Consider the following 54,435-nt stretch of genomic DNA (forward strand, 5'->3'; position numbering starts at 1 on the left):
CCATTCTTTCTCCTGGTGTGGTTAGAAAACATCAATATGTTCATCTAATGTGTAAAACACAGACCTGAATAAGTCGCAGAATTAAAAACAATGCCCCACATTAACCGAATTATATAACTAGAGGTTTACTAACCATAGTAACAATTATTCTTATCATTCTTATCATTTTTATCATTCTTATCATTTTTATCATTCTTATCATTCTTCTTATTATTATTATAACATGAATAAGAAAAATCTATTTTAACATTTATAAGGATTAAATCTTTAAATCCTTCCTCTCTCTCTCTCTCTCTCTCTCCGCACTGAGAGAAGTGTTTGACGTGGCGAGAGATCCGGACGTGACATAAGAGCGCATCACCTCTCCCCCTCCTCCTCCTCCTCTTCCTCCTGCTCCTCGAGCTTCGTCCCCGTCACACTTCCACAGGTCCTGGGTCGTGAAGAAAGACTAAAGAGACCTGGTCCAGGAGCTGAACCGGGTCCGAGATGACGTGGCTGCTCGTGTTGGCCACTCTCCTCCAGTTATCCTCGGCCTATGACGTGGATGTGAAGAAACTGGACGGACTGGCTAAAGCGAGGGTGGAGGTACGTTCATCCTCCTTCATATTACCCTGAATACGTGCAGGCAGGCTGGGACACATCCACAGTGACGCCGGGCACAGGTTTATAAGTGACCGGTTCCGGAATCAATCGTGCGTAAAAGTGTGAATGGATCAGGAATGGATGCGTGTTTTTCCCCCTTAAATGTCCGTGTTGGGCGCATGCGTCAGTGCCTCTAATGGGGACGCGGATGGAGCTGTAGTAACCTGAGTGCTTCTCCGTCTGTTTATGCCACACAGCACAAATTCAAATGTTATTATTGTGATTATTATATTTTAAAAAATGACTATAAATTGGTGTGGTGTCTATTTAAGGTGTAAAATTCGCTCGGGGGTGGGTTTCAGGAGGTTGCACAAAAGTTTCTGAAACTCAACCCCCTCTTTTTTGGTGAGAAACCATGCAGTTCTCCCTCAGGGTGTCACCCAGTCACCAACATGCCAGCATCACTGAAAGGGAAAAGACATGCTATCTGCTGCCTTTTGTTGTGTTCGTGAAAACCTGCTACTTTACTGTAACGGCTCAGATTCCTGCATAAATTAGTTAGGCATCATTCCCAGAGAGGCCTGCTTTAACCTGTGCACGGTGCAAACATGAGTTTAATCCAAATGAGCTGCCATAAAGGGAGAAATGCTGAAGGACAGATCACAGAAGCCACAACATGTCAGTTAAATAATCATTTTCTTACTTCAGGTGATGCCTTCTTTTCTAAATATGACTCATGGGTGTAATGATGTCTCATCTCTCTGCAGACATGTGGTGGATGACAGCTGAACCGGCTCAGGGAGGTAAGTGCCCCTGCGTTATGTCATCAACAGGAACAAACAGAAAACAGCCAGTGTCGGATGCAGCCTGAAGCTTAATCCCCGTCTAAAAGTGTTTGCTGTCAGAGAGACATTTTTACATCTAGTGTTTCACATAATCCCAGACAGATCTGTCACTGAAACCAGCCCTGAGTGAAACAACCATTAATCCCCCTGTCTGCAGGTCAAAGCCTTTGTGACCCAGGATATTCCTCTTTAGTATCCTTCCATTCATCGCTGTTACTTGTTCTTAAATGTCTGTTTATTTAATGGTTCAAAAGAAATCCAGCATTTTTGTCTGTGGGCCGATCCTTGACCATGACCCTCTCAGCCATAACCTGGTGATGAAGCACATTCCTGGGGCCGACCCTGAGCTTGTCCTCCTGAACCACTACTTTGAAGAGCTGGATGTAAGTGTTGTTTTCATTTTGTTATATTCAGTGTTTGCTTCAATAGAAGAAAACCCCTGTGTTAAAATGTAAACTATGCTGTCTATGAAATCAGCTTTTTTTTGGAGGGTTTTAGGTTTTGCAGAAACTTGATCACTTCCCACAAATGAAATAAGATAAGACTATTGTATCAGAATATTGAACTAAAAGAAGAATATTGTAATTCAAAGCTACATTAATCCACCTGACCTGGAGGCAGACAATGATCCACATGTGCCATCACCTCTATTAAAGGTTGAAATGCCTGAATGTCTCTTTTCAGATGAAAGAGTTTTCATTTAGAGGCATAATATTCACTATTGTTTAGCTCTGGTTTGGTCTTAAACAGTTCCTGGAGGAAATATCTGGCTCTGTAGTTGATGAGAGAAGTTAAGGGTGAACCAAAACAGGAAGCTAAAAGACGCTAAAGCGCTCTGCAGAGCTGAGAGGAACTGTAGCATCAGGTGGTAATTTATTGTTAGTTAATCAAAAACAACCCACACCTTCACATAAAAATACTAAATTGTTCAGCTTTAACCTTTTTATATAATGTTTAATATACTATCATTTTAAACTCCTTATTAAAGAATTCACAGTCACATGATGCACTGACATCTATCATGTTTAATGTACTTTATATTTTCATGCAGCACTAACAGTGACATTGAAGTTCATTTACAGTGGAATTATCCTTTAACCCGGTTTCCTCCACAGCGGATCGCCCTCTCCGACATGACCCGCTCCGAGATTAACGAGCTCCTGGGGGAACTGGGTTTCTACATGAAGGCTCAACTCGAGGACGAGGTGCCGGAGGAGTTTCGCTTCTCTCCCGCCAAAGACAGCCCGTTCAAAGAGGAGCTGGCTGATAAACCCGCCACTGAGAACGCCTCCTCAGAGAGCAACACAAAAGTCGAGCACACTGACCTATAACCCATCGGGAGTGACCAAAAGTAGGAATGTAACAGAACCACTCTTCCCCAGAGCTGCTCCACGACCAGGTGGTCACCGCAGAAATGATTCACTTCTGAAGGCGGCGGCCAGCGGATCATGGATCAGCCCTCGGGGAAGGACACAATCTTAGCATCAGCAAAAAGGCCTTTAAAGGTCCACAGTCTGAATTTGCACATATTGTTCTTGCTGTGTGTCTGTAGTGATAGAAACACGACAGACGCTTGGTGAGTTACTCTCCACACAAACTGGAAGTGTGCTTGTTATATTTAGTTTTTTGTTCATCGTGTTTCATCTCTCTCGAGTTCTCTTGTGTGTTTGATTTGCTTCCGACCTGCTGTGAAACTGAATGAAGCTTCAGGCTGAAAATTGTCAGTGGCCTGAGGTTGATGCTACATGTTCAGGTGGGTTGGACTGATACACACAAGAGGATTCTAGTAAAAGGTTGGCAAAAGAAGAAAATAAAGAAATGTGAGAAAAATTATCATCTCAGGGTTTTTTTTGTGGTCGGTGTATATTTCTAAAGGTTCTAAATTTCTCATAGGTATGAATACAGATGTGACACCTCATTGGAATAAATAGGTGTGGGGAAACTAAAATGTTTTACAAGACAATTCATCCATTATTTATACAGCAGAAAGCTGAGGCCAATCCAAGGCGGGACAGGTTGACAGCCTATTTTACAAGATATTCAGAGCAATAATCCCCCACAAACACTTTCATTTCTCAAATTGGTTTAATTGTTAATTCACATTTAACTGTGGTGCACAGAAACATGAAATTATAAAGTGTTGAAGCTCTTTATATACAACGCTCACTGCTCGGTGGTAGATCATTTTGTTTTTCAGTTGGCAGCAGTGGAAACTTGAAAAAAACCTTAATTTCTTTATATCTACTGAAATAAAATTGAACCAAAATCAACTCTGAAACCAAATTTTAGACATCTTCTCCAAAAGGAAAATTTATTTTACAAGCGGAATAAAAATCCTTGGCTTCATGTCGTGAAATATACACTTGGCAGAAAAGTTCAGTCTTGATTACTCATGTTGAAATTGAAAGCCGGCTTTCATCAGGCCTGTGAACCAAAAAGTGATGCCAATATTGTTTCACAAAACATGGTCATAGCTTAAGATTACTGACTTTACTTAAAACCATTTCTTTTAAGTAAAATGTACACACTAACAAAATTTAAAAAAGATATATATATATATAAAAAAAAAAAATCTATCCAAGCATAAATAAGGAGCCCTCTGAACGAGCTGAGTGTGAATGTGTTTGGTTAAGTGTGGCAGTGATGCTGGTAGATGATGGAAACAACAGTTTCACCCGCTGCCAGTCGAGCAGAATGAAACATCAAGTAACGATACAGTTCAGTTCTATGACATCAGCTTGAAACCCACTCCTCCTGTCTTCCTCGATTAAATTAAATAAACATGTTGAACTGCGAGCATTTAGAATAATCTGATGATGGTACAGTACAGGAGGGACGAAATGTTCAAAAAACTTAAACACGTTCTCAGTAGCACTACAGAGTTCAGAAATGTACGAAAACTCGGCACTGAACTCAAACACAACAACAGAAAGACAATGTTGGATCCGTTAGAACAAAGAAGAGAAAACATCCCTGTGCTCATGCATTAAATAGTTCTATGATAATTGGTTATGTCAACGTAAGAATAATAACAACAATAATTAAAATACTTCAAGCAACCAGACTTTGGTAAAAATTTGAAAGTACCAAAATGAAAACCAAATAATGCATCGTATATTGGACTGGGTGTATTTTTCGTCTTCAGTGGAATAACCAACAGCAATGCTAACAAATGACCATTATTACAAAAGTGTAGCAGAGAAACATGTCGCTTAAAATAATTTAAATGGTAAATGTTAAAAATATATAATAAATATTACATATTATATATACTGTATATATATATAATATGGAATATGAAATATTCTTTTTTTCTCTTGGTGTTTTAAAGTACACTAGCGTAGTGACACAGCTACTGTATGTTAAATATCACCTGACACAAAGCTGTGTTTCAGTACAAAAGGTTTTCAACATTTTAAAGCTTTAAAAGGTTGTCGTCTAACTCATAAAAACTTTAGCGCCCTCTAGTGTGAGGGAGATGTGTCCAGAGGAGAACAGAAAGATTGAATACACATCACCTCTGCCAACATAGATAAACCGACACACAAAAACACTCAAACACACACACACACACGTATTTACACACACACATTATCCCCAACTTGTCCAATTGGAGATGTACAAACTCTGTGACCCAGCCCAGAGTGGAGACGGCCATCAGGTGGGGGTGGGACAACACTCGCTCACTGAACACACAGGTCAGAGGGCCGACCCATGGACATCTCGTATCTGCGCAGGTGGTTGACCAGAGACTGAACGTAGGTGAAGACGCACTTGGAGTCGGGTTTGTTGCCCATGATCATCATGTCCTCCACTTCCAGCAAAGGCATGCAGTTGACCCATGTCCTGAGGAAGAGGGACACGAGACAGTGAGTGCGAGACAGGGGAGGGTGAACAGAGGGGAGAGGACCACAGATGGAGGAGGGAGAGGGACACACATTTCTAAACCATCTCGTTCATGGCTTTGTCAAAGAAAAACACAAACGTACGCACACGCACACAAACACTCACCCTATTAATGTTCACATTTTTTACTATCCTTTTTGTCTACATTAAACCCCAGAGTGCAGTCTATAGATTCTGTCAATAAAAAATGGGAATGAAATGGAAACAAGTGTTTAAGTAAATAAACAATTAAAGTAAATAAATGACTTTTTGTGTTTATTGTTTTTGTCTGTTCTTTGGTGAGTTATGTTAAGTCACTGTTGTTATTAAAATTAAATAGTGAAAGTGGAACACTCTAAAAGGTTTGTAGGAATAAATGTCACCGTCACTGTGTATTTCAATGAACCCATTAAAGGACAAAGACCTCACATGAGATTCCAGCAGAGGGTGACCACAGGGTGGCGTTATCTCCCCATACTGTAAACCTTCTGTGACAGTGTACACAAACCAAGAGAACAGTGACAGAAACGACTCAAGGTCAAAGGCCTAGCATGAGAAAAGAAATGTCAACAATATAAAATCTGTGTTGTTATTCGAGGAAAGAGGTCATTGTGCACTTTAGCGTTCTTTAAAAGGCTTTAAGAGCCAAGAGCATAAACACCTGTAAACTCACACTTGATAAAAAGGACAATATTCCATCCTCTGCTTTGTTTCTTAAGTCGTGTGTTTGAAACACTGTGATAGGGCAGATCCTTTTAAAGTGCTGAGCTGCAGATGCTCCTGGCTCTCGTCCTGGCTATGCAGAAATGCACACACACATGCACACAAACATACCATGTTTGGTACTTTAAAGGCCGGGGGCTTCAGAATAACATGAAGGATCAAATATTCAAAAGCAGCCAATAAATTGGTCTTATGAAACCACTACGTTTGACATAAATCCTATCTCTCACACACACACACACACACACACACACACACACACACACACACACACACACACACGCACTCACTCACTCTCTCTCACACACACACACACACTCTCACACACTCTCACACTCTCACACACTCACACACTTCGTCTGTCAGAACCAGAGTGAGGTTCCGCAGCACATTCGTCCCCTCTCTCACCATGGGTTCAGTTTTAGGCGGGGTGCGACTCTAGGATGAGTTTTTGGTTTTAACCAGGCCCTTCGTCACCAGACCTCTGTAGAACTCCTGCAGGTACGTGTACACACATTTCCAATCCGGCTCTCGCATCTTCACCATGTCGTCCACATCCAACAGCTGAGGACAGTCCACTAGTTTCCTGCGCCCACGCCCGGCAGGGGGGAGATAAAAAAGGGGGAGGGTGGAGGATGGAGAGAGGAAGGAAAGGAAGACACAAACAGAGAGACACAAAGAAGAGGACAGGAGGGATCAAGATAGAAGTACAGATAAAAGAGACAGAAGGAACAGGAGAGAGATAGTGGACAAAGTGTAGGAAAATAAAGAAAGAAAGGAAGGAAAGGAGGAAGGAGGAGCAGAGAAAAAAAAACAGATAAAGCAGTGAGCAGCCAAATGTAAAAAGTTCATGGTGAGACGACAGAGAGAGAGAGAAAGGACACAAAAAGAAACAATGACATTACATTCTCTGTGTTCACAAATACATCCATGAGTTGACATGCTTCATGAACATCGTCTGTACAGTATGTGGCACAAACACACTCATACACACACAAACGAGTCAAAACAAAAAGTTAAATGAGCGCCAGGCGATGCTCATTCAGCCTTTTTGTTTGTTGTTGTTTTTTTCTGTGCTGGAGGACAAGAGACAATTTCAATACAACTACGCTGAAGACACGACGAAAAAAACAACAAGGTTTCTGCATTTAAACACAAGATTCAACAACCATATGGTGACTAAAGAAACACACTGGTGCACAGGATGGAGCGTCTGTGAACGTGTGTGTGTGTGTGTGCGTTGGGATTCCAGATAACAGCAAACTGTTGGAAGGGTCGGGAGAGGTGAGTGATGGGAGAGTGCAACAACACAAATGTGGGCAGACAGGGACTGTGGTTGGGTGATGGTCCAGTGATGAGAACATAAATCACAACTAATAACACCAGCATGGGCGTCATCCTACTGGGAGCAAGTGAACACACACACAGTATGAGTGGTGGGGGGGGGGGCATCACAAGTGAGAATGCCGTGATGCAGGAGGGATGAGAACGAGAAGAAAAAAGTAGAGAAGAGATATTAGGAATAAAGAAAAGAGGGATGAAGCGACAGCTCTTCTGTTGTTATAACCTGGTGGTTGTTTGAGGGACGGTTTTTGCTCATGGGTCTCTGGTTTACAGCAGACGTGGACAGATGGCGAGTGGAGGTTTAGAGGTGGAGTTATTAGAGTGGAAACGAGGCCCACTCAGCCTCTCGGGGCATGTGATACACCTGCGAGAGATCTGGGAGAGAGAGTTAACCCACGGACATGAGTCGAGGAGCTTCCACGTGGTTCTGGGTTTGTCTCTGAACGTCTAGCTCAAGTAAAAGTTGGTAAAGAGGAACATTGAGTAAAAGCTATTTGTGGATTTTAAAGAGAAATTAAAGAATGATGGGAAATTCTGCACAGCACAATGAAAACCACCAGAAAAACTGGCTTGGACTGTTTTTGTTGAATTTCATTGTGCGTTCACACCATGGCAGCCTTCGTTGGACAGTAATGTTGATATCTTCAATCCATGGAGGAAAAACGAAGCCCGCACGAGCTTCTTCCGCTGGTTTCTCTGCATATTCTTCAAAAGATTTCTCCGCTTTTCTCCACAAAAATGAAGTTGGTTTCCCCAACAGAGTCCGCTGCGGCTCTCATTTGCAGTAAAAACTGAACAACATCCAAAACGATGTGGTTAGTGCACATGTTACGAGAACAAACATGTCTGTAAATTGTACTCACTCTGCAGCGTTGAAGGACACCTCAAAGTTTTGCCTGCGGTTGCTGGGGCTCAGCGAGTCGTAGTCAAAGGCATCGGGGAAGAAATTGTGCACCAGGGCACAGAACGCCATGCCGTTGCTCCAGCTGGATGAAAAGTTTTGAATATCCACGTGCTGAGGGAGAAGACATGCAGAATAGACAGAAAGGCATTGATAGATCAGTGATGGAAACATTTACAAAGTAGGAAAACATTATCTCAGCCCATCTTGTCTTCATCAGGCTCCGCTCCGGCGTCGTTGGCTGACATTAACAAAAAGCACAACACGCGGCCGGTTGCTGTGGCGAGTTGGCTAACCTCATATGAGCGTGTCTTGGCACGGCACCAGTCGAGCAGCATCTGCTTGATGGAGTTTGCGTTGGGCACACCAAAGCTGGTGGAACGCTGCACCTTGTTTACCTTGGCGACCGCCTGGTTTCCCGGACTGAAAGAAAAGTCAGGTTTGTGTTAATATTTACATGCTTTGATCTGCTCCTTTTCCTTTCTTTGGTATCGCTACATCTCTGTTTATCCTTACCTGCTTCCCTCCTTCTCCAGCTTCTCTATCATGGCTTTGCGGGCCTGCATGGCAGAAGTCTTGGGCAGAGTCTGTGCCCTCATCAGCTCCTTGCGTCTCTCCGCCTGCCGTCGCTCCACGGCGGCTAACCCTCCGCTGCCGCTGCGGGCCGATGTGTCATCCTCGCGGTCGAAGACACTGAGAGGAGGTCATGAACAACAATTGAATTTGTGAAGGTGCTTGGATTTTAAATTTTGAGCAATTATGTCGCTGATGTTTCGAGACCCACCTGCCCACTTTTTTGCTTGTGTTGGAGGAGGAAGAGGAAGAGGAGAAGCTGTATGATTTTGACTGGACCGTCCCTCCTGAGATGTAGACAGATTGTGTCACGATAAATAAACACACGATAAAGTGAGATGATTATATGAAGAAAAATAAAGTAATGACTCACTGTCTGTTTTCTGCACATAACTGGCCTCGACGACAGTGCTGCGTGACGACCTGCTCCCATCATCTGACACACACACACACACACGGTTGCTGTCATTTTAACATAGTCATTGTATTTCTATTTTACATTCTGTCCTGTTTTCTCTCCAACATTGTTCAACTGTGACTTGGGAGGATGAAGAAATGAAAGAACAAAGTACCAGACTGGGCAAAGCGGTTCGTCTTCGTGACTTGACTCAGAGTGGAGCCATCTGCAGACTTCTCCACCTTCTTCATCACCACCTCTCCTGCTCCGACCCCGGCGCGACCTTTCTGTGAACGCTCCTCTCTCTGCTGCCGGAGGTCTTGCAGACGGGTCTCACGCTCCTTTTCTCTTTGGTCTGAGGTGGAGGAGAAAAAAAGAGGTTAGAGGCGAGGAGGGATGGACGTGTGGATGGGAAAGTGGAGCGATGATGTCAGTGGAAAAAGAGGAGGAGGAGGAGGACACGAGGTCCTAAACAAACTGACACCTCCTCTGACTGCCGCAAAGATGGATTCAAACAGGGCTGCCAAATTTGAGGCGATACATTTCAGGATTCTTTCCACAGTACTGTAAAATTTGTCAGAACTCACAAACACAAAAACACACACACACACACACACACACACACACACACACACACACACACACAGGTGGGAGACTCACTGCTGAGCCAAAGCTTTCAAGTGATGTGTAACGCACAAACAACACAGATCAAAAAGAGCGAGCACATGTTCAGCTAGGCCCAGAATGACTTCACACAATGCACTGTCACCTCCAGTACCTGAGGTGTACGTGTATTTTAACACAACGTAAATGGACTGTATTTATATAGAATGTTTTTCTAGTGTGATCAATCACTAGAAGCTCTTTACAGTCACATTCACACAATGCAACCATATGCTGCACTTTTTCTATCACCCACGCTGCTGGTGCCGCCGACAGGGGAAATTTGGATTTCGGTGGGCTACAGCCTGGAGTAGCCGGGGATCGAACCTCCTACTGGTTAGTGGATGACCCTCTCTACCTCCTGAGCAACAGCAGCCTCTGTATTACACTATAACCACACTATACTATATCCAACTGTACTCTTCTATACCATACTGTACTTTATTGTAGCATACTGTACTATACTACACCAGACTATACTACAAATTTCTGTACTACACCATACAACACTATATCACACTGTACTCTTCTATACCATACTGTACTATACTACACCACACCATATTATTACCTTACTACACTATATTATACTACACTACAAACAGCGTAGCCTCAGATCTGGGAATCAGGAGGTTTAACTGTCAGCTCAGTGCAGACAGCTGGTGAAACCACGTGGCGAGTGCTCACTGCAAGACGTCAACACACTCAACGTGGTAGATGTTTCAGTCATTATGTTGGGGCACACTGATGAACGGGATTCATGCACATTAAAAAAACATGTCAAACATATCATCCACTGCAGAGATACACTGAATAAAAATGCTAGTGGTCTGACAGTGACAGGATGGTGCTCATCAAAAGTCAAACGCAGGCAAGTATCAGTTGTCTATGCACACCGCACACCAACCTGCCCTACCTATTTCCTCCTGAGTGCATCCCAGCATGGCCTCTGAGGGCAGAATGGATCGTTTAAATTTGGAAAAATAAAACAGATTTAAAAAGGCATGTGGTTGGTGTCAGATATTTTTGTTTCTTTTTGCAGTTACCTCTCTTTTTCTTGCGAAGGTCCCGCATGGCTGCACGGATCATCTTCCTCTCCTCAAAGTCTTTTGACTCATCGAGCTGTGGAAGGAAAAAAAAACAAGCAAGCACACACGCGCACACACACAAACACACACAAACGGAAACAATGAGCGGTCATTCCCCACAAAGAGGCAAAGTGGCAGGGCTCCATTTATGTAAGCAATTCTAACATTGTGCATACACACACAAAACACTGAGCTGTGACTTTTACAAATAAACCGTCACATAGCTGCTGAGATTTAGTGTCGATACACAAACATTCTGCACGACTGAGGCTGCTGTAGTCCTTACAAAGAGGTGCTCATCCAGAATTGTAACTTGGGCGTGAAGTACCATTTTGTCAAGGAGCTCTTCATCCTCGATGGCAGCCAGCTGTTCGGCTGTCAGCTTTCCGGAGCGCTCGACGGGTTTGGCCTGAGTGCTGGAGCCGTTGGGGATGGCTGGGACTTCACACGGCACCTGGACAGACGGTCCAGATGAAAACACCGGCTCAGAGGCCATAACAGGCTCCGTCTCGATCTGCACAAAACACAAACCCACACACACACACACATACATCGTGAGCGAGAGAATACATATGCAGACATGCAGGAGGACACAGACTTTGGAGGAACTGTGTGTATTAATCTTAAAAAATAAACATTGCATTGTCATCTGAGCGCTCCAGAATCCAAGTTTCATATTTATGAAACCAGGAGAGGGATTAAGAAAAAATAAAACACAATTGATGCTTGCTGACATATATGACTTAATAGGCACAAGAGGATTTTAGGTTGAAACACACTGCAGCCATAATAGGTCTGAGTTCACATCTTTCCTCCCTTCTAGTAATCTCTTTCTGTACTAAGACTGCTCATTCACCACATCTCATCATTTCTTCCATCCCCTCCACCTTCCAGCCGTGCAAGAGACGCGGCGAACAAATGAGAGCGAGAGAAACGCTGCCAAGTTACTGTGCACTCAGTTCATGGAGTGTGACTGACACAGGGTCTAAGTGATACCGAGCCGCTGCGAACCACGACTTTATGTGACAGGTTTGGTACACCGCTGCAGCTGCAAGACGGGAACAATGCATTAGCAGATATAAACTCTGAGGGGAAAACATTCGGAGCCATCCTCTCTGGTACGTGCACAACAGAGGGACTGGTGAGCATGCGAGCAGGAGTAAAGACGACGTAGAGCACCATGAGAACATTATGTGCCGGAAAACGGTTTACACTGCTTATTCCGAGTGACCATAAATCCTAGAGAAAACACCACTCCAGATATAGCTCAGACAGCTGGCCCCGTCCCTATACACACCATCTCCCCTGTCGACCCTCCTCTCTGCAGGCCCCCGGGCCAGGACAGGTCTCACCGGGGAGGGATGCTGCCCGGCACAGCCACAGAGCTGTGGGATCACGGGTGGCCCCCGGTTTAAGGGCTTTTCTGGACACAGACATCTGACCCATGGGACAGACTGGACTGAGAGACACTTGACCGACCAGGAATGTTTTGGGACACAACACAGCCAAACAAGGGATGTAAGTCGGCAGGGAACCGGGGAATGTGTGTGGGGTGAGAAAATCCCAGTTAACCATAGTGCTCCAGTTGTGTTTAATTCCGATTCAGAATATCACTGTGACAAAATAAACATTGTGTCAAGGAAGTTAGGTCGGTCTGCCTTTTTTAGTTAGTAGAGATAAGCAAAAACTATTGGATGGATTTCCATGAAACCTGGTGAAAGGATGCGTTGTGGATCATTTTGGTGCAGATTCAGATCAGGTAGTGGATGCAGAATTTTATGATTAAATGTGGTTTCCTAAGGGAACAGTCCCTTCCCTCTTGCTTGTTTGTTTGTTAGTTAGCAAGAATACACAAAAACTGCTGAACCCATTTCCATCAGAATCCAAGGAAGAACCCACCAAATTTTGGAGCGGATCCAGATAAATGGATGCTGGAATTTGTTTTAATCACTTTCTTTAACAATGTCAGATAAGGTGTTTTTAGTATTGGATCTTGATGAAAATAAAATTAGACCTGATATCTATGAGTGTGGTAAATTTGGTGCAGCTTGATTGCATTTAAGGGGACTGTTAGGCCTCGCCAGTGGTTTGCACTTTACTAGATTAGATTACTACATTCTAGTTACGTGTTTCTTGTAATGAGAGCAGGGCAACAACCCTTTTGATTCACTGCTTAGACGTGTACAATGAATAGATGTCAGGAGAGAAAGAGCTAATGCTGCAAAAAGACAAAGGTAAAAGTGATCAAATAGGATCACTCCTCATTATCACAGTCATTGAAGAGAGGTCAGTGACTTTTACCAGAGCAGCTGACTGGCAGACGCAGCTGTCGTTGAAGGATTAGACAGGAATATGAACTCTAACCAGTGGAATAACTGAAGATAATGCTGCAAATACTCATTATCCCTCAGAATGTCACCAGAGCACGAGCACACACATGGAAAAGCAAACAATCCTACAGATGAGCGCATGTGCATTGATCTCTACAACAGGAACGTAAGACCTTAAATCCCCTTTTCTTGTTCTGAGGCCAGACAAGTAAAAACCTTTTCATTTATGGCTCCGTTTTTGAAAAAAAACCTCATGCTAACTTCACATTCCTGCCAAAGCTAATATCAGGGATGGTAAAATATAGGCCAGGGCCACAGTTACTGTTGAGCTGTGGTATTTTTTTTTCCTCCACCGGGATGTGTAGCCACCCGACGTAACACTTGTATGCAGACACACAGAAGTAAGTGCTCGCCAGGAGACAATCAGAAACACATGCTGCTGCAGGATTGAAATATCTCCGTGACAGATTGCAGTGAAGACCTTCACATAAACACAATGTGATTGACAGCTGAGCTTTTTGAACAATGAAACGAGGACATAATGCAAGATTGAAACCAATGGACAACTATGAAAGAACACCAGATGAAGGTGAGTGAGTAGAACATCTCGTCACTGACATGGCTTAGTCAGGTAGGGAAGGTAATATCAACACTAGAACATAAGATTTATCTGAATTAAAAGAGGTCATGATCAGGACCATGAACAGAGAACAGTACCTTACTGTCGTGACAAGTTATGTTTGCCATCAGAGAGGGAGCAGAGAGGGAACGGCGGCTTGCAAAGGTGGGTGGGTGAGAAATTGGTGAAGGGTCTGAATTCTGAGGTATGCTTATCTCTGCAGAGTCTTGGGGGCATGATATACTATTTTCCTGGGGTATGCCTGATTGAGTATCCTGGAGAGGGCTGGTTGGAGAGTCCTGGGGTGCACTGGATGGAGAATCTCTGGGATTACAAGATGAAGTATCAACTAGTGCTTCAAATGAGGTATCCTGCGGAGTGCAAGCCGGAGCATCACTGGATGAAGTTTTGGTTTCACAAAGAACAGAAGGTGGGCTTTCTTTGCTAGACAGTTCATGGGACGGGGGATCAGGTAGCCCCATCACCCGGCACAGGGCCTCCACTTGAGTCACCAGCCTTTCTTGCTGAACCCTCAGCCTCAGGTTTTCCTCCTGCAGCCTGACAATGGCCTCAGCCAGAGGAGTCACCTGAGCGGCTGCCTCCTCCAGACGGCCATTCACTCGCTTCCCAAAAGCCTGCAGGTCAGTGTGGATCTCCCCAACTGCACACCGCAGCGTTAATTCAAAGTCCCTTTGGCAAAACTGCTCCCCTTCTTTCTCAGCCTCCTCCTGAGCGAGCAGATCACCGATCACCTCCTCCAGGCCAGACTCGGCACAAGCACTGTCGGGGCTGTCCAACGCCTCTGGAGCCTGCGAGGCGGGGAGGAAGTCCAGGTTCACTCCAGGCATGGTTCGACCAGCTACACTCAGTTTTACAGTGGTCAAAGTTTGGATTCAGTTCAATCCACTGTCTCAAAACTGTAGTTGGGTTGTTAGACCAGAGAGGGTTTGTGGCCTTCGCCTCAGAGGAGTGGGTAGAGGGTGCCTCCCTGTCTGTCTGTCACAGACCTTTCAAAACAATGCCTGGTCTTTATACCCCCAGCAAATCTCCCCTCTATACCAGCAAACACCCGGACAGCCAATGAGCATGCAAGGAATCCTGTTTCCCAGGCAGCAGTGGCTCCACCCCCTTATTTCCAGGTGCTGTGGACATGTCTATTTATCTCCTGCCCTGCTATTATTCCACTGAGACAGTCAGTCCTGGGACACTGGTTGAGGCCAGAGGGGGAACGGGTGGTGGCAACAATTTAAAAAACTCAGCCCTCCCTCTTTCAACTTTCCTTTTATTTAGAGCCCTTGTCCTTCACACCTCCACTGGCAGGATACACTGGGTGTAGATCTGGCTCTGGACCAGGGCAGAGTTGAGACTTGCACATTAGTTTCACTCCTCTTAATATTGTCTCTTTTAAGTCCTGACTAATCAGGTCAGATGTGCTGCATGGCTGTGGTTCAAGGCAGACGTCCAGAGGGAAGATCCGTCCATGAAGGGCAGATTGTTTAGGGCAGTCTGGGTGGCCAGCGAGGACGAGCAGGCTCCAGGTCGTCACCAGCTGTGGGCGAGGATGTTTGGAGGCACATTGTATTCCATCCAAGATTTTGTTTAAGGTTTACTGACAAAGCAGCAGGTGTTTAAAGTCCTGTTGTTTTAAATTAAGAGCTTGTCACGAGTGTTGACAGATGTCTGTGTGTGTGGTTCATATTGCAAGATGGTCGACTTCATCTTTTAAATGCCTACTTGAGATTTACTGGCGTATTGTAAATACTGCACATACTTTATCTTGATACATTTTAATTAGAAGCATGAGGCTTCAAATGACACACTCTTCCACTGAGTTTCAACTTCTGCAGTTGGTAAGTGTGTCCCATATTCCCCTCTGGATCAATCAATCATCTAGAACTGTCCATGAATCCCTGTATCTCAAACAGGATTTTAATCAATACAGACAAATTCAAAGTAAATATCTTCACCTTAAATTGAACGAATGAATGCAGAGACTCTAAAACCCTTCTTTGCATGACTCTAAACACAGAGTGCATGAATCAGGAAAGGCATTCACTGGAGAACAATGTGACAAAGGGCAACAGGTGAATCAGTTTCTTGGGGAAGAACCTGGCCTCAGTGCAGAGGGGAGAGAAACATGAGTGGCAGCAGGGAAAGTGGGTCAAACCCCAAGAAGGACATGACTCTGGTCTTATCATGCATCGCAGCTCTAAAGCTTCTTCTTCTTCAGTAAAGCAAAGAGATGTAGAAGACCAAAGTACGTACACACACTATTATGTTTGTGTATAGTTCTGTATTATTATGGCAGAATCTGATGTTAATTAGATGGAATTTGATCTCCTTTCTCTCTTATATCAGTTTGCAACCAAACTTAAATCTGTGACCCATGTGAACTGGTTGGGTAACCAGCATGTGTCACGAATCAGCCGCATGTTTACAATAGGGTCCTTGTTCCTCCGTGTGACATTAAGACGATCTGTCACTGACTGTGGGCCCGTGCGACCACGCTCATGCAGCAGCGGTGCGACCCGTGGCCTGGCCTCTGCGACCACAGGGAAGAGATTAACTGTCATGTCATCGCCCTGGTTATGAAGCTAAAACATAATTTGTATTTGTGTTCAAGGCCGAGCTCAGTGGAACCAACAGCTGAGATGAGCGGGAGCAGCTGATGATCAGTCGGAGGAGGAAGCATCAATAATCAGCTGCTGTTCTCACCTGTCTGAAACTAGCTCTCATCACTGCGCTGAAACACAACATCATCCAACCTTGATCTTCATTGTTTGACTCTTTCCACTGTTAGTTCCAACTTCAAGGTTTGTTTCTGTTGATTCTCAGAGTGAGATTTACAGTACAATTTACAGGCAAGACTGTGCAAGAGCTGATACCATCAGCATCAACATGTTTTATTAGAATAAAAAAAAAAAGGGGAACGTTTTGAAGCTAGACCACCAACCTGGACCACCCAACCAGATCAGAGTCACAGACAGGAACCACTGTGGTCAATAAACAACAATCAACAACGCTAAATAGCAATAGCTACAGTCACATTAATGCCACATGTTGCACACTCGCCATGCTATAATGAACATGTAGTGTAGACTAATATGAGGGTCCTCGCAGCTGATGCTCACATCAATGTCTGTTTTTACATTCTCATTAACCAAATCACTCCGGTTTTGTCTGGCAAACCTGGCAGAAGACTATCAGAGTGAAGAAAAGAGAGAATGAGGTTTGTAGCCTTGTGGTTTATCAATTAAGTTATTCAGGTTAAACCTACATAACGATGACGATGTGGTGTTTGTTACAGAGTCTAGTGGTGCAGTCACACAGGTATTCATTTTGCACCCGGTGATAAAACCTGTGGTATGACCCTTATTCCCGGTAGTAATGAATGACAACATAGTTAACAATAACAATTTAAAGATACAACTAGTGATTTATTGGCTTTAATCCATACTGTGCTGCTCAGATTGAAAAGAAACTATTTCAAATTGAGATGCAGGTCTATTCTTAGCATGATTTAAAATGCATAATATCATAACACATGTTAGCACTCACACAGAGACATTACCTGCATGTCGTTAAGGTGATGCTGTAACAGTCAGTCAAATATGAACTTCATCTCCTCCACGATCTTTGCCTTTTTTTGTGCAAAATCACTTTCTTCTCTGGAAGACTCTGCTGCAGTGTCTTAGTTTGTAATTGGCCCTGTGCTTCTACGTCTCAACGAGGATCCTAACTGATGGAAACGGTCTCATTCCAACACCCTAAATCCTCCCCGCAGCAACTTGGTGCCTCCTCCCAGCCCTAATTAACCAGCTCCCTGATCGCATTACCACGTTGCCGCTGTGCTCGACACGGGGGGGGATACTCAGCCGGTAAAGAGTAAACAAGACAGCAACTCTCTTCACCCTCCAAATCCCCTGCTCTCCATTCGTGAGGCCACTTCCTTTCTTGGAGGAGCAAGTAGGCTAAGGAATGAGGCAGATGGGAGTGGAGATGTTCTTCTCAACCCTCAGAGCAAAGACAGCCCTCACCAAATCAGAGTGCACTTGGCGAAGTGACGAAGTGAGGAAGCACTTGCGTAAACATGCGTTTTAATGCAGCTGGACAGTAGCTGGGGTAGATAAGGAGAGACAGGTGTGATTTGGGAAACATTTCTCTGATAGGTCTCAGCGGGCATGGTCTGCTGAGAGAAAAGGAGGACTGCCCGGAGCACCTCCCTCCCTCTCCCTCTCTCCTTCACATACCCTACAAGGACAGATGTGACTGGCTACCCACTCTGTGTTTGATAAACACCGCGCTTCCCTCCTCTCACTCCGTTTCTCACACTCCGTCTGCCTTTCATTGTCCCGACTCGCATGCTTTTCAGGCCTTTATAGGTGATCGCACGGATAGAGACGCAGCAAAAACACGGACGGAATTCAACTCGGGGATTCAGTGGGAAATGAAACAGTAGATGAAAACAAAGCATTTATCTCTAATTGGAAGGGACTGGAAACGGCTTATGTTTAAAGTGTGTTTGACAAATTCTGTCAAGTTTGGGATCTTTGCCCAAGAAATCCTTCCTGAGGGTGAATGTACCTTGATGGAGGATCCAGAGGAGAGGCCGGAAGAGGAGATCTTGAATGGCGTTGCTCTGAGTCCAAGGGTCAACTCTGAAACAGACACAGAAAAGATATAGGATTTATTGGATTTGAAATATTACACATTTCTTCCAAAAATAATGGTATTGATTCAATCCACAGCAACAGGATGATTTAGAACAAACTCCAACGGCCAAGAAAGGTCCTAGGGGCCCATATGCATGTGTACGGTTGATTTGTGTGCATGGCTTGGTACTATGTTGGTGGTAGCCATAACTCAATTACATAAGCCTCCATAGTGTCATAAACATCAGGTACTCATGTCTAATGAGAGACAAGTGAGAAAATATATCACTTGTCTCACTTCCTTTGCCTCTAAGAGTACGCTCGTGCATTTTCCTGTGTAAAATCCAGGAGTTGTGCACAGTATAATTTAGGAGTCTTGCTAGGTGCAGGCAGGTTCCCAAAAAGGGAGCCCAAAACTATTAAAGCAAATTGAGCTGAAAAGAAAGTGTGTGACTCTCGCGGAGGAGCCCAGTGGAGCTGCCAGAATCTGGCCTGGAAGGGGAAGGGGGGCTGGGGTGGTTGTAAGAGGTGAGGAGGCTATAATCGCACAGGTTCAGCTCGAGTCTTAAATAAACAGTTTGGGTTGGAGGTCCCGGTTGCTGGGAAGAGCTGAAACCTAAGACGTCTTGTTTGGACAGACCGTAACAGCAGCTGTAGCAGCTTTGCTTCTGAAAGATTCACGTGATTCATGCAATTAATGAGTCCCTGCTGGTACTGTTTGCACTCTGAGTATGTTCTGTACAGAGTATGTACATTACGTTACAAGAACAGTATGTGATTGTGAGACTGGCCGACTGCTCAATATGTAGATGAAGATTTTAGAATATTGAAACTGAGACCATCTATTGATGACCCACTCAATACTTGTTCTCAGACATGTATATAAACTCTAAATATGAGTGGGTTTTTTTTTAATCTAATTGGTCGTGACATGACATGTGGATTTACTAGGGCTTTGTGATATGGGCAAAAATTATATCAAGATAAAATGTTCATATCCATTGGTTTATAAATACAGGAGTGTGCTTAGCCACTAGAAGAACCGTACACCACTCTATATTCATTTTGGTTAACACTAATTGTTACTCACTTTTTAGACAATACTTGTCAGATCCTATCGCTGAACATTGGGTTGCATGGAGCATCAGGTTAACTATTCTTTGTTTCTGTCAGGTAGACATCCTGACAGAAACGAACAAACGAGAGAATAACCTGCAGCAAAGGTCACTTGGGCTAATCCATCTATGGGCGTGACTGATGTAACAGTGTGTTTAATCACAGAACCACTGGGTCATCCATGACTGGTAGTTTCTATTCTCTCATCTTTCAACAGCTCAAACTGACCAATGGAATGAATTCCCAAAATGTTTGTCTTCCTTTACGAGCATCTAACAAAATAAAGTAAACTGCTGCTTGTTCGTATAAAAGAAGCAGCACGTCTGACACATCATCTACTGTGTGGGTTCACAGGCTTATTCAGCTCTACTGTAACAGTGATACTATTCAGCTTGGTCTGAGACTGTTCTTTTGTCCTGATAAACTCTCTGCTGTTGACTACTGACCCCCCCTCTCCACACTGCAACAACTTGCCCACGATATAACAAATCCCCTTCAGTGTACAACCATGCTGCTTCATACAGCTATCCCCACTCATCCATGGTGCTTTGATTCGGATCACTGAAACCATTGTCATCATCCCACTTCTGACCGAGTCATTGTCTCAGCCGTCTCCCACAGCGACTGGGATTCCATCATGATCCAAGTGTTGATATTAGCAAGGAAAGACATAAAGTAGCTTAACTAGGATTCATAGCTCCAGGAACAAGCTGCAGCTTCACATACTCTACCAGCTCCATAAAAAGCTTAAAAGTCAATGGAATTAAATTTGAACGAAAAAACTTTCGAGTTTTGAAGCTCAAACTAAAGAAATGACATTTAAATGTGCTTCAAATGTTAAACTGGTTATTTCAGCACTTCCTGCTGCAATAAGGTTGATTCTCCTACCTGGTCTCTGCCCCAATGCATTAGGGGCAATGCGTGGGGTCATGTTGGTGATGGGGACGATGTTGCCCCCGGGGGAGGATGTAGAGGAGGTGGTGGTGCGCCCATCCTTGATCTCAATGGTGAGGAAAGTCTTCATGTCCGGGTCTTCCTCTCCCTGGGTGACCTGCTGTCCGGCTGCTCTCCCTTGGGTGCTGTCGTCCTTTGAGTTACTGTAGGCTTGCACATCTTTTTCAGCTGGATGCCTCGTCCCACCCACGGAGTTCTGCGATTGGTCAGCTGCAGACAGAGGTTTGCTAGCCCCTCCTCTTGGCTGAGGTGCAGCCTGACTTTGAGATGCGACAGATGTGTGAGATGTGGAGTCTCCAGATGTGAGGGATGCTGCTGTGTGTGTGAAGCGCTCAGTGGCTCTGGAGAAGTTCGTCTGGCCGCTGCTGCCGGAGGTGGTGCCGTTCCTCAGAGGAGCTCTCTTCAAAGGTGTGACGTTCGGGCTCTGGCCGGACTCTGTGAACTTGCGCATTCGATCACGTACGGAGTTGGTCTTGTTGAAATGTTCCAATACGGCTTCTTTCTTCTCAGGTGCTGCAAAGACATCACACAAATAAGGAGTTTAAGATACAGGAAAACACTCAAAAGATTTAAATACATCACATACACAAAAAGCCTAGATCCACTCCACCATCTCCTTATTCTTTCTCCTCCTCCACCTGAAAAGCCCCCAAAGAAATCCCTTTCCTCTTTTCATCCTCTTTCCAGGGTTTGTTCCAGACCCTTTATTTTGGTTGACCAACCCCCTCCCCCCCCATTTCACTGTCTTACAGTTGCTAGTTTTTGGACTTTTCAGGACATGTTTTTTCCACTCATGGAAATTTCTTTCATTCTCTGATCCTTAATACTGTCAGATACCGTGAACAAAGCTCAGGATTTGGCACGGACCATCCAATGGAAAAAAAAAAAAACCCCAAGTGATTAGAGGAGAAGATATTCACTGAGGTCATCCTAACAAAGAGGAAAACCGCAGTTTATAGTAGAGGTCCACTCTAGCACAGAGCGCTGTCTCGTAGAAAGAGAGAAAATGGTGTAGATTACAAAATGCTCTTTCCGCAGACCTATCTCTTGTGAGTGGCCCTACATGGTCACACTGATGACTGTGACTGTCTCTATATACTGGGTTACTACAGACTGTGAATCAACTGGTCTGACACTTACTAGAAAATAGAAAAAAATCCTCATACTTTAGAAGCTGGTGTTTTCCTTGATAAATGTCTTTACGGATTATCTAAATCATGTTGATTGAATCAGTTCAGGCTGAATAGAGTCGGACTAGTTTCTTACCAGAATCCTTTGCTTTGTCATGAGTGAGAGGAAGATCCCTGTTATCTGTTATCTATAAAAGGAAGAAACAAAGAAACATGGCAACACAGTGATTAGAGAGGTGGAGAAGATTAAGGGTCAACGTGCACTGAGCCTGGATTGACGAGCACAGAGCTGCTCCATATTTGACAGGGCAGCAATGCACATTCATGAGGGGTAAGAGACTACATGGATGGCCATTGGGACACACACACACACACACACACACACACACACACACACACACACACACACACACACACACACACACACACACACACACACACACACACACACACACACACACACACACACACACACACACACACACACACACACACTCCTAAATACAGAACCGGCCAGTGGTGTTTTCATTATGTAACATTTGTGTATAGAGTGAAGCAGTGGGCCTCTGTTCTTTTTTTTGGCAGCTGGGGCCATGATGGGCCCCAGAGTGTTTACATTACTCTCAGGAGACTGAGCATCGGCATATCTTGCAGGGAACAATAAAAGAAGTCCAGGGCCTGCCTTGGGTAAACACATTTAGATGAGCGACAAGATGGCGTCATGGTGAACCCTCACACCCCCCCTCTCACCCCCCAACACAGTTGACAGTCAGCGCAGAGACGGCCGCTCTGTGCGTTTGTGGGGGCGGTGAGGAGAGACAGACCCTCTGGCCCATAATGCTGTCTATCCCTCCCTGACAGCAGGTGAGGTTAACGTGCCGCTGAGGTTAAGCAGTTTGTTTGTGTCGCCAAGTAACAAAAGTTAAACAGGTCCAAACAGCAGCTGAGTGGGGTTTGTTTGTGGATGCTGATGTGACCTGTGTTTCACTGAAGAATGGAGTGACGGGGTTTCCTTGTCAGGAACTATGAAGTGGAAAAATAAAGGGGAGCGCATGGACTGTTGCTGCACGTGACTCAGGGCTGTGAAGCTCAACAACACACTCTAGTGGTGTAGTTGTGATAAAGGCTGTGTATCGTTGTTACAGCTGGCTCTGTGTGTCCTGAGGTATAGTGTGCTCTAGACTCAAATACAGACATTCATCTCATACAAGGACAGCATATGCTTACCTTCTGTTTCTTGAAGTCGTTTAGCCCCTTCATGCTGTCACTGGGGAGCCCATTTGCAGGATTGCTCCGAGATAAATTGGCCCCATCTGGCTGCTCCTCATCATTGTTGCTATCCTGGCTGGACGGCGCGTTGAGGCTGGCGGGTTCCTGGCTTCTGCCCTCGCTTTCTGAATCTGTGCTGTCGGTTGAACCACTCATGGCTACCTCCACCTCCTCCCCTGGACCCCTCTCCTCAGACGACATACTCACACTCAGGTCAGACGTCCTGGAGTCAGTCCGTTCCCTTGACAAAGGACCAATACTGTCAGAAGCCCCAGAGCCCAGACGGGGTCGGACGCCGGAGTCGGAGACATCTGAACCAAGTCTCTGTCTGACGTGGGACAGGGAGCTGACACTTTGCTCTGATGCCCCAGAGTCCAGCCGGGCACGCTGGGAGGAACCCAGGCTCCTGTCGGAGGCTCCAGAGTCCAGCCGGGCTCTGTAGGCTGAGCCCAGACTGTTCTCTGAGGCCACAGAATCCTGGTTGGACCTGGACAGCACCGAGGCCACGCTGCGATCTGAAGCCGAGGAGTCTGACCTCTGACGGTGAGACAGAACCAGGTCTGGCTCTGCGGCCATAGCCTCTCTCTGAGGCTGGATCAGCAGAGGTCCAGGGCTGTCATCCTTCACCAGGTGATCGAGAACCAACACCATGCCTGAGTTGGAGCCTGCAACAGAAAACATCAATGAAAGATGGGCAATGAATACCTCCCTGTACCACGTGCCTTTTCTGAATTCATAAAAACGGATTCTTCCTCTTACATGGGTAGTAAACTAAAGCAAGGAGGATGAATGTGAGCAAAGAAAGTTGGAGGTGGTGAAGTAAACGACTGAACCGATGGAAATGAAATACTTCCGCAGCTCTGGGGCCCCATGAGAGGCTAGTGCTAGAAAATATCACTCGGGATCACACAGCAGGCACGTGGAGACTTGAGAGGATGTAGGCATTTCCTCCAGACTGGCCTCAGTTCCTGAGCGAGATTACTTAGATTGTGTTGGTGGATGTGCATGAAGGAGGAGGAAAGGCCATGCGGTGTAGCCATAGTCATTGGGACAGAGTCCAAGGAGTCAAGGAGGAAGTAGGGTGAAATAGAGACCAGGAGAAGTACTTCCCCTTTCCCTCTGTCCAAGCTCCTTAACTACTCCTTCTCACCCCAGGAAACCACACTCCAAACAACACAGCGGTGCCCACATCCTCAGTCTGTGATCGTGTCTACCTCCAGCTCCCCATGGTGATATATCTGAGACCGTGTATGCAGCACAGATAATGAAATCAGAAGTTTATCAGATTCCCACATAACCTGTAGAGACGCAGACGCATGAAAGCACGTCCGTGTGACCCTTGTCTGCACCAACTCTTACTCTGCAACCAAGCGGAGGTTCACCAAGCGTGCATGGCTTTCATTTACAAAACCAAATCAAAGAGGAACTCCCGTCTGAGCGGCAGCCACGGCAAATTCTTTCAACTCTGAGCTGAACGGGATCAAGGCTACGCTTTCTCGGCTTCATTTAAAGCAGCTGATATTTTTCTGGTGGTTTTTTTTTTTTTTATTCGTTATTGTGTAACACCTCCCCAAAAAAGACACATTGTGCCAAATTGTGCACAGTCAATTTATAGATGGCAGCGAGTTGTTGATTAGACAGACCAAGATGATTATGTAATATGGTCTGAATAGGAAACATGATTAAGAGAAACAATAAACTGCTGCTCTGTGTGTCACATGTGACACTGAATGGTTCACCAGCAGCAGCGTCTACATCCAATGATGCACTCAACCCAAACTCAATTACTGGTCAACTGTAACTGAAGTGAGAGCCAAAACACAGCTTCTCCTACAAACTCATGTTATTGTTCATATCTCTTTTCTTTGCCATTCACTAACTGTAATGTCCATTGTGTAGCAATTTCTGGGAAAATCCCCCCACTGCTGCTGGACTATAATGAGAGGTTTGCTTTTGGCTCCAGAAGAGCAACAAATGCTGAACTTTTAATATATAGAGAACAAACAAAGGACAAGGGTTTTCTTTATATATCTTTAAACTCAAGCAGTGACCAGAGAAAGCTCATGTTTGATCTCACTGCCAACGGATCAACACTTTGATCATGTGTCATGTGATAGTGACCTTTTGGTGCAGATCCAGTATTTAAGTCACTTTCTTGAACATTTTCACTTATTTCAAGTTGAATAATTGAATGGATTGATGGGGGGAGAAATCTGACAGATTTCTGTGTGTGTGCAGAATAATGCAAAAAATCCAGAATAGATTACCACAAAACTGGGTGGAAGGATGGGACATGGGTCAAGAAAGTTCCCATTCCAAATAGGCTTTGGTGGAGGTATACTTTCTACTAGTTATTGTTATGCAACCTCAGGTTTTATATGAAATATTGAAATATTTTTCAGTCGTTATTTAATGACATCAGTGGAGAGTGGTTGAGTAATTAGATTTTACGTTTTACACTGGGACAATAAAAGGTCTCCTACAGCTGAATGGTTTTACAGCTGCACACCAGGGTGTTCTGATTTATATGCATGACAAGCGGCCTGATATTTATGGTAATGCACAAGATGCTCTTGTGCTCGGTCCTGCGTAAATTTTGAATTTGTATTATTGTCCAACTCGAGCAAGATTCTGTTATGGGAACTTGAGGCGCGTAGCACATTCCACTGAGAGTCTCTGCAAACACTTCATTTCCTAAATCATAGCCCTACCTGTTACAGTTTGCACAAGAACCCAGTACAGCTGGACATATGGTCATTGAGGTAAAGAATGTTAATGTGAGCCTTTTTTGTCCGAGAGGAAGAGGTACGCGTTCAATTTTCTGCTACTTTCCCTCTGCTGAAAACACATGAACCACGGGCCCACCCCGGCTACACTGTCCTGTCCCGACCACAAACGTCCTGTGTCTTGCTCAATTCGTGTCCTCCTTTGCTTTTCTACGGTGGTCTTTTTCTGGTCACCCCAGCTTCACCCTGGTTTAAATTGTAAGGCAGGGATAAATCAGGAACACTGGGAAGTTTCTGCGCCACGTCAAACCAACCTCAGCTCTGTTCTGGTATCAGCTTTATTTAGCAGAGGTGTGGCTGTTGGGTTTCCCTCCGTTGCTTCCCATAACCTCAAAGCCAACAGTCCAGGGTAAAACCAGGCCACACAGAATGACATTATCATGGCCGTCAACCTTCGGGCCTAATCAAGGTCAGCCCGGGCCAGAGCTTAGCTTAAAAGAGCTTAATTTTGTGTCCTATATGAAGGGGGTTGTCCAATTAATACTGAGGCAATTGAAATGTTACAAATTTCTGTCACCACATTTATGACTCGTCAACAATGCGTGTTTGTCATTTTACAAGCCATTCATCATCAGCTCTGGTTCATGCGCCTGCAAAGCTTCAAGGATTCCGGTGAAGGAAGCACATTCATTCCCTCCTGAAGGACTGCATTCATGCTACGTTATTAATGGTTGGTCTAACAGAGTGGTTAATGAAATTACCTCACACTTAGGAAGCCAAAGTCATTAAGCCTGTGGCTGTAAGTGACTCCAAACAGTTAATGAAGTCAGATGAAGGAGCTCAAAGATTCTGAGCTAATATGACCTCTTGACCGACACCTCGGGAGAATGGCTCCTTTAGGCTGAATATTTTAACAGGCAGCGAGGAGGAAATTGCATCAAGACGGATGTATGCAGACGCAGGTACACGCAACAGAGGTGGTCAGTGTTGGCTTCACGTCTGCAGTGCCGCTTAACCAGATTAAATCTTTAGGCGACTGTTTACAGTATATACAAGCTTTTGTTGATCATTGATCCAGAAAGAGTAGCATGTCCAAACATGCTCTAAATGTCACGTGCAGACACATTAAGTATCAACGCAGCCAGTGGGAGGATGGAACAACTGCTCCAGGAGACGTCCCGTGCAGTTTGGTGCCGAGTGAGTGTTTCTCACCTCTTCTCTGCAACTCTCTGCTCTGCTGCGTCTGCTGGCCGTGCTGCAACTCCCGGATCTGAGATCTGACACGCTCTCGATCACTGTGATTCTCCGTCTCCTGTGAGGACAAAACAGAAAAAACAGTCCAAAATCAGACATGCTGAGTGAACCTCAATTCAGCTGAAAAAGTTGACCATGTCTTTTGTATATCATGCACATATTCTCATATTTTCTGTATATATTCTCTGTATTCTTTATTTAATTGTATTGTTAATATTCTATTTTAAGGCCTATTTTATACTTTCACTTGTCTTATCTCAGATCACAAATGTCTTAAGCTATGTCTTAGGACAGCATCCAGCCACTTCCAAACTGCCAGCCCATTTCTCCAGAGTAAAGAAAATCATCTCTATGATCCTCTGTTTGAGGTCAGCTGGTGATAACAACAGGTTTCATGTTGGAGGTCGAGGTCACATGCTCCAGCCATGATGAGCAACAGGTTTGGCCAGCTGGAAAAGTAAAGATCCGTTTTATTTGTCATTGTATATGTCTGAGAGAGACGCCCTGGCAGTCAGAAGAGTCAACATAGATTCAACACATGGCTCAATGCTGGTATATCTTTGATTTATGATCTGAGTCGACTTGGGTAATTCCTTATTTCAAAATAAACTGCAGTCTAACAAAGTACTTCAGATGAAACAATGTATAATAATACATTTATTCCAAATGATATTCACCATATCAAATGTGCAACATTAACATTGAAGAAGGAAACCTTGCTAAAGAAGTCATTTCAGAACATCTTGATAATTCTGACGAGGGTAAATTAAATGTCAGTGTTTTCCAATGTTCAGTTACGGCTGACAGCACCTCCTGATAACTGGAATAAATCTTTAGCTCTGACACCACCTGCTGCTCCTTCCTCCACATTTTTACAACACACAACAAATGCTTGTTGCCCGCTGCGCTTTCTCTTGGAGAATTGCTTACTCTGCTAGCTTTGGTCCACCATGGTAATTATGTTGATTAAATAACTGAAAGGGCACAACTAACCACTGGAAACTGACTGATAAATGTTTCATTCCTATTCTTTTACTATGCAGTAAAAAAAGAAAGAACCTTTTCTGCAGCATCTCGGTGCCACTCTGCTCTGATAGTCACAGCGGGAGGGAGACCTCAGAGGACAGGCAGCAGTATTTTGGCATATGGAGAGGAAACGGGTGAGGTGCGGTGGGGGAGGACGGAGAGGGTAAGATGAAGAACTGCTATTGGGCCTCTGGTGTCTGACCTTGAGCTGCTCCACAGGAGAATCAGCTGCACAAATAATTCTCCTCCGAGCACGTGTGCACACACTCTTTAAATCACTCCCCCACATATTCTTAATCCACAACACCCTGAGGACTTAGAAACTTTTCTATTAAAGGGCAAAAAACTTGTGCGGAGCTTTAAGTGGTATGCATCATTCTGAACCGTATCACGGCACATAATCTGCTTAGAGGTGTTTTACAAGAGGCATCTGAGTTAAGAATAGACCAGCACACGTTTGGGTGGATCCTGGGAAAACAGACGGGCCGTGACCTTACACAATGAAAATATAATTATACTTAGACCAGATTTACAGCCTGACATTAATGCAAAAAGCTTCTGAAAACACATTCACAATCTCTCAAGCAAGCAAAGAAAGCACACACCCACACCACGCAATCAGTTCTCCATGTGTCAACAAGGTTATCCTCAACAAGAGACTGGTACAGTTGTCAGCAGCAGCGTGAAAATCTTATAAATTGCACCTTTGTGTTTTAAAGGCTTCTAATCAATGCAGTGTGTGATCAGAGAGAGGCAGAGAGTCAACGTGGAGACCAAGCACAAAGCCTGTTCCAACTTTAAACACAAGCGAGAGGTGTAAAATGAGACAAGGCTTTCTGCTCCACTGACTGTGACCTTCCCCACCTTGAGCAGATTACAGGGCAAAGCAGCTCAATCACCGAGGAGAAAATGTAATCAGACACGGTCGCAGGAGACGGCAGCACAAAAAGGAAAAGGTGAAACTGCTCGGGTTAACAAAGACACATGATTAAACTTTCAAAAATATTTATTTAGTAAAATAAGGTAAGTTGTTTTGCTAAAATTTTCCAAGAGAGAACAAGTTTCCTAAAAGGCACGATAGAGAAAACAAAAATCTAAATATGTAGGATAAGGTGCTCCACAGTGTCACTTTTCTTTCCTTCAAGATCCATGAATGAATGAATCTCTGGGAAATCAGAGAAAATGTCAAAAATGCTCTATCTCACAATGTTCTTCCCTGATCCCTCAGGAATAGATAAAATCGGCATTCACTACAGGTCAAAGGAGAAATGAGTAGACATGGGTTTTTAGTGGCTCTGATGGCAGTGATGGAAAAGTGACGCCCAAGTGAACGAGCTAAATGACAAGACAGCGAGGTGAAAGAGAGCACCTCAGTTTTTGGAGCGTTTGTGACATTGAACACAATGTACCGGTAGAAGAAAAATCACAGGAAGGCAAACTCCTCTGCTGGCAACGGGAAAGGAGTCAATCGACTTTTTAGCGGTTTACCAAAGTTTAAAAATCCTGTATATACCCACTTATTTTAGTGTGAAAGAAGTATAGAAGCCAGAGAGTGGTGCTAGAGATCAGACACTGGCAGATACAATGTCATGTCCTCAGACCAAATATTGCCCTAAGATGACACCGCCTGGAAAATGCAAACAAGGTCGGCCCAAAACAACAGAGCGGCGGACAGTGACGGCCGAGCTGAAAGAGATGGGTCTGACATGGGGACAGGCCCTGCACGATGCCCAGGACAGACCCAGATTCAGGCAGGTAGTCGATGCCTTATGCCCCTCAAGGGACATGGAGGATTCCTGACCCATACCGACACTGTCCTTCCACCAGGTTTCATGGAAAACAATCCAGTAGATTTAGTTTCATCTTGTTAACAAACAAACAAACAAATGGACAGGGGTGAAACCTAACCTCCTAGGGAGAGGTAGAAAAAAAAGAGGGCAGCACAGATTTAAGGGTATAAAAATGTCATTTCAGCTTTTCAAGACAATGGTAAAAGTTGCTGATGCAGTCTTGGAGACCGCAGGGGAAAGCGAAAACTTTTGTGGAATGCTCCTTTAATGAGTGATCCCAGTGTCTGATGAGGACACAGACAGTCCTCTGCAACAGCACCAAAGACTGGAGGCACTTCAGTGTTATAATGTGAGGAGGTCACACACTGAGGACACTTCTTTAGTGGAGTCACTCAAAGAGTCACCAGGAGATAATTGCGCTTCGGCCATAAACACAATTAGAGAGAACGAGTCTTTCCTCACCCGCTGCTCCTCTCCCTCTGCAGACCAGGAGTCAGACAGACAGCCGTCATTTCACAGCTCCCACCAAACCACAGGGAACATATTTCTCACAGACAGTGAGGCAGAGGGAAAAAAGGGAAGATAAAGTGGAACTGGAGACGCAGACCAGAACGCGGGACCTGCTGCCAGCCACCGAGCTGTCATTAGCGGCTTCGCCCTGGCCCCAACGTTCGGGGACCTGACAGAGTGGAACACCGACGCCGTCCCACTCCGACGCTCGCCTTAACCACTTGCCCCCATCTGGCATCAGGGGGCCTCTTTGTGTTGAGCTATAATTGCTAAATCTAAAACTCATAAACACAAAAACAACTGTCCTCTCTCTCGTGACCACAGCGAGGCGTGGGCCATCTGGACTCCTCTGAACCCTCAAAAATATAAAACAACAATGAGGCAGAGGCTGAGCCAGCGGTGAGGTTGCACACCTCCTCCACCATCGGTTCAGAGAGCAGAGATTAACAGCACATCAGAGTTTTAATGCTCCATTTTTCCATGAAAGGTAAATTCATCAGTCCCCATCACTGGTGAGGTCAGAATCATCTGAGGGTCTTCCACCATCCCTCCACGTGGAAGAGAGAAGACGAAACCTGGCAGCTCACTTTCCATTACTGCAGCCGGAGGAACCACACGCTCGGCTCACCTCCAATAATTGAAATAAAGTAGCTGGAATGAAGTAGCAATCATCTGGGTATCTCTCACACACACACACACACACACACACACACACACTTACACACACACAAACACACACACAGAGTCTGGAGTGAGGAAACCCACAGAAGAAGTCAGCACTGAGCCTCAGTCCCATCTTTACTTACTGCAAATCACCACATGCCACTCTCAGCTTTTCAAAGTGGATCTACTGTACTTTTTCCAAAGTCCGACCTATTGCAACGGCTTTAAGACAATTCAAGCTTTGCTCTTTCCACAGGTCTCGTCTTGCAACACGTTTATGATGAGATCAGGGAACAAACAAAAGTCTGTCTGGAGCTGAAACACACGCCCAGCACGCAGCCTACCTGTGCTCTCCCAGAACACCCAGATGACATGCAGACCTGCAGCCTCCAAGAGACAAGTTACCAAAATACATTTAAATCCAAAAAATATAAAAAATACTCATTAGTTATCTCATTTTGTTTTACATTCTTTCACTGCATTATTTTCTGTAAAGTTGTCCAATGAGCCAGTTTATTATCATGCATCATTAAGGTCAGCTGAAATGAATAAAAGGTGAATTAACAAAAAAAAAAAATGTACATTATGTACACAAACCTGAGAGTTAAACAGAGAGGCAGGCACGTCCCATTATTCTTCAAACAGACAGAAACAGATGTAGACAGATGTGGAATTATGTCTAACTGTTCTTTTAGTTGGAATAAAAAGAAGAAGAAAGTCAGAGAGGAGCTTTACGCCTGTGACACACAAGAGCAGGAAAATCAAAGTGACATTTACCTTCTCCTCACTGGACTGACTGCCTCTCTCTCTTCTCTCTCTTCTCTCTCTTCTCTCTCTTCTCTCTCTCTCTCTCCTCCCTCTCTCTCTAAGCAGTTACCCTATCGGAGTCAGGACGTTCACTATTCTGCCACTCTACTCCCTCAGCCACATCATACATACTCATACACACACACACAAAATACCAACAAGCCACTCCCTTGACTTCCCCTCCCTCCCATTCTGTCTCCACAGGGACCTGACCCCCACCACACACACACCCGCACACACACCCGCACACACACACACACACACACACACAGGTTAAAAGGGTTGCCTGGTTGACTCATTAACTTCTGACAAACTGCCATTACTGTGACCAAATTTGTCTTTATTTCTCTAACTGCTCTTGTTAAGACAAAGATATGTTAAGGCATCAAATCCTCATTAAAATCATCCGATATTTATTTTTTTTACACGGTTTTATCCTGAAATAATTAAAAAAAGATCCCTTACTCCTATTGGCATTTCTTTCCGCTCTATACGTATAATTAAATTCTTTATAAGCCGCTAGAGTACAGTTTCCCCGAAAGAGCAAAAGGAAACTTTTACCGTACCTCAGCTATGACATGTCAACCATGCCTATTAATAACAGTTCTTAAATTCTAATGGGAGTTGGATTCTGGTAAAATTCCACATGAATAACTACATTAGTACGTTAATAAACAGGCGCATACGCGATAAAGTTTCCCTCCTAAACGTACAATACGTAACTTCGGCTGTTTGGCGTCTCTCAATCAAAATAATTTGATGACATTGTGAAGCAGCATGGGATCATGAGAGTTGTTGTCTTTACCATCATTGCCAATCAAAATCTACCTGATGCGATTCAGGCACAAATCATGTTCTCAGATGAGGTAATGACGTTAATAACGACGATGAATAATCAGGATCCATTAAGACAGCCGACTGGCTAACAGTGTGTTTTTCCTTCGCCATGCATCATTTGCCCGGACGTTACAGCAGAGACAAGGAAAACCATGGGTAAAGAGGATATGACGCAATTTAAGGCGGCCAAACTGAAACGTACTATTGTTAAAAATATTTTCGATACTGTAAGTACACAAGTAGAGTGGCTCTTGGACATTTTAATGAAGAATTGTGACGTATAATAGCTTTAACTTTTTGTCACACAAGCTCTTGAGCTGGGGTTTGTCTCAGGCTGCCGTCATATTGCATGTTGTGTGTTTGGCTTTTGTGTGTTTGGCTGTTGTGTGTTCGGCTGTTGTGTGTTCGGCTGCTGTGGAAGCCTATCAGGGACCTCCATCTGCAGAGAGACAATCGCTCTCAGCTCAAAGAGATCCGCTGCTGTGATGTGAGTGGAAGGAGCCCTGCTGCTGCTGCGGGCCGATGTTGTTTTTGGCCACGTACCCACTCCAGTGCAGACTAGACTGCTGAGACACAGCTGGTGGGGTGCCTGTCTGTCCAACCCCCCCACACACACACACACACACACACACACACTATCCAGATCTTCAACACCCACCCTCTCATCCATCACACCACCTGTGGTTCACAAACCCACCACCGTACGACTCGGCCGTCTGACAGGAAGTGAGGTAAAAGGCTTGAATGCCAGAGCATCCTGTGACGTCAACATCCTATCATCACTTCCCATCTGAGGAGAAAACACAAACACACCCGGGAATGCACGCAAGCGAAGCATACGAAAAAATACTATGGCGAAAAAAACGGTTTCTTACGCATGAACAACCAGAACATGGAGCACTGATAAAGCAACTGATTGTATTTTCTCTCAAAGCGTAGACACAGTGTTGTAAGCGTTTCTTCACTTTAATCACTCAGAGGCTTGGTTACAACAGCGGTGCACGCACACAGTAAGAATTAACTTTGTTTTTTTCTCCATAGAGATCTCATCGACTGGAAACAGAGCATTCATTTAATAAAAAAGGAGAAATAAAGCTCAGTGATCAAACACAGCCGATAAGATAACACCAGGCAGTCAAGTCTCTTCACATCATGATCTCTGCAACAACCATATAATTCAATCTGTTGCACTGGAAGAGACAGAAGAAAACACAGTCTTGTTTGTCCTCCTCTAGAGGGACAATCAGCTGTGAGGAGGACGTCTGGCGTTACAGAGCGACTGCGGAGGGATTCACAGAGATGGTCGTCAAAATGTAATTACCTCCGACAAGGAGGTTAGGTTTTTGTCTGCATTTGTTTGGTAGTTAGCAGGAATATCCAAAAACTGCTCAGGCGATTTCCATCAAATTCTCTGGAGAGGTGGAGCATGAACCGAGGAAGAGCTCATTAAATTTTGGAATCTGACTGGGTGGGGGGATACAAGATTTTTTAAAAAACCTTTTATAACATTGTGAAATGTTTTTCAACATCTTGGTTGATTTCTCAGAAAATAATTTATTGATCTTGATGAAAAATATCAGACACGTTTGTGGGGGTTGATATTTTTGAGTGTGGGTAATTTGGTTTAGTTTAGACAACATAAATACGAACTAAATATGTAAAATCAAAAGATGCATGTGGGGTGTAGTAGAAATCAGTGATGTCATTTATGGAAACTACACTGAAATATATCAATAAGATAAAACGCAAAACAACCTCAATACGCGTAGAATACAAATTTGACTTATTTTAGTATGACGGAAAAAAATGCAGAGAGGGGAGAAAATATTCTTTATAGAATGAATAACAGACATAACATCTAAATAAAAATCCAGCACTAGTAAATTTAAATGTGGTTTCATAAGGAGACTTTTTAACCATTGATTAAACCCAATCACTGTCAATGCTTAAAGTAAAAGCCTGTGCTGACAGATGCAAGATGACAACGGCAGAGAAGCTTCCTGTCAGAAGCTTTTCACTGCCTTCACTAAACTCCAGGCAGGTCAGAGTCAATTTTATCTCTCTCCACATACTCGTCCAGAAACCAGGATAAGGACGTTGAAACAAAACGCATTCCTTGCCTCGTGGTATAGCCTCTGCATGTATTTTCCTGTGTGTCTGTGTGTGCGAGTTGCAGCCGCATTAATGACACACTGTGTGACTCAAGTCACAATGCTTGTTGTTGTTTGCTGCATTCCTGGTTGTGGCAGCAGAGAAACCTCGGCGGTCTGCGTTACCATGCAAACAGACTCAGCACCCACAAATTGCTCCCTGCTCAGTTCATTCTTGCAAATGGAAGCTGACAGGAGTGCACGTTAAATCTGAGATAGTTTACCCATCAGCTGTAATGGTGGTGATGAACATAATGCATTTGTTTCTTGCTGTGACATTCAATTATCTCTACAATGATTACTTTATTAAACTCTGCTGTACTCACTCCAATTCCCATGATGCCCTGGGGCTCCGAGCTCTCAGGATCCAGGCAGCGACTGGGAGCTTTAACCCTCTCCACAGTCCCTAAAACACAGGCAGCATTGCTCAGACAATAATCAGAATTGAATAGATGACAAACAAATAGACTATACAGGGTGGACGTGGCTCACATATTTGTGTGTGTGTCACCGTGTCAGTGCATCACAGTGTTTCAGACTGACAGGGGCCTCACACAGACCAGACAGGGCTGAGGAATGAAAGGAATCCACTATCTGATCCAGTATCATAGGTAGATCTACCACAGAGACGATGGCCACACCAGACAGGCTGCTATCTGTCCCTTGTGATATATGCACACACGCTCAGTAACAATGTGTATTTATCCCCAGAGTTAAAAAAAAAAACTATATGTATATATTTATTTTGGAATAACTTCAAACCAGCCGTTAAAAAGTTTTGGCAGTTCACAGTAATTTCATCAGGCCAATCAGAGACAGACTTTGGTGCCAAAATAAATATAATCCCTGAGTTTAATGCACTCTGAAGCAGTGACATCTAGAATATCGCAACATATTAGGAATGTTTTTTTTTCCTTGTGGTGACACATTCTTAAATAAAAATCTAGTTATGGCCCATTTAATTCTGACATTGTGACCTTTAACTTTATTTTTAAAGCTTCATCTTCGGGCTTATTATTTTAAGTGTCAAAATGAATTGTCCTTAAAGTGGGGTCACATCCAAGTCAAAACATTTTGTCCTAATCAGTGAAAAGACTCATGAAGTGCGCCAACCCTCACATCAATGTTCTGGACATTTTCCTATTGTTGTGACACGGAGAATCTCCTGCTGCGTTCTTAATATGTGAAAATGCACACTGGAAAATGTCTGAACTCAATTTCCCATAGTTCATGTCTAAAAACGGTGATAATGTCACAGCTTGACTCGGCTTTCTCAAACAGCTGGACTCACCTTGCTGCTGTTCATCTCGGATCTGTCGGATGGCTGCTCTAATCATCTTCCTCTCCTCGTATTCGCCGGCGGCACGGAGCTTCATGCAAAACACACACAAGATCTCAGTCTACAGAGCACGAGGCTGCAGTGTCACCATGTGTTACTATTTTAGTTCATCAACACTCACCATTTTCGTGAGCTCGTCAATGTCCTGGATCGACTGGAGTTTTCGTGACAGTATGTCCAAGTTTTCATTAGATTCTGACCTGAGAGAAAGAGACGGTCAAGTGGTTAAATGTTTTTTATTATGAATGACCATAACTGGACAAGTGATAAGTTGGTTGTCATAGTATCTTAAAATAGCAGACTCCGATCTGAGGCTTCAGTGTATGTGTGAAAGGCAGCAGGAGACAGATTCAAGATAACACAGTTTTCTTGGCCAGAAGAAAAACCATCAGAGGAAAAACAGTGTGGAAAAAGTGATGCCGAGCCATAAGAGATTTGACAGCAGTGACACACAGCGCCTGAAAAAGGCTTCTCTCATCCATCCTCCATTCTTTCAGTCTCGTATTTCACCAGTTTCACTACTTGCTTTAATGTTGGTTTCTATTACTAATACACTCCTCCAGTTCTCTCATTATCCTCGCTTCCCTCCACTCGTTGTAAACGGATGTGTGGCATGCTGGAATGGAATCTTTCACATTCCTCCACGGGAAAGGAGAGGCACGGGGTAATGCAACTTTCAGATGGGTCCGTAAGACTGTGTGTGTATTAACGTGTGTGCACGTGCATGCATTTGCTGCAGCAGGTAGGCCTCCTGTTGCAGCTCCAGTGAGGCTTCGCCTTTGTTATTGTAACACAAGTCATCCGAGAGCAGCGATGGATGGAAATGATTAGGCCTCTGTATTAATTCAGCCCAACCCAGCCACTGGTCTTAATAAGATTCAGTTACGGAGAAAGACGACTGCAGGAGGTCGGGTCTCCTCTTCATAACCAGTAGTGTTAAATCTTGACTGTGCTCCACACCAGATGTTGGGATTGTTCCACAGCTTTGAACTGGAGCCAGGTTTAAATTAACACCTGTAAAGTTACTCGGGCCGTCCCATTGTGAGGAGCTCAGGATTTCATACCCACAGAGAGGAAACTTAAGACCATCAAAAGGTTCAAATTCCCATACCATATAATTTATGTGATTTTGTTGTTAACTATGTCTCAGGAGAGCCAAATGTTTTTTGCAAATTAACTGTTAAATAGGCATTTATATAATGAAGCTAGGAGAGACTGTTAAATGTTTTTAATGTTACTCCCATGACATGAATGCTGACTGATAATCTGACATAAGGATACAATTACTGTAAATTGTAAACATAAGATGTGTGAGTGTTTTCTAAGCATCTACAGTTCTACTCACTGTGTGCCGTTTGTCATTAGGACAGGTCTTAGTGTGTGTGTACATGGACTAGTACTCCCATTAGGGGAGGTCTGAATTATAGACCTTGTGCAGTTTGGACATTTTGGTCAGTCATCACATCTTTAACGGGCTGTTTGAGAGTTAAAACTTGGCTTTAAAGGTTCCGGTTAGATTTAGGTTTTATCTTAGGGTCATGATAATGGTTGGGGTTTGACATTTAGGGATTGCGCCATGTCAGTGAGTGTCGCAGAGACAGAAGTAGGTATAGAAGTTAAAGACAGGAAAATATTCGGAATATTGGGTCTAGATGTTTTGCCGTTCACATATGACATTTTCCTCCTGTATTCTCACGTGGACTCACTCGGACACTTTACTAGGGGGTTGGCAGGGAAATTTCAGGAAAGGGTCCAGACTCGAGTGCATGTCTGAAAGCAGCTCATGTGTATCTGTGCGTTTGTGTGTGCTCTTACCTGTGCTGGTTCTCCTTGTCCTCCTGCTGTTTGAGGCGTGTGGGTCGAAATCTCTTGCTGGCCAGAGCGGCTTCCATGTCCTCGATCTCCCTCGTCCTCAGCTCCCGGATGGCTGAACGGATGAGTCGTCTCTCGTCCAGATCCACGGTTCCATCCAGCTGCACGCAAAACACAAAGATAGACAAACACAAAACAGGACGTGAGACGAATACAAGTGTGCTATCACAGCAGGACGCCTCACAGAGAGCGAAAGATTTGGCTTGCTAATATGAGGTACTTGTCATTCTTATATTTGCATCCATGAGTGAGTGCACCACAAGAATCTGCTCCTAAAGGGTCACAGGCTTGTTCTCAGTGTAAGTACAGGGCGGTCAATAAGCTGAGCTGCAGGGTTCTTGGGTCAAAATACAAGTCGCAGCGAAGGCTTCTTTCAGATGCCCTCTGTAATTAACCCTGCCAAACAAGGACAGCAAGGCACTGGTTCACAAGCGGGGGCAGACTTTATCCAATGTGGCCTCACAAACACACACACAGCTGTCAAATAGAAAAACAGTGTCCTGAAAAGTTCAGGGATCCACCTTCACGTGAACTCCATTTGTCATTTTTAATTATGCCAGCTTAATCCGAGTCACTTCTGACAGATGATAAATGCGAACAGCAGTAAAGCATGTAGGACAAATCTCGGCTGAACCTCTCTGGCTTACTTTTAAATGTGAGTTACAGGTACAGCAGGGCCAGCGGACAGCTTATAGACAGGTGATGACATGTGATCCGACTGCGCTTATGTGAAAAGACGGGACCACCTGAGCGAGGAGCCGAGGATGAGAAACAGCTGGTGCTCGGCTACAAGAGAGAAGCGCGTTCTGCTCTCTAAGGTCGACTTATCAGCCAGGTGTCTTCTTCTCTGGCTGTTTTTCATCCTGGTGGAACAGTAGCTTTGTCGCAGGAGGCCTCAGAGACACAGACATTGAAGTGGCTCACTTTAAACACTCACTAAACCATGTCATCGCTCGAGTGACTATTACTTAAAGGGTTTACATTTTGTCAAGGAAAAAGAGGAGTAATTAAGGCTTGTGAGTGTGTGTGTAAAGCACGCCTGCAGACAGACACATGGATGCTTTCAAGTGGGCAGCTGCTGTGAACATATGAGGGTAGAGGGAGTCCTCTGCTGTCAAATGGGAGACGTCTCTCTCCTTTGGTCAACAGCGGGAACCTGTCATCACATGCAGAGATGAGCCGCTCTGCTGGCAGGCTTCTCTTATAAACCTCACCCTCAAACACACACACCCACACCCACACACACACACGTTAAGGTTCCCTGCTGCACCAGTTAAAACCTGCCGAGTTAAGACACAAACCTTTGTAATGCCTACCGCCTTCAAATAAAAGGAAGCTGGATGTGGTTGCTAAGCTGAGCCGTACACCCTGGTGAGGTGAAAAACTGGGTTGATGTGCTCCCCCTGCTGGGCCCAGAGGATGAGGAAGAGAAGGGAGGAAGGAGGGGGGTCTTACAACACATGAGGAGGGCCAGTGGTTTTTAAAGTCTTGCTGTGGTTTGTCAAAATATGCAGCCCAAGCTGCACTCGCTCAGAGGGGCTCTCCTATATACTGTAATTTGTGGAAATTTAAAGTGCTGAGCTGACTGAAAAGAATGAGTAAGAGGAGAAAGTGCTCAGGGGAAAAAAAGGCCCAAAGAAAAGGATATGAGAAAGGAGGAGGGGAGGGGAGAGCAGACAAAGTGAAAGAGGGGAAAAATGAAAATGAGTAGCTAGACCTCGGTATGCCTAAAAATGGGCAGATGAGAAATGGGTGGGAAAGGTCCGGGCCGCACTCAGGTCATTCCTCACATTCCTGCTGACTCACAAGGAAAGGAGTTGGAAGTGTAATCATCGTCTGACTTTGGGTCCAACCCAGCAGTGATGAGGTGATACGACGGCCACGAGCCACAGTGTCAGGTTTTGATTGTGATGCAAGAAGGTAACGAGAGGAGAGAGGAAATGTTCAGTCCGATCACTGTCTCTCTCACACATACACACACACAAACACACACACTAAACAAACACTTAGGGAGCCGTCTGTTATCACACTCCCAGGCCCACTACTGAACCAACGTCATGGTGCGATTACACTCCCCAAATGCTGCCAAGTTTTAGGACGGACTGATTTATGTATTTATACATTATTGAGATGTAAGAGAACAGCCTCAGGCCTGGGCCTCAGTTCAAAAACAGTAACTTCTGCTTGGCATTTAATAACAGGCTGTGTTTTGCTGCACATATCAGATATATCCGATAAAAGCCAAAAGGAAAATGTTTTTTTTTTTAAATAAATGGACAAACTCAGAGCATGTGACAGATGGCAGAACTGTCCAGATCAGTTTCACTAATCTTTTCAAACAGAAGCAATTAGTCATGATGTGGTGATAAGAGATGAAAAACATTTAGCAGCACTTTGAAGCTTGCCTGCTCTAACAACTCAACCAGCAGCAGTTCATGTTTACATGTTTTTTTAAACGGACCAATCAGCGGACACATGGCTGCACCATGCATGTTGAATTGATTGGCTGCAGGATTCATACACTAGATCCAACGGGCCAATCCGGCTGGCACAAGGCCAGCGGCTGTAACTGACTTTTCCTTTACGTGTTTGAAAAGGACCAATGACCACTAGCTCCACAGGAAAGTAACGAGCGGGTGTGACTCAAGCTAATAAACCACACCTTGAAGTTGGGCGCCTGCCAAAGAAAACAGAAGAACTGTTAAAGAGCCAGAGACGGAAACACACGGTCACCCGGAAACGGTGCGTTTGACAAAAGTCCCACATGACAGTGGCCTTTACAGTGAGTGATCTGTGCTCAGAGGAGGAGGAGGAGGAGGGGGGCAGTAAAAATCAATGAAGTTACTCAGTGACAGCACCGTTCACCAAGGGCCGTTGCCCCAAAGGCATTTTTCAAACCAGCCCACAGGCGTCTGAGTATCCGAGTGCCACGGTGGCTCCAAATAACAACACCGTGACCCAGAGAGCAGCCGTTGTACCTAGACAGAAGCAGCTTTTCACACAGTGTTGCTTTAGCTGCTAACAGACGTATGAGTCAGAAATCACACACATACACACAAGTGTTATGTTTTACAGTAAATACGCCGTCACTGAGACTTCGGCGAACTGTCAGCACCTGTAATGACGGCAGGGGAATGGTCATATCACGCTCTGCTCCGCTGACTGAAGACTCGTCACCGTCACACCTGTCGACTTCTGCAAAGTCACCTGACGCACTGAGACAGGACGGAGGAAGTGGATAAGATTGACGGGGTGAGGACAGATGAGGCAATCCTGTATAGAAACTGGGGAGGTCGCTTAAGAGGGGTATTACTTACTTACTGAATCAAGAGATGACCTTATTTGGCATGAATTCTACTGTGGTGAAAAGCAGGATACAAACTAAATTAAATGTTTTTGATGCATCACGGGCAGGCTTGCTAAGGCATGTGCCATGCCGTAGCTCCATTTGACTCACGTCCTGCCCAGCAGAGGCTTCCTATGAAGTCCAACCCACAAACCTATCTTAAGGCATTCGACGAAGAAGCAGCTCAATCAATCACGGCCAATTAGAGAGTGTTCGTGGTTTAGCAGTAATCCGACCAGCTGGCGGCGGACGCACTTCTGAGGACAGCAACTCTCTCTGAACTCCTCCGCCACACATGAGAGATGCAGTTTACAGATGCAGAGAGTTTAAAAAGGTTCAGTGTATTGTGCCTCAGAGGGAAACGTGGTAAGAATACAGCAGGAACTCAAAAGATCCTCCTCAAAACATACTGAGTCAGTATGATTGGGTCCACACAACACGCACACTGTACCTGTGGGTGCAGCACTGTAACAGGATTATGTTAAAGCTGTGGGAGTGAAATAAGACAGAGCACTCAGCTAAAGTGGCGTGCAAATAGAAAGAAAATACTGCACAAGCTCAGATTTGAATAAATCACACCCCTCTATACCGACTGATTCATTAGAGCATTAGTCATGGCAATACATAGCATTACAGATTCTTTCTGAGCCGCTCAAACATGGATTATTGGTAATGAGACGATTATAACGTCCAGGCTCTGTCTTCTGCTTTTTATATGTGTCTGTGCACTATAGGCTGAGTAGTTAAACATGTTAGTTTACATGATATATGATCTGACTTTAACATCTAGTTTTTGTTTTACAAAAGATACACTCGTCACCGAGGATCACAAAGAGGATCACTGAACGCCCAGCCAGATTCTTTAATCGGGTGTTTTTGGATTTAACTTAATCTAATCTAAATCACGGTTGTGTAACCACCAAAGGCTGTGATCTAATTCAATCAAAATTGTGCGTGTGTGAGTGCGACAACCTATTCTTTGTTTGTGTGCAATCTGCTCATTATCCAGGGCCATAATAAAAGAGATGACCTATCAGTCTCTGTTTAGGCAGTGAAGCGTGTGCAGTGGTCAAATGACCGTCCGGTGAGCAGACCAGACCGACACGGATGCCACCAAGCAAGCTGACGCTGAACTGAAAAAGAAAAACACTACAAAACAATACCTCTGATAAAAACAATAAGTGATATTTCCAGTTAAGAAAGACAGTGAAGAGAAAACTGAAAACAAGCCTGTGAGCCAAAGAAAACAAATCAGCTGGGTTAGGCCAAGTCCTCTCAGAGAAAAAAAGAAATCAATGACTCCATAAAGTACCGCTAAGTTATAAATAAAACAGTACTGTATGAATTTGGCCTTTGGAGTTTGTATGTCCGAGTTGAGACATTTCAAAATTCAAACTGTCTTTGATAAATAAACAAGTGGTCTCATGAGACCACTTGTTTATTATATCACATCAAATTGTGCTATTATCAAATAAAAATATTTTTCCTGTATTGCCATGACTTGAGTTTGTTTCAGTTTTTTTTTTCTACAACCACGTGATGTATATTTAGAAATTTAACATTTAAAAAGTTTAGCTTCATTTGTTTGATGACAAAAAGGGTTTGAAACATGAATATTCCTCAGACAGGTTTTTAGGAAAATCATACAAACAAACTAAGATGAATATCACAAAATTTCAAATAATAGCCCTACATTCTAGAGTGTCCCTGCCTTATGTTGTGTATGGTGTTTGACAAAGGTCATCACAGCCTTGTGTGCAGAAGACCGTCACCCCCCCCTCACACGCCCCGGGAGCACAACGACCCCTCAGACCAAGCCCCGACCTTTTGACTCCCGGTGGGTGCACATGTGCTCCGTGTCGTTTTCTGTTTTTGCACTTAACCCTTTCTTCTTTGTGTCAAGTAAATTTCCTGGCATAAATGGATTACATATACTTTGGGCAAGAATGTGTGCGCGCGCGTGCGTCCATGTGTATGGTAATGAGTGAGGGATGAGGGGGGGTAGCGCGTGTTAAAGCATGAAACCGGGGCTACAGTAATAATTTCCAGAGCGGGCTGACGTTAGAGTGCAACACGGCAGCATCGGATCAGTGCTTCAAACTCTCTTGTGTCAGGCCTACAAGGGAGTTTGCCCTTATAAGGACACGTGGGACACTCCTTTCAGAAGAGCTGAAGTGGATTACCAGCTGCCACTGAGGAAGGCAGACGAGTACAGACAGTGAGAGACACACAAATAAACAATTGAGAAGGACTATAAAAGGTTGAGAAAGTCCCACAAAAACGTTTCAAATCTCTTTATTGCATTTCTGTGGGGGGAGGGGGGGGGCAACTCCAATCAGAATCAGGTGGAAGGCTGTAAATCATTTCCCAACACCTGAGGAAAACAATGCATGCGTACACTAGACCCGGCACACAGACACACCACACCCACTGAAAAATGGAAATATAATCAGGATACACGAGAGCCCTGCAAGACAGGGGACTGCTTGTTTCTCAGAAGAGGGAGTTTCAGTGACCTCTTGGCGGAGAAATTAACAAAGAAATGAAGCGGAACAGAGGTGAAAACTCTTTGTGCTGCGGCTTTTATTGTCTGGTATCAAAAAAAGGGAAACGGTTCCAGCTAAATATACAAGCGAGCGAGGGAGAAACACAGATTACTGCGCCTGTGGCAACGTGCTCTGCGAGCGCGGCTCCACGTGTAGGAAAGCTAAACCTTTACTAATAACTGGAAGGTAGGACAAAGGCCGGGAGCAGACCTGAAAACAGTGTGCCCCTTTACACTTGAGGTAGCAGGCATAAAGAACAGACGCACTGGAGGAATGCATGTGGGTCAGAGGGGGGTATAAGCTTCAAAAATGTTGTATAGGAATTTAATGATGCACTGAACCCACACATGTGCCGCATGCTGACAGATTATTCAGCACTTGCATTTTATGATGGTCCACACTCTGATCTGAATCGTATAATATTGGCCTTTCGCTTCTGTGCAGGACCTGAAAAATGATTTGTAATCTCTACTCCTTTGTTGCATATCGCTCCATCACAAACAACCCTACACATCATCAGTGATATAACCCTGCCTGGCTTCATTGACCTGGCTCTGCTAGACATTTTGGCCCATTCCACTTGTCTGGCTTCACACTCTGTGTCCCTCATGAATGGGTTTCTCTTCAGAGAGGCAGTTCAGGTCACAGAGAGGGATCCAGGTCAGTCACAGCCCTGTTGGGACAAGCGTGCTTCACATTTTGGGAGCTGCTGCCTCATCAAAAGGTTTCGTATCCTCCGACAAAGGCAGGAGCTGTGCACTGTCCAGAGCCATTGTGATACAACCAGATGTACATGCAAAACCAATCCATTCACTTTGACAACAGTGTCTGCAGCTCCTGATTTCACTCCAGTATATTTCCCCTGAGAGTGAACAGGAATGTGGGTCAAATGTTTGTTTGACAAGTTTTGTTTCAGGTTGAGTGTTCGATTTCCATAAACTCCAGTGTTTTTGCACAAAGAAAATCCCTATATTCAGGAAAATCAATGCAGAAACATTCTTTCTCATTCCACACTTTCTTCTGTGCTTGTGAGATGACAGATGTTTTTTGACATTTTCAACAACTTCTCTGGGAATAGTTAATGGATCTTGATGACTTAGGGAAATGATAGCGATGAATGTGTGAAATTTGGTGCAGCTTGGTTGAATTTAAGGGGACTGTGGGGCTTTGGTGGAGATATGAACTCTAGTAAATACTATTCTAGTATTTCATGTATTTGGATGCCAGGATCTTCACTTCCTCTAGTGCTGCTGCTTTGGATCTCTGAGTTTAACATCACACCAAATCATGCCTTTCCTCAAAAGCAGTTTTTGGACATTAATCAAAGGAAACCGACAGAGGAAAGGAGCTGTCCGCACCTTGTTGGTTTTTTGCCATTTTCCAATCGTGGTCATAAGAAGGTCTGATAAAGCATTCCGGAGAAGGAAGCCTTTAGAAATAGAGATTAAAAAAGACCTCATCTGTTGGCCTCACCCTGTGAGGAGAGGAGAGATAAAGCATGGTGGGTTTTCTCCAGATATGGGGGATTGCTGCTAAAAAGCACGACCAGCACTTTTGATTTAATGAGTTAAGAGTAACGGGACGTCCCACGGGAGGAAACAAACCAGGGGTCCTAGCACTTTGGGAGGCTGCAGCGCACAAACAGTTTGTTCTAATGGGTCCATGAGAGCCAGCCACGCTGACTCCGACAATCCACACTGACTATGACAATGGGAGTGAGAGTCACACACTGACAGACAGACAGAGCCAAACTAAATCCAACAGATCAGCTGTGTGGATCTCAAGAATGCCGTAACATTAACAACAGTGAGCTGGAAAGAAAAACATCAACATCCGCACGATTTTCTTTTTTGCAGATCTCAGGAAATGACATTCCTCCGAGAGTCCCTATAGAAAAGGCTTAAATCATAGTGTGTATGTTTGACGTGGACGATGTATTTATGTTTATCGCTCTCTCTTTCATCTGATATTTTTTTATTTTAAACCACACCGTGCTTTCCCAAGCTGGCAAGATGTGATATATTTATACATTAATACTGGTGTAATTCAGTGTGTTACTTGGCAGAAACCCTACATTTCTGATCCCACACAGCACTGTATGCGGCTTCCTGTATGCTCTTTTCCTCTATATATAGAGCTAAATCAATATAGAGCCGGAGATTGAGAAAGCTGTACCAAGGACCTGCTACGGTACCTTGAAGAAAACTTCAACTTGAGAATCTGAGTTGCGTAAACAAAGAAGGCTTCTGAAAATCAAAGCCATCTGTCAGTCATCTTCATAATGACGACGGCAACAATTTTCCTTTACCATGAGAGAAAACACAGTTCCCCCTTTTCTTCCTTTTTAAGTGTCATAATTTTGCACAAACTAAAACACACAGACACACCTCTTCAGTGCGATGAGGTCTTATGAGGGTGAAAAATACTGTAAAGTGTCTGCTTGTATTGGGAAATAATAGATTAGACCACTGAACATTTAAAGCATTGTAAGTCAAACTGGGATTTCACCAGTCAGAGATACCTGGTGGTGGTGAAGGAGACAGAAGACAAAAAAAAAAACCCAAATCCCTTAACCAGACCTTTTCCTTTTGGCAGGGTCATGATGCAGACAGATCAGCCACAACAACCCTCTCTGTTGGATCACTTACCAGACAGACTTAAACACCAGAGCAACTTGGATGGCAAATTGGTTCACCCCTCGGTTAACAGACCCATTTGTCAACAGGGAATACACTGCATTAACCTAGTTACTCTATACTGCACAGATATTTGATCTTGAAGTTACAACTCTTTTGTCTCCCTCTTAGTCCTGCTAGTCTGTCACATTATCAGATATATGTATATAAGCTCTTTCTATCAATGATATCCAAATACTGCGTAACTAAACTCGAATGGAACCCTGTGGACTATTTGAATGTTTTTGACATGATTCACATCCTGCCCTCCTACTCTGCTAGACATATAAAAGTTACAAGAAAAGAAAAAGTGCCGGGAAAAAGCGAGCTAAAGTATGTCCACATTGCATGATCTCAACTTTTATTTTAAAATCAGGTTTAATGCTGAAGCAGATGCATTCAACACTTTCCTTAGAACTCAAGGATACACACAATGTGTTTGCTGAATGTACACATTTGTTGTTTGTTTGCAAAATATACAAAGAACCTTGGTGAATCACATTCCCCCATTTTAAGCTAGATTAAAATGATAGCGAGCAGCCTATAGGGGGCGCCATGTTTGTGAGTGGTCACTGTACATCGCACACTGTCAAATACAGCGTCTTTAATCCATAGACTGAACATAAAGATGGGCGACATGGCGGCTCTCCAAAAGTGAAGCCAAAGCGTCTCAATCACCCCCTGGTGGCGGACTGTAGTATAGGGACTGTAGATGGGACATGGACCAAACTAAAAAAGTCACGTCAAATTATTTTTTCTCAAAGACTATGTTCAAGTGTTAATATTTCCGGCAAGTTTTTGATGCTTGAGACTGGCTTGCAATTGGTCGAGTGTGTCTTGTATTGGCAGGACCTTGTCACCCTCGTTTCATCTCCCAGTCACTTATTACTGACTACTGCAGATTCTGGTTCCAAACAATGTCTTTGGCTCAAGATGGAAGGTTTCGTATGAGGGATATTTTGGCTTCGTTTCTCGATAGTGGGAGGAAGTGGAGATGCGTCATCCATCTTTGTAAACAGTCTTTTAATCCTCAAATACATCTGGACGATTTCCTGACTGAACTTACTGTCACAATATTCTATTCTCTTTAATAATCAAAATAAAATACTGCTCCTCATAATCAAATGGTAGCTTACGTTTCTAAAGTACCCAACTTCACAAAATGACAAAACAATACCAAGTATCCACTTTACTGAGGAAGTTGGTCACAATGAACTCAATTTCAACTTTATACATGGAGTAAATGTTTGTTCAAGTAAATCTGAAGTTGTGTTCAATTCAATCTGAATTATTGTTCCACAAAAACAATCGACTTTATGGCCACAGACTAAAAATAGACTTTGGTGGACTTTGCATGCGAATGATCTCAAAGTTGAGTCCTTTCAGAGCCAAAATAGGGCGGGATATTTATAGCACTGTCCACCAACACATGTTTCCTGTTTTATCAAACAAACAAGAGGCCTCTTTTCTTATCTCTTTGCTCCCTGGCCGTGTAGTTGGATATTCAGAGGGTAAAGTCTGCTCTCGTTCGCTGTGATGGGCTCAGTCCTGTCACTGCAACAGTGTAGATAGCTTGTAAGCTCCTTCCAGGCATGCCACTGAAGTTTTGCACATTTTCCTGACATTTTCGGAGGGGCTGTATGTAAGGACGTAAATATTCAAGTTAGTTGCTCTGGACATTTTCCAGAACTGTTCCGGCCAACCCCTTATATATTGTGCAGAAAATGTCTGGAAAATTCCCAGCGAGTGAGTGTTGATGTTTCTAACACGCGACAGATGCGAAACTAGAAGAATAAAAATATCGCAGGATGAAAAAGAGGAGTCATACACGTAAAAGAGCTTTTGATGTTAGGGGCCAACCGCGGTGATGTGTTGTAAACAAAGATTTCTCCGTCCAGTCCGGCCTCCTGCAGGCTCTGCCCAGGCACCACCCCTCACCTGAATGTTGCGGACACTTTACCGTTGTTGTGAACGTGAATGACCCGGACAACCTCCTGCTGCGTTCTTCGTATGTGAAAGTCAAACTCCGAAAAAATGTTGAGACCCACTGTTCATTTTCCTCAGTTCATGTGTGAAAACTACTATCCTGTGTGTTTAGTAAGTGGAAAACTGTACTGAATGTTGAACCGCCCGCAACCTGTTTCTTCATCTTTGAAACTTAATCATACGGGAAGCGCTTTGTGCAAATGTGAAGGGCATAAATACCTGTGAGAATGATGACAGATTACAGGGGGGGAAAAAATCAGGTGTGCACTGTGTGCTTGTAGTTTATGGCCCCGACAACCCTTTTGCACAAACCCAGACGTACCAGGTGTTATTAGCCGTCGGGAGCATAAAACATGTTTTCTTTGCATGTAGCAAGAAGTTGGGGAAGCTTATTAAAAGGGAGATTTGCTGCATGCAGGAGCTTGTATCTGCAGATTCTTAGACAACACAGCAGTCAACTGTCTTTGATGAAAGAAAAATGGTTTTCAAGAATGTTGACAAGGTCTACAGTTTTATCATTTTAACCCTGACAAAATGAGACCAAATCAAAGAAAGAAGGTATTTTCCAACAAATACAGTCTGAGTAGCAGACAGAAGAAAAACACAGCGCATAAATCTAAAAACCTCCCAGACGACAGTTTAATGCATCGTAATTTTTCCGATTTATTCGTTCTTGATGATGAGGCTGACATTTCGGGCCATGCCTCTGGGGGATAAAGAGAACCTGGGGACTGTACTGAGAGACTACAAAACAAATGTATTCTTCCTCTCCAACTGTAACCGTTGAACCCTTGTCAGAGCACAAAGGAGTCCAGAGAGCCATAAAACGAATCCCCAGGGGCCCAATAAATCAAAGAGGCCACGCCACAGAGTGAAATTACCCCATTTTAAACATGTGTGAATGCTTGTTCACCAGGGGAGAGCGGACGGTCACAGAGCTCGCAAGAGAAGTTACAAACTATTATGCAAGACATCCAGCAAGTGAAATCAGCCCAGCAAGCGTAGTGGACAGAAAGTCTGACACCTGTTCAAAAATAAAAGGGCAGACTTTGTGCATAAGCAGACGACAAGCGGTGAAAGACGATGATATCTTTACGCGAACATTGACGTTTTTAGCGATTTGTGAGCTTGTCAGAGTTCACATGTTGCTGCATTCCTCTTGTGATGTAGAGCAGCTGCGGGGGGGACGGTGAGGTGTCCGGAGATGATTAGAAAAGAGATGGTGATGTGGCTGACAGATGCCAGAGTCAAACATTGTACTTAGGCAGGTGCACAAGTGCAACAACAGGAGCCGACACCTGTAGAGCAGGCTCGTCCTGCAGGTTTGACACACTGACTCACAGCAGATTCCGGCCTGTTATAGGTGATAATCATCACGCTGGGCGCGGGCAATGGTCTGTTACAATCAGTTTTTATGTGACAGTGGTTGGAGTGGTTTAGCTGGAAAGAGCTTTTCTCCAACTGGCTTCGGCATCTTCCCCCCGTTCTTTTCGTGTCCACAGACCTTAAGCACCATTCAGACAGACGACCCGCACCAAACGACCTTTCCAAAAGAAACTAGGACACCAACTGATTAGTTTTTTGTGGATATTTGAATAATCGTGGAGGCCGAGAGAAAGGAAAATGCTTTGCCTGGTTGCCATGGAGGGGATTAAATAAGCAATATAAAAGGCAGCCTGGGCTTTGAATAGGAGTGTAGAGATGGGATTAGTGGCGTTAGAGAGGCGGCCATATGACCTTCTGACTGTTGAGTTCATTAAGCGCAGCGGAGGCCTGGAGTTTGTGTTCCTTGTCTAACGGTTGTTGAAGAGCAGCTCCTCCGGCAGTTTAATTAAGCTGCAGTTCTTAAGTCCTAACACCCAAAGCGCCATTCGTGTCTCTGTTGAACAATTTCCATTTGAAATCTATCTATTGCTAAACAATTCTATCATGTCCTCGGAGCCAAGTTCACTGTGGAAAATGCTGACACTCAAGTCACCGCAAACATCATCAGTGCAGATGTGGGATCTTGGTGACCTTATCGCTGGTGGTCACATCTGAGGAGGAGGAGGGAGGCTTCGGTGGAGGGAAGCTTTGGAGGAGACGCTCTGTTCCATGAATCCGGCACAGAGGAGACGACGAGACATTTCAAATTGTGAATCCCATGAATCCCAGTGTTTGCGTGACACTGCTGCAGCTCTCCAGACAAAAGCAGCATTTTGACGGCAGGTTCAGGCAACACAGGAGGATTCAGAGGAGCTTGAGATGGCTTATAACAATGAGCTGAGGTTTGATGATGTTATGAGTGGGAAAACATCTCTGACATGTATTACTGCAGATATAAAAAAGGCAGCTGAGGGACAAAAGACTAAAAGTGGTCCAACAAAAAAGCTCCTCAGTCTTTTTCTCCGCCAATATTTGTGGTGAACTCTGATTCCTTCCTCTGTTGTTTTCAGTTTAACTACGTCTTTCCTACTCTGGCCTTCGATAAACAAAACCTATAAACTGAACGATCAACGCCATCGAGAACTAAAAGTAAGTAATTATAACAATTGATTATCTATGAAACTTATGATTTAAGTGTTGGCAGGAGCTAATCCCAGGTGACATTTGGCAAGAGGCGGCAGTTTATCACATGGCCGACATAAAGAGACAAACAACCACTCACACCTACTGTCAGTTTAGAGTCTACGTTCAACTTAACCCCAATATGCATATGTTCGGACTGTGGGGAACCCACGCAGACACGAGATAGCATGAAAACTCACAGGGAACAGCTGGGATTCGAACCAAAGACCTTCTTGTTGAGTTGCGGACTTCTACCGTGCCGCCCTAGTAAATAATTATAGTCAATAAAAATGTTCTCAGCCTGTTCTCCAACTGTCATAATGTCACTTAAAGATTTGTCCTTTAGCTGATTCATGAGAAGAGAACGACTGTAGCTCGTGGCCAGATAGTTCCAGACTTTAAGGAAATAATGAATTTTGTTTAAATATCATCCCACTGGTCAACAAAACATTCCCAACATTTAATTCTAAGTCTAGATCCAAAGTAAACAATTTTCTTGTCAGGTTTACTGATCTTTAAGAACAGAAAATCAACTTGTGCGTCGGAGACTGTGGGAAGCCCACACAGACACAGGGAGGATATGTAAACTACACACAGAGACACCCCACCCGAATCGAGATTCGAACCAAGAACCTTATTGCTTTGAGTAAACAATGCAGGCAACCCCCGTAAATATTTATGCTCAAGGAAAATCGTATTTCCTCCGTGTACTCCTGTTTGTCATTTAAGTGATTTATGAGGAACGAGTGACTGCAGCTCGTGACCAGATGATTTCAGGGGAAACAATGGATCAGTTTAAATATCATCACACATTTATAACTATGCTTTGAATCCAAAGTAAATATCCTCTTCTATTCGGGTTTATTGATCTTTAAGAACAGAAACCAACTTGTCTGTTTGAAATGGCCTCTTTTAAAAAGGTCTCATTCTCGGGAAAGCAGCTAGTGAGGATAATGACTTTAGAGCTCATTATCATAGAGAGATGTGCAGCAGTGATACCATTGTTTGAAAACCTACCACTTTAAATCAATACACAGCCCCCTGAAACAGCGAAGAGATAAAATAATAGACTTTTAAATGCACAACGTGAGAAAAGAAACAAAAAGTCAAAATTCATGTTCATTTTAGTGCTGTTACTGAGAGCTCTCCCCATTCACTGATCCAAATCTCTTGTTGGTTTCATGTTAGCAATAGATTATATAAAATGAAAAGCTAGTAAACACTTGTCTCAGATATTTCATGTACGACTGTTTCCTGTGTCTAACCGTGATTCAGGAAAACCCCGCATGACGTTGTCTGAATAAGGACAGCGTGACTCATGCATCCTTGTAAAAGTGTCAGTGTTACAGGTGTCATGGTGCGTGTCAGACAGACAGACAGACAGACGGACAGACGGACTGATGATGTCTCACCTTCCTGTGCCTCAGGAAATCACTGGGACATGACTAATACGACTGAGATCCAGAGAGACATGTAATGTAAACCTGTGAATCACCTACAATCAGAATGAATTTTTACGTCCTTCCACTGTTTTGTAGCCAAGTCTGTTGTGTGTAATCATTCACACCGGAACTTCACAACAGTTCTTCAACCAACTATGACTTTCTTCACGGCTCAGTCTATTATTGATTTCTCAATGAATTGTTGAGTGTAAAAAGTGTTTATTTAAAACTAATTTATAAAAGGAACATCTTCCGATAGTTAATTTTACGAGAAACAAGAGCTGAATAAAAACAGGACTTACATTTGCGAAACTTAAAGTCAGACACACCTGTCTGTTAAACCGGCCACTGTCACTTTCACTATCCTTTAATCCGTCTATTTGCCTCAATTTATTGATTGATTATTCAATGAAATATTTAAAAAATGCTTTCCAAAAGTACATTTAGTAAAGTGAGATATAAACATGACATTAAAATGATGGTGGACTGAGAAGAATACAAAAACCCACTATGTTCACTGTGAGTTATAAGAGGGTTAAATTCCTCATAAGGGCTCACACCCATGTGGAGGAATGAACAAGATACAAGTTCAAATAATGCAGAAAGACTCAGACAGACAGAGAGACAGACAGACAGACAGAGACATAGAAGGACAGACAGAGACACAGACAGATAGAGACACAGAGGGACAGACAGACAGGTAGCAGAGCATCTTCATCCAGCTTGTCCCTCACCAGAGCTCGCAGAGAGGACTCATCCAGCGCAGAGTAACTCTCCACCGACATCTTCCTGTTCTCCAAGCCGGCTGAGACGAGCAGGTCCCGGACTGTGAGTGTCTGTGTGTCCGCTTCAACAAACACGAACCACCTGCACGACTTCTTCTCTTCTTCTCTTCTTCTCTTCTTCTTCTTCTTCTTCTTCTTCTTCTCTTCTTCTTCTTCTTCTTCTTCTTCTCTTTGTGTTTGGTTCAGTCTTCAGTCAGAGCAGCCGACTCGGTGTCAGCGGAGGTAAACTGGTGTCCCGCTCGCGGAGGAGATCATGATCCACTGATCGTCTGTGGAGTCGCAGTGAAAACACACCACGCACGCACGCGCTGCTGTGCGGGAACGTTAGCAGCTTTTTGAACCGAGGATTCCCACTCAAAGGTGTAAGCCCCGCCCCCCTCTCGCTATGAACCCCCTCCTCTCCCGGAGGTCATTTAAAGCGCGCCGACGTGCGGAGGCACAGGAAACGACAACCCAGTGTGTGTGTGTGTGTGTGCTGGAATGTCCCCTGAAGTCACGTCGACACAACTCTGTGTTTGTGTGTGTGGCACAAACTGTATATAAAGATGGACGGCGCGTCTCCACTTCCTCTCAATATCCAGAAGTGAAGCCAAAAATACTCCTGATATAAACACTGATGATGTCATTTGTTGCCAGAGTCTGTACAGTAGCAGTCATGGGATGTAAACCCATCACATGTTATGTCTTCTACAATGCTACACATATAAACTTTTTTTAAATGTATTTTTGGGGCTTTTTATTTATTTTTTTATTTGGAGAGGACAAAGAGCAAGCTGTGAGGGGGGCAGACAGAGAGTGGGGGAAGACATGCAGCACAGGGCCGCGGGTCGGAATCGAACCTGGGCCGCTACGGTTGAGGCCCAGCCTCAGTGGGGCAGCAGCTCTTCCAGGTGAGCTACACGCCGCCCCACATATAAACTTTTAAATGTAGATATTTGTGTGTTCTCATCTATGTTTACAGTTTGTCTGTTAGTTAGCAGGATTGCATGAAAACTACAGAACAGATTACAGCTGAACCTGGTTGAATGATGCAGTATGGGTCAAGGAAGAACTCTTCCTGAAG

General features: G+C 44.1%; 2 protein-coding genes across 8 annotated transcripts; one reads left to right on the forward strand and one right to left on the reverse strand.

The window, feature by feature from the left end:
* The first annotated feature begins 348 nt into the window (after positions 1–348).
* On the forward strand, positions 349–3,257 carry selenom (selenoprotein M). Its single transcript, XM_035165956.2, has 5 exons — positions 349–585; positions 1,350–1,385; positions 1,585–1,619; positions 1,732–1,810; positions 2,543–3,257. The coding sequence occupies exons 1-5, from the start codon at positions 487–489 to the stop codon at positions 2,756–2,758; spliced, it is 465 nt and encodes a 154-aa protein (XP_035021847.1). The 5' UTR covers positions 349–486; the 3' UTR covers positions 2,759–3,257.
* A 236-nt stretch (positions 3,258–3,493) lies between these two features.
* smtnb (smoothelin b) lies at positions 3,494–53,729 on the reverse strand. Of its 7 annotated transcripts, XM_035165951.2 has the most exons (21): positions 53,322–53,727; positions 37,989–38,146; positions 36,295–36,373; positions 36,126–36,204; positions 35,161–35,240; positions 27,010–27,109; positions 23,030–23,736; positions 21,939–21,990; positions 20,607–21,185; positions 18,535–18,608; positions 11,330–11,515; positions 10,960–11,035; positions 10,830–10,862; positions 9,426–9,605; positions 9,227–9,289; positions 9,065–9,140; positions 8,797–8,973; positions 8,577–8,703; positions 8,243–8,394; positions 6,444–6,621; positions 5,135–5,273 (listed from the first exon to the last, which is right to left on the reverse strand). In XM_035165951.2, the coding sequence occupies exons 1-20, from the start codon at positions 53,370–53,372 to the stop codon at positions 6,474–6,476; spliced, it is 3,177 nt and encodes a 1,058-aa protein (XP_035021842.2). In that variant the 5' UTR covers positions 53,373–53,727; the 3' UTR covers positions 5,135–5,273; positions 6,444–6,473. The 7 variants fall into 7 exon arrangements, with proteins under 7 accessions (XP_035021841.2, XP_035021845.2, XP_035021842.2 ...); XM_035165950.2 differs by lacking the exon at positions 6,444–6,621 and having other exon boundaries at positions 3,494–5,273; positions 53,322–53,728; XM_035165953.2 differs by lacking the exon at positions 10,830–10,862 and having other exon boundaries at positions 53,322–53,726.
* Between the last annotated feature and the right edge of the window lie 706 nt (positions 53,730–54,435).

The sequence above is a fragment of the Hippoglossus stenolepis genome, chromosome 9 (genome assembly GCF_022539355.2).
Source record: "Hippoglossus stenolepis isolate QCI-W04-F060 chromosome 9, HSTE1.2, whole genome shotgun sequence".
NCBI lineage: Eukaryota > Metazoa > Chordata > Actinopteri > Pleuronectiformes > Pleuronectidae > Hippoglossus > Hippoglossus stenolepis.

What these genes read in the sequence shown, in the direction of transcription:
- smtnb (XM_035165948.2), bottom strand. Translation starts at nt 53,372, where the DNA reads ATGTCGGTGGAGAGTTACTCTGCGCTGGATGAGTCCTCTCTGCGAGCT. An exon ending in TGCATTGGGGCAGAGACCAG is followed by an intron (nt 18,609 to 20,606) that starts GTAGGAGAATCA and finishes TGTCTGTTTCAG; the next exon opens with AGTTGACCCTTGGACTCAGA. An exon ending in AAGAGCTCCTTGACAAAATG is followed by an intron (nt 11,036 to 11,329) that starts GTACTTCACGCC and finishes TTCCTTCCACAG; the next exon opens with CTCGATGAGTCAAAAGACTT.